The following is a 72,089-nucleotide window of genomic DNA, read 5'->3' as shown; positions in this document are numbered from 1 at the left end:
ACCACCTAAAGTGGTCTGTACGACAGGACTGTGCACCTAACTTGGATCCAAGCTGAGCGTGTGGTGCGGGAGGTGAACAACACGTGAAGGAATGTGCCCTACTCTGGGCGGGAGCACTAACACCGGGGGTGCAGGTTATGAGCTCTCTAAGCATCTCGAATCACTACTGAATGTAAAAATGAATAACACTTACCTGGCACTTACCTGTGCGTCCGTGGCACCCAAGAAGCATATGAATATATATATACAACTAATAATATAGCTAACAATGCATAAATAACGATAATCTAATGCATGGCATATGGCAAATGATAATTCAATTCAATTTCTGGGAAAATATAAGTATATAGGTATATACGAAAAACCAAAAGCCCACTCACTGGTAAGTGGAAGGGTCGTAACCCCCTGCCTCGAGTGACCACGCTCGTCCTCGGGATACGTCTCACCTATATGCGAAATAACTATAAAAACGTTAATTTTAAAGCACATAACCAAACTTTAGAAATAACTTCTCATACAATGCTCAAATGGGGTGTATGAATACACCAACGTGATCTACTCAACCTCAGGAACATCCCCATATTTTTAAAATAATTTTTCACCGCCGCACGCGCCCCCACGCGCCGGCCACGCGCAGGCACGTGCCTGGCACGCTGACGGCGTCAACTGACGCCGTAGGGAACATTCCGTCAGTTTTAACAGATTCTGTCAACAGCGTCAGGAATATTCCGTCAGACTTGACGGAATATTCCGTCGTCTTCTCCGGCGCCGTCGCCGGCGCCGGAAAATCGCGAAAACTTTAAAACGTCCTAACTCCTTCGTTTTTCATCCAAATTTCACAAAATTGGTACCAAAATGAAGCTTAGAACTAGAGGAACACAATCATTCTACTTTCAAGGGTTAAAACCACGAAATCTCACCTGAAAATTCAACCCAACTCCGGCCAACTTCAAAACTAGTGATCCCGACGTCCAAATCCTTCAAACGAACCACCCCGAGCCTCCTAGGGACCTCACCAAGCTACCTACAAGCTTGAAATTCCCTAAAACGTGAGAAATCATGTGTGCATGAACAGTACTCGAAATCGGACATCGTGGATTCGACGTGAAAACGATGGTGTTCTTACCTGAAAATGGTATAGTTGGACTCCTACAAGCCTCACGAGCTCGAATATGTGCTTGGTTTCTTCGATCTGTGGAGGTTTGATAGATTTGTGGGTGTGTCCGTACGTTTCAAGGGGAATGGGAAGGAATGGGGCTCGGGATAGGTGCAGGAAATAGGAGGAAAAAGGCTGTGGTGTGTGGGAAGGTGTGTGTGGCTCCAAACATGCCAACCAAAACTCAAAACAACCAATAAACGTAAAGAAAACGAACTATGGGCAATTTTGTCTTTTCACACGTACATTGTAATATTTCTGGGACGGGCTGTCACATATATATATATATAGTTATATAGTTATATACCACTGAACTAGATGGGATACGAATTATACGAAACTAATTTTAACGATCCAACCATCAAACTTGTTTGTATATGCTTCAAGATCGCACCAACTAAAAATTGCAAAAAACAAACATTCAGAGATCAAGTAACGGGACAAAACTTTTCGACGGTTATAAATGAAAATTACGATTTAACTGTTATTTTAACTCTGATTTTGATGATTTTTTTACAGTTACACTCCTTGACGCTATATGAATACAATGAATGAATTCAATCTTCAATTTAAAATATTTACACTAGTGAATACCACAAATCTTATGTTATACTTAATGAAAGTATAAATAAACTCTTAAGTGTTAGTGAATCTATCGTTTTGATGGGATACGCATCCTACAAAACTAATTTCAATGATCCAAACCGTCAAACTTGTTTGTATATGTTTCGAGATTGCATACGCCAAAAATTGCAAAAAACAAACATTCAGAGATCAAGTAACGGGACAAAACTTTTCGACGGTTATAAACGAAAAATCACGATTTAACGGTTATTTTAACTCCGATTTTGATGATTTTTTACAACTACACTCCTTGACCCTATATGAATACAATGAATGAACTCGATCTTCAATTTAAAATATTTACACTAATGTATACCACAAAATCTTATGTTATACTTAATAAAAGTATAAATAAACTTTAAATGTTAGTGAATCTATCGTTTTGATGGGACACACATCCTACGAAACTAATTTCAACGATCCAAACCGTCAAACTTTTTTGTATATACTTCGAGATCGTAAACGCCAAAAATTGCAAAAAACAAATATTCAGAGATCAGGTAACGGGAAAAAACTTTTTGACTGTTATAAATGAAAATCACGATTTAACGGTTATTTTAACTCCGATTTTGATGATTTTTTACAGCTACACTTCTTGACCCTATATGAATACAATGAATGAACTCGATCTTCAATTTAAAATATTTACACTAGTAGATACCACAAAATCTTATATTATATGAAAAGTGTTAGTGAATTTATATATTAAATTAAATTTAAAAAATTGGCGACCATTGGATTGGTTGAGATTTAATCTCAGTTGTCCATTGGGCATTAGGTTGGACTTTGGATCTCTCCCACTCAGCTCTGCATCTCCCTCGCCTTCGCAAGTCATAACCTTCCTCCTCATCCTCTTCCGTGTAGCGGCCCTCTCTGTGAACTTCAGCTCTGCATCTCCGTTCAAGGTTCGATCTGTATTTTGCGTTTTGTAGTGCCTGGTTGTGATTGTGTGTAGCGGCTGTAGTCTCTCGGTCTCACTCTGTGAACTTCGCAACTTCCTCCTCACCCTCTTTCAAGCATGAATGTCCTCAGATTTATTGTATGTTAGGGGATATGCTGCAGCAGCTTTCATTAATCCATTTAACTTAATTAAAATTAACAATTTAACACCAACCCATTTCTTCTTCGTATCAAAAAATGACATGGGAATCATCGTCGTACTATGAACTCACCTCCATCGCCATGGCTGACTCGCTTCCCAGCTCGGTTTTTCTGATGAGCTTCCAAAAAAAAAAAAGAAAAAAAAAAAAAAACTAACACTGTTTATTATGGGGGTGTAGGATTGTCGTTTTAATATTATACATGTGCATAACTCTTGTAGTCATTATTATAAAGATTAATACAATGACGCCTCAGATTTATTGTGGTGAATTTATATTGAATTGAACAAATATTACATGAATTTCTCTTATTGCAGCACATATGCATGAATCAAAGTAGTTAATTGATTACAATTCAGCATGGGGGAGTAGGTAGCTAGATGTAACCTGCACTAAGAGCATGTGTATTTTTTTTTTTAGGCTCTTATTTTCGAATGTAGATGTAGTACTTAAACGACAGATGTATTTTAATGTTTTGAAATAATATTTATGTGGCAACGTGTGATATTGCAAATTTAAGAAAAAAAATATATTTTTCTTAACGGGTCATAATGGGTCGAGTCACTTTACCTGTTGGGTAAAGTGACCCGACCTGTTAAGAACCCGATAAGATAATAGGTGTGACACGACACAACCCGTTAAGATAACAGGTGTTACACAAAAGCGATACGAACACGACAGACACGACCCATTTGCTAGGCCTAACTCACAGTGAGGATGCTGAGAAGACCTCTATGCTAATGGACCCCTTTCTCTCACACTTCATTCAAAATATAATTACATTCAAGTTTGGGGGAGGGATCCATGTTGCACAGAAAACACGGCTCATCAAGTCAAGATATAGATCCAGTTTTGTGCACACCATTTTGACTCATCATTCATCACGATTCTGTTGAGAGTTGTCTCACATTAGTGAGGGACAAAGTTTGTTATGTGCTTATATGATCTTGGGCTACTCCTCATATTGCCAATTGATTTTATAGTGTAATCTCAATTTCATCATGGTATCAGAGTAAGGTTGTCCACGTGTGAAGCCCAACGGCCACACGCGCTCCACGTCACCCAGTTGTTGTCCACGTGTAGGCTTGAAAATCCACCACACGTGTGGGGGCGTGTTGAGAGTTGTCCCACATTGGTGAGGGACAAGGTTTGCTATGTGCTTATATGATCTTCGGCTACTCCCCATATTGCCAATTGGTTTTATGGTGAAACCTCAATTTCATCATGATAAACCATGTCAGCCGTACAAGTCGAAAAGTATGCCAAGTCAGCAATCCGGGTCATCTATGTTTGAAATCCCAGCTCCCGCTATTCAAACAGATTGCCACAGTTCAAATATCAGTCAAAGGATATCTGAACAATCCTAGCTTATCTACATCTCTTTGTAATCTGTTTAGTTGTTTTGTAAATTTGAAATACTTGTAATCTGTAACAAACATATTCATGTAATCTCTATATGAAGTCAATGACTCACTCATAATTAACTAAGTTGAGCTTATGCAATTCAGATCCTCATACCCTACTTTAGTATCTTTCAGATTCATGCAAGCACATGGGAAAGCAATACTGCATCGCCGCATCTGGGATTTGCAGCTTTGGAGACGAAATCAAAGGAGATGCGGAAGAGAGTTACCTTTATCAGTGTCAAGAACTGAGAGGGACGTGAGATACAGCTAGGGAGGCACGGCTGGGTATTTGTTTTTGAGGTTGATCTATGGCCGAAGAATGCTGAGATCATGGTGAAGTATGTTTTGGACCATGAAATTCATTGGAGGGGATGCTGCTGCTATGGTTTTTGAGGGAAATGAGACATGAATGGAGGAGTCTGCGGCTTTGGGCTCCAAGTGAAAGAGAAGGGGAGCTTCTCAAACGGCTAGGTTTGGGGCAACGAGGATACTGGGGCTTAATTTAGCTTAAGAGGCACTTTGATTCAGGTCCAAAAAATTCAACTGTTTTTGAATTGGGTCTAATTTTATTTGATTTCTATTACACCTGTTTTGCCCTTAGAAAATTTTTTTTTTTTTAAATTCTTTAAATTTGAATCTTCAAATACCTTTATCTACCCATTTTCTAATTTAAAAGACATTATTACAAATCTTATATGTTTATCAAAAATTAAAAGAAACATTGCCAGAGGTAGATAAAAAATAAAATAAAAAATTTGTGATGTAGGTAGAATCTATGATAGAGATAGACTATGAACAAAAACCCATTGTATAGGCAGATAACATAGTTAATTTGTGATATATAGGTAGATAAACACTTTTAATCTTAGATAGATTATCAACAAAATATGTAATATATATATATAGGTAGATAAATACAATTATTCATGATGCAGGCACAGTATAATATAAAAAGATATAAAAAAAAATAAAAAAATAAAAAAAAATAAAAAAGGGACAAGTGATATAGGTAGATAAAAACCAAAAAAAATCGTGAAGAAAAATGATATTGAGGGAGGAAACACTAGAGAAAATGCTAATTCGATAGAACTTCAAAGTTCAAAAAAATATATATAAAAAAGGAGAATGAAGCCAAAAAAAAAGGAGGAAGAGAAAGATATTGTGAGGGAGAAACAAGAAAAGAGAAATGAACAATTTGGGGAAGGAGAAGAAAAAAAGGAGATTTAAATCCCTAATACTATAATTAAGTATAAGATTAACATTAATCACACACTTAAAAAAAATAGTAATTACTTAATTGGTCAATTTAAGGGTAAATTTGACAAGAGAATACAAATAAGCTTATGTGGACAATGAATCATTGGACCTAACCTAAAAATTAAACAAAATTGGACTATAACTAATAATGACTCATAAAATTGGACTCATATTAAGTTTCCCCTTGGCTTAAATAAGAGCAGCTAGAATTCCCATTAGCATGTGTGGTCCGTGTGAGAAGGCTCAGCGCCTCATGTTGTTCCAGCGAGTCATGGGTTCAAGTCCAGCACGGAGCAAAGTTTGGGTTTTTATTTTTCAGCGCTTTCTTTGATGCTCTCGTGTCCCAGGTTCGAACCCAAGAGTGTCTACTTCCATTCCCTTTATTTTATTTTTCGTTTTGTATCATTTTATAGTTTGTTCTGCTTTGTCTTTTGTTTCATTTTCTAGTTTTATTTTTCATTTTTCTATTTCTAGTCAATTAAGGTGGTTGTTTATTTGTATTTTGTTGTTTAGTTTATTTTTGATTTCATTCATTTTTCCACACCTTGAGGACAATGTGTGATTTAAGTTTTGGGGTGGGAAAGTAAACTTTAAGGTTTTTAATTTTTGAGTAAGTTAAAAAATTTTGTTTTTGAGTTAATATCCATATATTATTTTAAACGTTAGAACAAATGGACATGGTGAAGGTTAATCCCATAGTAGAGTCTTTTCTATTTATCGTTGTTTAGACACTAATCCATGAGTTATACTTTGAAAATTTGCACGTTCACACCAACATGTTTTGTGGGGAGTGAGATTGGAAAGCTTACTTTTTGTCTAAGTAATTTTTTAATTTTTGTTCTAAGTAAAGTAAAGTTTAGTATGTGTCATAAAGTAATAATTGTTCCACCCAAGACTTTGCTTAGTAACCGGGCCAGTTCTGCCTAATCAACATTGCACGACCACTACTATTACTAGAAAAAAAAAAGAAGAGAAAAGAGAAAAGAGAAAAATATATATATAGTACATGTGGAATAAAGAGGACGAAAGGTAGGGTTTTAGTCGAGTCTCTTTAACCATGTTGGTTCACTTTCCACCAAAGGAAGTTCATGAATTCTTTTCTAATTGATTCTAAATGGCTTAGACTCTGTGGTGGGATTAGTTAGAACTTTTGGAAAGAGGTTTTGATTTTTAACGTTTTCTATGGATTACAACTTGAAGAGGAAAATTTTGTCATAGTTGAGTTTTAATAAAGTTTTTAAGTTTGTTAGTTCTTATATTTGTTTTTGAGTTTTGTTTTGCTTGAGGACAAGCAAAAAGCTAAGTTTGGGGTATTTGTTGAGTCCATATTATACCATATATTTTACCCTATTCTTAGTTATAGTTTATTGGTTATTTTGGTAGAATTTTGATACTTTGTTATATATTTTCAATGTAGGACATGGGACTTCATCTGGAGCAAAAAGTGATCAAACGGATGAATTTTGGAGTAATTACAATTGGAAGATGTTCATGATTCTTTCAAGATGATTGTATCAAAGTTTTAGATTTTTCTACCAAGCTGTTTGACCATGGCGATGAAATAAAGGTCCAGCGCGTAGCTTTCCCAGATTAACGTTTTTAGACATTTTGGGTATTTTGGAGGTCAAAATGGCACATTTTGAGGAAGATTCCTTCTGAGGATTTGTAGGGGACGTCTCCAACTTTCAAAAGAGATCTTTTGGGACCAAATTGGAGTTGATTTGGTTGGTCAAAAGTTTGATTTCCTGAGAAGTCCGAATTTCAGTTTAAATAGGAAACCTTTTATTTTTTGTTTTATTATTTTATTATGTTTCCTAGTTTTATTCTAAGACTTTTTAGGTTTTATTTTGTAGTGTATAAATAAAACTTTTTAGCTGTTAGGGTTAGAAGGGAAGAGAGGAGGAAACGCACAAGCCTTTGACAATTCAAGTTTATTTTCTAGGTGTTTTCTTTCCATGTTCTTAATAATATTTTATTATGATTGTTCGTAAATAGTTCTTTTGCTAGGGCGAAGCCTTGAGCCTTAGCATGAATATGTGATTTTATTAATTTGCTAATGAATGGAAGCCTGTTTGCTTTGAATTATTAATCATCGTGATTAAACTATCTAATTGTCTTAATGATTTGCTACCATTAGGGTTTTTAGACAAGTAATTTGATGCAATTTCTGTTGGAACATCACCTTGAAATTGAAGAGGGCTTCTTGTGATTAGTAATTGTAAGTTCACTTAAGACAAACATCATGCTCTTAAGAGTTGCATGGTTTTTCAAAGTTTCACAAAGCTTAATGAGTCTTGCATGTTTATATTTGATCTAAACATCACAGACGGGTTGCATGTTAGATATACGTTTTCGCTTGAACATCACAAGGAAGATATGCATTAGGAAAACCTAACCTTTAAAGCATGTATGTGGAAATTCATAAGTAATTGGTAAAATTGCGTAGGATTGTTAAAGGGTAGGTGGAACCCTAGGCTTTTACAAATTGATTTTCTTTATACTGTTCTCTAGTTAATTTCTTTAATTGTTTTATTTTAAAATTCGTTTTTATTATATTAAATTCTAAAATCAACATTTTCCAAAACTTTGTTTTCAATAATTAATTAAGAGTTGGTTTTAAACACAAATTATTCATTCAATCTATGTTGAAAACAACCTTGCTTGAGCCGCTATACTACAACAACCTTGTACTCTTGCAAGTATTTTTAAGTGTTTTTATCCCTACTTTTGTAGGTGGTAAAAATCCTATTAGGAATTTCTGCAGAAAATATTGTCAGTTAGTTGGGGATTAGAAAGTTGAACAGGACGAAAATTTGACTTGGTATGGAGTTTCAAACTAGATCTTTGGTGCTAGATTAGTCTTTGAATAGTGATCAACTATATGCCAAAATTTGTGTACGGTTAGAAATTTCATATTGATAGAAATTTCTAACTAGATCTTTGGTGCTAGATTAGTCTTTGAACAGTATTCAACTATATGCCTAAGGATGATTTTGATTATGGAAATTGATGGTAATTTGAAAGGTGGCATATCCCTGGAACTTCTAGAGGGAATGAAATAAAAGCTTATTTTTTAAGATGCATGGAGATGAAAATAAGGGCCCAGGGCATAGTGGGGATGAAAATCATAATTACACACTCTTGGTGAAATATGTAGAGAAATGGTGGGTGGGAGTGCCATAATTTGGTGACTGGGGATGCAATTACTAGAATGAGAATTATGATTGTCATGTGGTAGAATTCAAATATAAGAAAAAGAAAATTACATATTTACTTATGTTACAAGCCGTTAGTAAAATTGTTTTTGGACGAATGTTTACTTATGTGAGCTCAGAGTACCTACAATATAGATAAAACCAAAGACAATTAAATATTTACAACTGCACAAGATCAACAATAGTACGTTAAGGCCAAGCGCAAGGTCAATTATTATTTAATTGCTATGCAAATGTTAAAGGCCGTTCTGTATTTGAAAAAATTTGTTCATTCTATGGCATGACTTAATCCATGATCATGCATTAAATCGTGTATCCATATATGAAATTATATTACTAATCCCACATTCAATTAAACACATGTATAGAAACTCATTTAAGTGTGGAAGAATTGTGTGGTAACAGAAATTCATTGCCTTCTGTTTTGACCAACTTGTACCTACAAAACTATCAACACTTTTGATCAAAAACCTAAGGCTTACGCGCCCACGAGGTGGGGATTTGGGGGGGGGGGGGTTCAGCAAATGGATCTCCGATGCTTAAGTTAGTGTCTTTGAAAAGAATGAGTTTTTAGGGCTTGTATGCATTCCAAAAGTTTACCGAAATTTAGAGGTGATGAGGGTATTTATAAGAGATGGTGGCCAGTCATGGTGTAGGGATTTGCCCTACACATGACGGCTTCCTATTGGCCAAGTTATGTCATCCGTAGGATGTGCAAGGAAATGATGCTTCCAAGATATTAATTAGGAGATAATATCTTGTTAATATCTTGGAATGATGATAGGAATATCCATAATTGATTGTGATAAGAATTCCTTACTTGATATGGTTGATCTTCAATTAGGATTGTATTAAAGATAGGATTTGATAATTAATTCTATCTTAATGCCTTTGATTTTTTTTTTCCATGCCACAAATAGGGGAGCTTTGAGTCGTAGTTCGCTGATTGAACTTCCAGGGATGTTTAGCTGCACGCCGGAATACTTGAGAGCTCTGCCCATTTAATGAGGGCAATCTTGTCTTTCTCGAGATTCAGTCCACATGTCCCGTTCTGAATTTTTGGGATTATTTTTTGTTCCACAAATTGTATCAACAAGAATTAGCTACACTATCTAGAGACATATGTAGTTGGAGGCGGTTTCCCCATGGTTGGGGGCCTCAATTCCAAGTAAAAGGTTTTTTTTTTTTTTTTTTTTTTTTTTTTTTTTCAGAAACGATATTATCTAGGGATGTGATATCCATACTTCTCACACACTTTTCTAATTTTCTACCATCGGATCGGATGAATTAAAGAAGATCAATGAACATAAATTAACAAAATGTGTATGAGAAGTAAAAAAAGGGTGAATCGAACCTAAGACATCTCACTTAAAAATAAAGAGGAATACCACTAGATCGTATTATTAAGTGGCAACTCCAAATCAAAGAATTAATTCTCTCTTCCTTGCTTTCTCTTGAGTTAATGAGATATTTCTTTTCTGATGAGAAAAGGACTTGCAGTTTGAAAAATGCAACATAGACCAAAACCAAAGAACAAGTTGAATTTTTCAAACTGCAACATCCCACCAAACTCCAGCATGAGAATAGTTACACTCTTGAGTTAATGAGAAATTTCGTTACAGCTGCACTCTTGACTTAATATATGTTAGGAGTTTGAAAGTCCTAATGTTGAAGAAATTGGGTATCGAATAAAACTTTTTTGCTTCAAATCCACCCCATTTCAAGCCAATATAGGAATTGAAACTGATGACTCTAATGCCTTAATCTGCGGTTAAGAGTCCGAAACTTTCATTCCCTTCACTATCTGGTGGTTTAAGTCTAGGCCTGTAAACGGGTTGGGTTGATTGGGTTGAGATAACGGATCACTCAAACTCAATTCATTAAGCTAATGGGGTCACCTATTTCACCCGTTAACAAATTTTTTTTTTTGTTTAATTTTGTATTCTAATACAAATTACACATATTTTAATCAATATTTCAAGCATGAAGGTCCAACACATTTAGAAGTACCCAAATACAAAGTTGATACATCTCCTTTGGGGAGAATCTAACCTAAGACCTATCACTTAAAAATAAAGAGGAATACCACTAGACTGTAGTATTAAGTGGCAACTCCAAGTCGAAGTATTAATTCTCTCTTCCTTGCTTTCTCTTGAGTTAATGAGAAATTTCGTTACACCCGCACTCTTGACTTAATAGATGTTAGGAGTTTGAAAGTTCTAAAGTTGAAGAAATTGGGTATTGAATTAAAATTTCTGGCTTCAAATCCACCCCACTTCAAGCCAATACAGGAATTGAAACTGATGACTCTAATGCCTTAATTTGCTGCTGAGAGTCCGAAACTTTCATTCCCTTCACTATCTGGTGGTCTGAGTCTAGGCTTGTAAAAGGTTCGATTTATTGGGTTTGGGTCAGGTTTCACCTGATTCGTTAAGCTAACGAGTTACTCACACCCGTCCCGTTGAGCTAACGGGTCACTCAAACTCAACCGGTTAAGCTAATGGGTCACCTATTTTACTTGTTAACAATTTTTTTTTTTTTTTTTAATTTTGTACTCTAATACAAATTACACATATTTTAATGAAGATTTCAAATACATTTAGAAGTACCCAAATACAAAGTTGATAAGTCTTGCAATTGGGCATACAAATATGATAAAACCTTACAAGAGCATAAACCCTTACAGAAGGAACTCATGAGATAAACTATATGTGTGTATGGAAAAATTAATTAATTAATTTTTTTTCTTTTATGGTGCTGCTCATTTGTCTAGCTTCTAATTTTACGCCATCTCAAAAGTTGAAGACTTGACTTTAAAAATTAACTCACGAATCAATTAGTCAAGAGCATCTTTTACGCATGTAGAAGATACGATGCACTTGTCCCCGTTACGTCCGTCTCTATGGGGTTACTTGATATCTCCATAATTCGCATGCCAGTCTATAGCAATGTCGACAGTAATTAAGGGGTGTGATATCCACACATCATTTTTTACTTTTTACACATCTTTTATTAATTTATGTTCATTGACCTTCTTCAATTCATCCGATCTGACGGCTGAAAACTAAAAATATGTGGAAGAAGTAAAAAAAAATATGTAAACATCACACCCCATAATTAAATGTTAATCGAAAAAAAGAAAAAGGAAGAATAAATCTAACAAACAACATTTTTCAACAATAAATTGTGAGTGGGTTCAAGGAAATGACACGTGCTGTCTTTTGAGTACCACTCAGTCATTCTGCATAAATATGTGTGTGTGTATATATATATATTTATTAACAACCAATATTATCTACATTAAGGGGTGGAGGTGAACTAATCCTCACAATGAGCTAGTAATAATGTGGTTCAAATTTGTCTTTGACAAGAATCAAACCTAAAATCTCTCACTTATAAGTGAAGAGGAATATCATTAGACCGTAGTACTATGTTTTGCATATATTATTTTTTTAAATACTACTGTTTCACATGATCATAAGATTAGTTCCCTAGTATTCTGTTTCATGTTTGTCAAGAATTGCATCTTTATAAATACACCATGTAACTTGGCTGGAGTTTAGTTTGGTACGATGTACTTACTCTTTTTGCCTTACGTAGTCATCTTTGTAAAGTTTGTCATTGGTTTTTTAATAATCCATACAGTTGTATTTCATATATATATATATATATATGTAGTTCAAATTTGTCTTTAGCGAGAATCGAACCTAAAATCTCTCACTTACAAATTAAGAAGAATATCATTAGATCGTAGTATTATGTGGCGCATATATTATTCTTTTAAATCCTTCTGTTTCACATGATCTTAAGATTAGTTCCCTATTATTCAGGATCGTTTGCGATTGCTTTCATATTTGTTAAGATAATGATAAAAAATTAGAAATGTGTGTGAGAAGTAAAATGGGATGTGTACCCTTTCTTTTTCTCATCAAGTCGACTTGTTTCTTGAATGGTGCTGCTGATTTTTCTAACTTTTGATTTTTCTCATCAATTAGTCAAGGCATCATATCAACTTGTCCCCGCTACACCCGTCTCTATCACTTTTCAGAAATTATATTGCGGAAGTATTTTATACTGATCGATGCCAGTCTATAAATTGTTGTATATCACTCTGCACTTCCATCATACACAGCTAAGAGTGCAAAAAAATATTCAAAAGATTGTTGTTATGGGGTTACTTGATATCTCCATCATTCGCATGGTTTCAAAACTAGTACTAGTTTTGTTGCTGTTTCATGATGTGGTTATTGCTCAGTATCCATCTTGCCCTGATGAGGAGAGGTCCGCCCTGCTGCAATTCAAAGACAGCTTTATTATTGACAAATCTGCTTCTACCGACGATGGTTATCCAAAGGTTTCATCATGGAAACCAGCTGAAGGAGAAAACAGCACGTGCTGCTCATGGGAAGGTGTCGAGTGTGATGAGAAGACGGGTCATGTGATTGGCCTAGATCTTGGTAGCAGCTGTCTCCACGGCTCTATCAACAGCAATAGCAGCCTCTTCCGCCTTGTTCATCTTCAAAGGTTAAACCTCTCTCACAATAACTTCAATTACTCTCAAATTCCTCCTCGCATTAGGAATTTTCCAAGCCTTACTCATCTTGACCTCTCTACCTCTGTCTTTTCTGGTCAAGTCCCTTCTGAACTTTCACTGTTATCCAAGTTGACATACCTTGATCTATTTGGCAATGTAGATTATTTGTCAGAAGATGAGTATCGTCCCTTGTTGAAACTTGAAGCATCAGATCTTGGAAGCCTAACTAGTCTCAAAGTACTTTCTCTCAGTTCTGTAAATGTATCTTCGGCAATTCCTAATTCCATGGCTAATTTATCATCTTTGACAACCCTCTACCTCAGGGACTGTCACCTGTTTGGTGAATTTCCAGTGAGAATTTTCCAACTGCCAAACCTAGAATCTCTTAGTGTGAGATACAACCAAGAATTGACTGGATATTTTCCTGAATTTAATCAAAGCAGTCCTCTCATCTTACTGAAAGTCAGCTTTAGTGGCTTTTTTGGAACAATACCCTCTTCAATTCAAAACCTTCATTCACTGCAAAACTTCGATGTGGCTCAATGCAATTTTTCGGAAGGGTTGGTTCCATCTTTTCTTGGGAATCTTAGGCAGCTCACTTATCTAGACATTTCAGCCAATAAATTTGGAGGTCTAATTCCTGATTCCTTGGCAAACCTTACCCAACTGGCTACTTTTAGGATTAGTACAAGTCGATTAACTGGTCCAATCCCATCTTGGCTAGGCAACTTTAGCAAACTAGAGTACCTAGATTTTGCTTTTAATAGATTAAATGGTTCAGTTCCAACGTCATTTTCAAATCTCACAAACCTTCAGATCCTGTATCTACATTCGAATACTTTGACTGGTGCAGTAGAGTTTCAAATGTTTCAAAATCTACAATTTCTTTACCAACTCCAATTAAATTGGAACAACATAGATTTTGTCACTGAATCCAGAATTGTGAATTCAACAGTTCCGCAATTCACCATTCTAGGATTGAGTTTTTGCAACATAAGAGAGTTTCCATCTTTCTTACAATATCAGAAACGTTTGGAGCGTTTGGACCTTTCCAGAAACAAAATCCGAGCCCAAGTACCAAAATGGATGTGGAACACAAGCATAGAAACTTTGCTACTGTTAGACATTTCTAGTAACTTCATTTCAGACCAACCTCCACTTCTCCTTCCTTGGGTGAAACTGTTATGTATAAGGTTTTCGTCCAACATGTTTCATGGATCACTACCGATACCTCCACCAACCATGCGAGAATATGCAGCTGCAGACAACAACTTTACTGGAGAAATCTCACCGTTGCTTTGCAATATGAAAAATCTTCAGTATCTTGACTTGTCGAAAAATAACTTGAGTGGCATGCTTCCTCAATGTCTCGGAAACTTTAGTGATCAACTGATTCTTTTACTTCTTGGAAACAACTCTTTTCACGGAATTATTCCTCAGACATACAACAAAGGAAGCAATTTGAGAATGATTGATGTGAGTCATAACAAGTTGCAGGGGCAGTTGCCGAGGTCATTGGTCAATTGTATAATGCTTGAGTATCTTGTTTTGTCAAACAATCGATTCAATGATGTTTTCCCCATTTGGTTGGGGACTCTTCTAGAGCTAAAACTTTTGGCAATGCGCCATAACGGATTCTACGGTGTGATTGGAAAGTCTAGAAAGAATGTCGATTTCCCCAAGTTACGCATTCTTGATTTGGCTTACAATGATTTTACTGGTGCGGTTCCATCTGTGTTTCCAAATATTACTGTAAACAAGTCATCATATATGTACACAGACTTAGCTTATGATGTCAATGGATTCACGATTGTTAACAGTGTTGATTACCAACTCACAATAGCAACAAAAGGTTTGGAGCAATACTACCCAAAGATTCGAGAAGAATTTGCATCCTTTGATATCTCATGCAACAAATTTGAAGGGAAAATTCCAGAATTCATTGGGAATCTTAAGGAGCTTCGTTCGCTGAATCTATCCCACAACATTCTCACTGGTTCTATCCCATCATCCTTTGGAAACTTGATGAAGCTTGAATCGTTGGACCTTTCACAAAACAAGCTCTCAGGACGTATCCCCCAACAGCTGGTGCAACTTAATTTTCTTTCCAATTTCAATGTGTCTCACAACAATCTCACAGGTTCTATACCACAAGGAACCCAGCTTACTTCCTTGACTGTCACTTCATACGAGGGAAACCCAGGGTTGTGTGGAGATCCATTGCCGAAGAAATGTGGAAATCCTAAGGCCCCTGAACTTCCACCTTCAACCGTCGACGAAGGTGATTCTAGCTCAGCAGGCATATTTAAATTTGATTGGACAATTGTTTCGGCCGGATGTGGAAGTGGGTTGGTCGTGGGAGTAGTTCTTGCAGATGTTGTGATCACAAGGAGGCCCGACTTTTTTCTTAAGATTGTTGGAATGATCAGGCAAATGATAAGGAAAATTTAGAGTACTGGGGGAAGTAGAAATTCAGTTTGTTACCGTTACGCATTTCGTTTGTTTTCTCTGTTGTGGTTTCTTTCCTTCACTTTCTATATGTTTAGTTATAAGTTTGTATCAGGTTATGTAAGTGTATGTCCCTCCCATTTTCTTGTACTTTCGGTTTCTTTTCTTTCTTCTTTCTTTATTTTGAGGGTAAGGTTTATGTCTCTCATGACTAGGTGTAACTTTTTTTTTTTATTCAATAAAATTTTCCTCGTACCGTAGATGTTTCTTTTTAAGTTATATCAGTTTTCTTGTACTGTCGAGTTTTTTTAACAATTAAATGGAGATAGAAAGTAACGTAAATAAAGATAGTAGAGTGCTGCATGTTTTCATGGATTTGGATTTTCTGAAATTAGAATGAAAGCAGCTATGTTCATTTGAAAGGATTCTTATCCATTCGATTAATTGGAGACAATCTTTTTTAATAAAATGAAATCGAAACTTTCCTATGCCTTAGTAACTAAGAATACTCGTACAACAGTTACATATTTAAGAGTAATGTGTATAGCAAGAATTGTATTAAAAAAATTCTAAAACCAGAGCTACGAAATTTGTACAACATTTTGTTCCAATCATCGGAGGGAATGAATGAGAATCGTGGATTACAAGGGAACTGGTTTTGTAGGAACAACTTGTAAACTGAATACATCAGTTGTGCAATAGGCAACATATGCAAAAGGGCTGGTGGACTTGAAGCGCAGAAACAGAAAACACCAATGTCGTTAGCCCTAAAACTTGTGTTATATCATTAATGGAATAATAATGTTATCGTTAATATGAATATCTATCTTATAAATTCTCCTCAACAGTTTTCATGCTCATTGTGACTTAATTTTTCTTTTACCGTGCAAGGACAATACACATTTTATTCTTACAGAAAACATTTTCACGTGAAGGATATTATAACTTTGTAAGAGTACTTTTATGTATCATTTTTCAAAATTATTGACATATTTAACAAGACAATTAATGGGAAAAAGCCAAGTCATTGATACATGTGAAGAGGTGAAGGCGAAAGTCCCACAGGAGAATAACAAAACCTTTCATATTATTGACATATTTTAACAAGAAAATAAATGGGAAATAACAAAACCTTTTTGTGTTTTTGTGTGATGAATTCATATTTACAAATAGAGAAACAAGACCGTAAAAGCAGAAATGACAGATAAGCTATTGGGCTTCTATTAGGCCCATTACATATGTTATTTTGTGCATCAAAATTATACCGCTTATTAGTTGCCCTACCCTTGGAATTTTGCATGTTGTTATATGCAATAGTGCTCGCATTATCTAAATTAAGAATAAACTTACCGAGTAGTTCGTACCTTAACTGTTAGTTCTGAAATTTCAGGAGATGGAGTTCTGTGAAAACCCTTAACTTGTCCGATTTCAAAGCAATATAAAAAATATGTAGATGGAGCGACCATGACTTTCTGTAAACAAAAGTTGTTACAACTAAAAAGAAACCTAACAGCTCTAAGTGCCAAGACTCCAGGAGAAAATGCATCAGATTCTGACAATATCCCAATCGATGCCTGAGAAAGAAAACATGCCCAGTCATTTCCAAATCCACCCCTGCTGCCACCAAAATAAAGTTTGTATTCTTTGACTTAGAATTCATTCATTTCAATACAGTTCACTATACGTGCATAATTACTCCTCTTTCTACACTCCTTAAGATTGTATAAATCTTTTCCTACATCTATGCATTTGTTTCTCTGAGTTTACAGTTCCGCACAGTCATACCATTGAGAACCACAAATTTTGATATATCACATAATTGTTGAGAATTACATTTTTAATAGTTTTATCTAGAAGTTCACAAATGTGGATGAGTGTGTGGATTATTACATAAGTCCAGCAAGAGAAAAGTAGAAGTTCTCTAGCGCAATTAGTTTCGTTGCATATAAACAAGAAACTTAAGGCTATTACCGCTACGTTAGGTTGAGAAAATGAATCTATTGATTATCTCGCAACTGGTTGGACCGTGAGTTTGGAGTTTTTCTTCTCTTTTTGACTTTTGGTGTTGATGGGTTTATGACCATGTCATTTTAGTATTCGATTCATGGGGACTACGGCCTTGGATTCGCTAACTAATACAAAATCATTCTTTGATTACAATTCAGGAAGATGACCCAAGTTCAAAACCCCTCTCCTTCAATTGCATAATACTTAAGTTCCCCTTTTTTATGAACAATAATGAATTGATTGTTATGTATGAACCAACCTTTTTTTTCTTTCTTTTAATACAAATGATATTGGAAAGGGGAATCGGATTTGGGACTATAAAGGAATCAAATTTGGGACTACAGCTTTTGGAGCTTTTTACTAACTGAGTTACAAACCCTGTATGTGTATGAACTAACTTTATGTGGTAGAATTTGGCACTTTGTTTTGTGCAAGATAACTTTTGATCAGCTATTGTTGTTATTAGCTATTGTTGTTATTAGCTATTAGGCTCATTACATATGTTATTATTAGACTCATTTATATCCCAAATCCTAGCTATCTCTAGGTGTATTGAAGTCCATTTTATAAATGAAAATATGAATTTCCTCTGATTTCCTTTTCCATTTCCTGCACTTACTTTCTTGCAATTTCCCTTTTACCATGTTTGATCCTATCAATTGGTACCAGAGCCAGAGATCCACCGTGGATCTGTGGTTTGCCTTCGTTGATCCCACACTTCTGGCACCGTGAAGAAGTGTGATGGATGAGTCCAGTGGTCTGGTCTTCTAATGGAATCCAGAAACCAATGTTTCTCACTATGAACATCCAAATCCGCCTCCACCACCTCATCCTGCTCCCCATCTCTACCAGATTCCATACGAGTATAAGCCCACATTTCCCTACTCCAGTTGTTACTATCGACCGCCAGATTACCCAGCCTCGTATGTGCCTGAGCTTCCCGTAGCTCCTTCATATACCAGTCCCATTTCCCTTCCGCACCTCGCACCACCTTCCATTGTGTATTCGGACTCCATAGACGTCCCTCAAATCCCTCATTCCTATGCCTCAAACCCTAATTTTCACGATCCCCAAATTTACTCTCCATCGTCGTCCGAACAGAATTTGTGGGTTTTCGATTTCGAGAACCGTCTACGATTTAATGACCCCCATCAGGTCTCTCATTATGAACTTGACCTGGGTCTCGATTCGACAGTTCACACAGCTCCTGCAACAGGAAATGTCTTCAGCATGGTCAGAGGAATTCGCCACACTTCTAAGCAGCCGTCACTTAAATCGGGCTAAATCCTGCTGTGGTTTCCCTCGTGCGGACGAAGAGGAAGCCTCCGTCTGGGAGCCTTTGCCGACGACGATACCGGAATCGCTTGATTTCGTTGTTAGCTCCTACTCCACCAAGGGCATCGGCAAATTCCACTACCATGGTGGAGGAATTCCAGTTCCACATGTCTGAATTCCGGAAGACAATTACAACACTCAATAACCAACAAGCTACCTTACGGGAAACTCTTATGGAGGAGCTTCGGCTGCTTCGATTGGCGAGGGTCCCTCCAAATTCGACCATGAACATTCTAGATCCGGACTTATTGGGGACGACGAAGTCCACACCCACCGTTCTAGAGTTCACAATGGTAGTGCTCGCACCCGTTCTTCACCGTGACGGACTGGGCAAGCAAGTTACGAGTGTTACGGAATCCGCGTCTTCTCTGGGTGTTTGCCAAGACATGATTCAAACCACCATGACCACGGTACCACCGCCGTTCTCATTCCTGGCGCCACTGACCACCACTTCGCATTTTGAGTCAGTAGAGATTGCTCCTCGCTCAGAGCGCTCTCCTGACCCTTCGCCAGAATTTGGTTATTCACCCGCAAGTCCTCTGTCCATGAGCTCTCTTCAACCCCCGCCACATCTTCCGTTGCAAATTCGATCATCTCCACCATCGAAGCTCCAAGACCATCACGTTCCACCGTTACACTCGTCTTCACCCTTGTTGACAGCAATGGCAACTCTGCTTGTCAATCCACACTCAACCGTTTCAGCTGTAGCCATAATTTCATCTCCAAATTTCGAACCAGCTGGTGTGGATATTCTTCCCGAAAACTCTGAAGCCAAAGTTGCAGGCCACTTGCAACCTGAAGATCTGGATGATATCGTCAACAGTGAGTGGTATGGAGATCACCAAAGCTTCAAATGGAAGAATATACACCTACATAAGCAACCGCTAACTCATATAAAAAACAGTGGACCTGAGGTATTCCCTTATCTGAGTCATAGTTCAGCAAATTCAAGGGCCTCAATATAGTGCATTCTTGAATGATAAATATGGGTGGGTTATTTTGTATCTTGTTGGCAAATTCGTGAAGATGGAATTGACTGCAGCAGAACTGTTTGATGAAATGTCAAAGAGACAAAGTGATGGCAATATAGAAACCATCTTCGATTTCATGTCTCAAATTTATCGCCTGCAATGGCTTATTCCTTGCTGTGCTAGCAGTGCTTGTGCCAAGTACTTGACTATATTTGAGCCACTACTTTGTTGCAATTTTGCATCTCAACCAAAGCTGCGCAATTTGGATACCTTGACTATTGGTCTACATCTAGCTTTCTCTCCCCCTTTAACTATTTTACTTGAATTCAGCTTGTATGGGATCTGGGGCATGCATTTTGCAAATTAAGCTGTGCAGCTTTTGCATTAGTTTTCTCATTCCGTTCCAAGTGGATGAGGTTAGACCATGATGAGTTCGAGGAATTTGTACTGTCCGGCAAACAAGGGTTTACCTTCAGTTCTGAAATATCCCTTGTTGAGTTCTTAGATGATGCTAATGCATATGTGCTGCCAGTGTCATTGACAAGTTTTGCGTTACCTATTTTTGTAGCTTCAAAACTTGTCAAGGAAAAATATTCTTGTTATTTTCAGAAGTTTCTTTCCATGCCTTTTTCTCTAGCAGTGGGTACAGAGCCATTGGATGGTCTTTTCACTATAAATTCGAACCCATTCCAACTGGAGACATTTGAGAACATGTTGCTAACTTGGGTAACACAACCTACTGCTCGATTTTTACTAGATGGCATGCATTACCATGGTGTGCTGAACAAGGCATTTCTATCAGCTTCACAGAGGCTTTTGCAAGTTATAGAGGTTATTTCTAAGTACATGAGTCCATTGGTAGCTTCCTATCTTGCTTATGCAAATCAAATCCATGTGGTTCTTGCCTTCTATATTGACAGCATTGGTATAATAACTGATTTTGGCAAGCATTTTGGTGGTGATGAGTATGTATCATGGTGCCACTTCAATGCTAAATACAATGTCGACCTCATGGCAGCCTTGTTTACGGCTCATACGACTCATATTCGTTTAATGGAGAGGCACCTTCCAGATCCTACTACCTGATTGCCTCCTGCTCAGGTTCTACCTCCAGTATTTATACTTGTTCTTTGTTTGGTTTCCCACTTTCATATGCTTGAATCAGAACATATCTATTTGGGGAAGAGCAATCAGTTTCCTGCTACCGATATTAATTGCATGCATAATTGGTTGAATGGGAATGTTTTGCATGTTGCCACATGGGTTGGGGAAGCTATAGTGTTCTTATCACTACACATATGGAATGAAGTTTTGCGAAGTAATTTTGTTCTAGTTGATCATTGTCATCACCATGGTATATGGAGAGTAGCACTAGATTCTGCAATTTGGTTTTCTGTGTACAAGGGATTTACTATAATTGGTTGGAATCATTTCACTGCTCTATTTCGTGTGAACATGATCCATATTCTTTATGGGGAAGGAATACAACCCTCACTTTCACGAAGTGTTCGGGGTTCAAACAAGACAGAGTGGAAGAGAAATGATTACCTGATTCGCTTTTTCACCTACATATTCCAGAGTAATGAGTCCCCTGTAATATGGTTCTTCAAGAGTGAGATGTCACTTACAGCTGGGATTAGACCCGTTTGTTCCGTAGTGTACCAGATGACAAACATATTTGGTGGTGTGCCAAATAGAAGTGTGCCAGCTGAGATCTCTTCGAATTCTTTTAGTGTATTGCTGAACAACAATTGGCCTTCACTCACTAATCTTGAGGTATTCAATGGCTTCGCGACGAGTTATTTTCCATACTATTTTTGGGCCTCCAACCTATTTCCAGAGCATGATGCAGAGGCTTTCGAATATGATGAAGAAACCTGTATTTTGCTTGACCATTCATCGGAGATGCTGCTTGCTATGAAATGGGTGCTATTGGTACAACATACCCTATTTCTTGCCATCTTTAATTCAATCTATCTACCACACGAGTTGGTGGTTGGTGATGCAACAAGGCTGATTGTTCTAGTGTTCAGTGTTGTCAAGATCAGTGTGCTTCAACTATTTTATTCCATCTCAAAGTATTTGGCAAGACTGCCTGATTTCATTTTGGCAGGATCTGAGTTACTGATATTTGTTTTTTGGGTGAACACACCGAAGATGTTTTGGAAGAACATGGTTCGTGATTTAAAGTCCATACAGAAGCTAATACTGAATATGAGTATGGTACACCGTTTGGCAAATTGGCTGGCCTCTTTCCAGACTGCTGCAAGCTTCTTTCTCGGCTTGAGAGGCTTGAGGACAAGCCTCATCTTAAGGGGGTGGGATTGTTGCGACTCTAAGTTACTGGGCTTCTATTAGATCAATTAGACCAGCTATTGTTGTTATTAGCTATTAGGCCCATTACATATGTGATATCATTAGGCCTATTTATATTTCAAACCCTAGCTATCTTTGGGTGTATTTAAACCCCTTTTATGATGAAAAGAGACTATGAATTTCCTTTGATTTCCTTTTCCATTTCTTGCATTTACTTTCTTGCAATTTCCCTTTTACTATGTCTGATCCTATCAAAGGCTTCCAATCCAAATTCCTAAGTGTAGAAAGACCCACTCTATCATGTATACATTTATTTATTTATTTTTTAACACATAACAACGTATGTACTTTTTTTTTTTTTTTTGGATAGAGAATATATATATTTTTTTTCTAATACATAGTAACATGTGTATTTTTTTTTTCTTTTGTAATAAAATTGACTTTCTTTAATGAAACATTTATTTATTTATTTTGATGTGACTGTACTTGAAGTTTTGAAGTTTCAAGTTGCCTACGTACTCTTCCAAAGAAGAGATCAAGTCATAACGTAGTTCAAATGAGTGATGGTGTTTGATGATGATTTTGCCGTACACAGTTTATGCTCTTGCGGGCCAGGAGCTTTTGGTGCCGTTTGCAGTTTCAGCTCATGCAGACAAGGAGCTTTTGGTGCCGTTTGCAGTTTCAGCTCATGCAGGCAAGGAGCTTTTGGTGTTGCCTTTTATGCTCGTGCAGACCAGGAGCGTGGTGCGTTTGCTTTAGGGGTAGTAGCGCTTCAAAAATCTGCCGTTGATGGGGCCGATCTTCAACCCGTCTTCTGCCATGATTAAGTAGGCGCCATTGGTGTAAATCTCTTGTATTACGTAGGGTCCATCCCACTTTGATGTGAACTTGCTTTTTGTCTTATGAGTTGTAATGATAGGCCTACGCAATGCCAGCACGAGATCTCCGGCTTGGAAAGACCTTGGGCGGACTTTCTTGTTGAATGCCTTGGATAACCGTGCTTGGTAGCATTCCAAGCGTTGTTGAGCTTCGAGCCTTCTCTCATCCAGCGCTTCCAACTCCTGAAGGCGCAACTTTGCATTTTCTTCATCAGTCAAGCCTTCTTGTATGGCCATCCTTAGTGAGGGAATTTGACTTTCGAGCGGTAGAACAGCTTCTACGCCATATACGAGAGAATAAGGTGTAGCTTGGGTAGGAGTCCTATGTGTAGTCCTATATGCCCAAAGTGCTTCACTTATTCTTTCATGCCAGTCTCTCTTTGTTCGGCCGATTACCTTTTTCAGGAGGTTGCACAGCGTCTTGTTGAATGCTTCCGCGAGGCCGTTGGCCGGAGCATGATACATGGAAGACTTGTGCTACTTGAACTTGTATTTGTCGCAAAGCTCGTCCACGAGTCGGTTGGAGAACTGCTTTCCATTGTCAGTGATAATGTAGCGAGGCACCCCATATCGGTGGATGATATGCTCCTTGATGAAACGAACAACAGTTTCCTTTTTTACTTCCCTTAAAGCTATGGCTTCAGCCCACTTGGAGAAGTAATATGTTGCAGCTAGGATGTAAGCTTCCCCCGCAGATGACTTTGCCGTAATTGGTCCTACAACGTCCAATCCCCATGCGTCGAATGGCCATGAAGCAACTGTAGGGTGTAATGGTTCAGGCGGTTGATGTATGAAGTTGGCGAGGAATTGGCAGGCTTGGCACCTTTTGGCGTGTTCCAGGCAGTCCTTCACCATGTTCGGCCAGTAGTAACCCATTCTTTTAAGCTGGAAATGTAGCTTTGGTCCAGACTGATGTGCCTCACACACACCTGAATGTGCTTCTTCCATGGCTTGATTAACTTCTTCCTCACCTAGGCATCTCAGGAGCACTCCTTCAAAAGAGCGTCGGTAGAGTGTTCTTTTGTAGTAAAGGAAGCGAGGTGCTCGTCGACGTATTTCGGAACGGTGTCTAAGATCATCTGGAAGCTTTCCATGCTCTAAGTAGTCGATCAGCGGCTGTCTCCACTCTTCAGCATCGACTGGAAGTACTGAGATGACATTTGTATCATCTAGTGACATTTCATTAACGAGCGGAATCACCCATCTTTGGCAAACTGGCACGTCTGCAACTTCATCTTTTCCTAGTGTCATACTCGAGGCTAGATTGGCGAGAGCGTCTGCCATTTGATTTTCCTTTCTTGGCACATGTTCTAGTGTCACAGCTTCGAACTTTTGTAGCAGTTGCGTCGCTAGCCGGAAGTATGGGACGAGATCATCTTTCCTCACTGATAGGAGCATATTTAGGCGACTTACTTAGCTTGTTTTCGTGCATCTATGTTGTTAATTCATAGTTGTTTTAGTAGTTTAAGCCATTTTCGTGTGTTTTTAGGTTCATATGGCTAAGGAAGCAAAAAGATGCATTTTGGAGCATTTTGGAGCAAAATTGGGCTTGGAATGGATAGCATATGCTTGGAGCCAAAGTGTTGGACGAATTTGAAAGCCTTGTATGCACTTGGGACATAAAACAAAGGGCCTAGCCCAATCAAACAATCCTTTGAGCCATGCAAAACCTCTAGCCCAATCAACAAACCTTAGCCACATGCATTCACATACATCACAACCCCAAAACCATCCATAAACCCCCAAGGCCGTGACTTCCCCCTTTACATTTCAGCCATTCCACATGCACTCATTGTCATTCCCCCTTTAATCAACACATGCATCCCCTCACCAAGAAATCATTCATTCCACATGCAATCAGAAAATCCACTTCATTGCACATGCATTCCTTTAATCCACATGCATCTCCATAATCAATCAAAAACACCCATGCCGTGGCTCCTCTCCCATTTCCAGATTTCCCCTTTGCATTTCCCCTTCATAAATCAGCCATATGCACTTTAATCATTCAATCACACCAACACACATTCAATCTCCAACCTTTGCCGTGCATTACTCATCAGATTTCCAACATATTCACATGCATTCATCATCATTCTCCCTTGCATTTCAGCCACATTCACTCCCCCTTACCTTGTGCCGTGACTTCCCCTTCTTTCCAACATAATACACCTTGCATTTCACATGCATTCCATCTTTTAATTTAATCACATGCACATTCAAACAAACACAATCATTCCAGCCATGCACATTCACCTTGCATTTGCAGAAAATCCACTTCATAACACATGCATCTTGGCAGATTTCACATGCACTCATGCACATTCACCTTAATCATTCACATAGCTTTAATTCACATGCAAACTGCATTACCATTCACCACCAGAAAATCACCATCATTGCCGTGAGTTTCATACACTTTCCAGCCATTCCACATGCCATTGTCATTCCACTTCATTTCACCTTGCATTTTCAGATTATTCCTTCATCATTGCACCACACATTCAGCCACATATTCATTGCACATGCTTTCACATTCAACATTCCAGAAATCCTCTCAAAACCGTGCATTCCCTTTCATTTCTGTCAACACACATGCAATTCCAGCTTTCACATGCATTTCCAACCCACATGCATCCTTTAATCATTCAAACATGCAGCCACATTCCCTCCTAGCTGTCATGTTCCCCCCATTTCACCTATAAATAAGCATCCACACACCTCAATTCATTCATTCATTCATACAGATTTCTGTCATTCATTCTTCCATATTCAGAATGTAGACCATCAAACTACCCTTGCCATGCTCTCCCTTATAATCCAAACACCATCCTTCCATTTTCACCACTCCCCAAACCATTCACACCATCAAACTATCCTTAGACCTTGTGCTACAACGAAGAGGAAGAGAAGAGTGCCTAAACGTTCATACAATTCAAGTTTGAGTTGTTGGAATGTTTAGGTGTTTCTTTGATTTCTATGTTTAATTTCAATACTCTTTGTTTTGTACGAATGAGGCATGGAAGAGAAGAGGGCCTAAACGTTCATACAATTCAAGTTTGAGTTGTTGGAATGTTTAGGTGTTTCTTTGATTCTCTTTGTTTTGTACCATGAGGAACTAAAACCCCCTTGGCTAGGGGGTAATTCGAAATATATGTTTATGCTTGCATTTTGATTTGATTACTTCTAATTACGTTTCATAAGTTGTGAATTCAATTTGTTTAACTGTTTTATTGATAACCTATTTATGTATGTTTATTGAGAGTGCACGCTTAATTTTCATGCATGAATATGACGCTAGAATATAAGTGAGTTTCACCTAATAGTTATGAACTTATATTCACAAGTAGTGGAGGTTGCTTATAAACAATCGCGTTAAACGAATTCTTGGCATAAGTTTCATGCAATCATAGTAACGAATGCCCCGTCAACACTTATAATTTTCATAGAGCGTAATGATTCTTGCTTGTATCTCTATTATGCAATCATGTAGGGGACTTGTGGGGAATGTTTTGGGTTGTCGTATGCAATCATCCAATTCAATAACGTTAGGAAGATTTGAAGGTTAATTAGTGCATCATGGTTAACTTGGGGTGTTGAGAATTAATGATTTGTTGAAATGCAATTGGAAATCGTTTATTATGCAAGTATAAAATGTATGGAGATGAACCCCTTAGCCATTCTATCATCCATTCATTCCATTCCATCAAATTCGTTTTACAATCTGTTTAGTTTATTAACTTGTTTTGTTATTTCAATTTTCGTATAAATCTAAATCCCCCTTTACTTTATTGTCCAATTTAGTTAGAAAGTGTCTTAGTTTATGTTTCTAAGTGTTTTGATTCAATTTATTACACAATTTCGTCCAAATTCACCAAAGTGCTCAAATCTGCCCAGAAAGTGTTTTTAAGGCAGTTTTGAGTGTTTTGGGTGATGTTTGAGTCTTTTGGTTTGTTTTAGTGTTTTAAAGTTTAGTTTTGCATTCTTTGAGTCTAGTATAGTGTTTCATATTGTGTTTTTACGTTTTTGAGTCAAATCCAAGTGGTTAACAATCCCTCCTAATCCCCGGTCTAGAACGATCCCTACTTATACTTATACTACAATTTGACGAAAAGAGGGTTTAATTTGTGTGCGTATAAATCATCGCACCACTCACCTCATATTCAGTTAAGAGTTGATTGATTATGAGCTTGGAATCGCCATATACCTCAAGAGCTGTGATTTCCATGTTGATCGCCATTTGGAGCCCGATGATCAATGCTTGGTACTCAGCAACATTGTTGGAGCATAGCTCATTCAGTTGGAAGGAGTAAGGTAGTATTTTCCTTTGTGGCGACATGAATACTACTCCTGCCCCCGCTCCGTCTGCTCGTGCGGATCCGTCGAAGAACATCGTCCATGTCGGGAAGATGTTGATGTAGAACACCTCCTCGTCAGGCAAGTCGTCTGAGATTTTCCAATCACCCGGGATTGGATGATCGGCAAGGAAGTCTGCTAGCGCTTGTCCCTTGACGGCTTTAGCTGGGACGTAGATGATCTCATATTGATTAGGAAGCAAAGCCCATTTAGCGAGTTGCCCTGTCAAGACTGGCTTAGTCATAACGTATTTGACAGGGTCGGCTTTAGCAACCAAGTGGATGGTGTAAGCATGCATGTAATGTCTGAGTTTCTGAATGGCAAACACCAAAGCGAGGCACATATTTTCTATTGGGGAATAGTTCAACTCAGCGCCGGTGAGAGTTCGACTGAGGTAGTAAAGTGCTCCTTCTTTTTGGGATTCATTCTCTTGCGCCAAGAGTGCTCCGATTGAACTTTCCTGAGCAGCAATATACAATATGAGTGGTTTCCCAGGCACAGGTGCCCCAGGACAGGTGGACTTGACAAATATTTCTTTATGCTTTCAAAAGCATTATGGCATGCTTTGTCCCATACGAATGGAACATCTTTCTTCATAAGGCGACTAAACGGTTGACAACGCCCTGCGAGGTTGGAGATGAAGCGTCTGATGAAGGCTAGCCGTCCTTGTAGACTTTTCAGCTCGTGCAGGTTTCTTGGCTCGGGCATGCTTTGAATGGCCTTGATCTTTGATTGGTCTACTTCAATACCACGGTGCTTGACGATGAAGCCGAGGAATTTTCCAGAGGTGACGCCAAACGCACACTTTAACGGGTTCATCTTGAGGTTGTAATTTCGCAGCCTTTCGAACACTATTCGCAGATCCTTCAAGTGGTCTGATCTTTTCTTTGTCTTAACCACCACATCATCTACGTAACATTCTACGTTTTTGTGTAGCATGTCATTGAAGATTTTCTACATTGCGCGTTGATACGTAGCTCCAGCGTTCTTTAGACCAAAGGGCATCACCTTGTAGCAGTAGATACCTTTTGGAGTACGAAAGGCTGTTAGTTCCTCGTCTTCGAGGGCCATGCAAATTTGATTGTACCCAGAAGAGCCATCCATGAATGATAATGCCTCATGGCCAGTGGTTGCATCCACCATGATTTCAATGATTGGCAAGGGGGAGTCATCCTTTGGGCAAACATCGTTGAGGTCTCGGAAGTCTACGCAAACACGTATTTGTCCTGATTTCTTAAGGACAATGACGATGTTGGAGATCCACTTGGGGTATTGCACTTCTCGAATAAAGCCTGCTTCGATTAGCTTGTCGATCTCGACCTCGATTTGTGGGATAAGCTCAGATCGATAACGTCTTTGAATTTGCTTTATCGGTCGTGTTCCAGGCCTGACCGCAAGATGATGAACAGCGATGACCAGGCCGGGCATTTCTTTGTAGGTCCAGGCAAAGACGTCTTTGTACTCTAACAACAGCTGATAATATTCCTCTATCTCATCTGTACTTAATAATGCACTTACGAAGATAGGCTTTGGTTCCTTGCTTGTACCTAAGTTGAGTTCCTTGAGATCATCGACCGTGGCTTGCCCCCCATCTTCGAGCTGTGGTGGTGCAGCAGTGACATCTTCCTCGGGGATTTCGTCTTCTTTACCTTCTTGAACCGTGATGTGGAAAACATCTTGGATCTCCTCTTCAGTGCTGTCTTCTCGAGCTTGTCGGCATAAGGACTGTCTGGTGTTCTGGGAGAGGCGTTCCTCGCAATCTTCATAGGAAGGAGCCTTGACCGAGTAATTGAAGAAGTCTTCTGGGAAGAGATCGCACATTGTGATGGGGATGGACGATCTTTGTGTCGAAATTTCATTATCTCCAACACTTTCACATTGTTCTGGAGGTTGGCGAAAGCTGCTTTCCCTCCTTTCTGATTGGTGCACTTGTGGAGAAGACATATGTTTCTCGTGCAGTTTCTTCGGAGTGACATGAGTCCATCCTTCAATTTCACTTGACTTGGGGCATGCCCCCAACAGTCGAGGTGAAGATTTTGAGTCGAAAGAGCCAGAAGTGACATCTTTCTTAGGGATTTCATCTTCAGTGCCGTTCTCTTGGGTTTGTTGGCATGAAGATTTGCCAGTGTGGATGATGATGCGCCTCCTTACCTTCAGTGGTCCTTTTGTATCGACCTCTAGGATTACTTGGCGCTTCATCCTTGAAGGAATTAAGCTTCGAACGTCGTCTTTTTCTCCTAACCCATCGAGCTTTTCTTCCTTTGGTGTTGTCTTCCTCTTTCCAAAAGGCTTCTCATTATCTTCAAATCTTTCTGAAGCTGATCGTTGCAGAGGAGAGATAACTGTGTTGCTTTGTTTCTTAAGCTTTAACAACCTTTCAAAAACAGAGCTTTGGGATGTCGGCGCGTTAAGCCTCTTGAAGACAGAGGTTCGGTCGTGAACACCAATGCGATTAAGCACTGAAGTTCTGGAGCTTGAATGGCTCATCCTATCGAAGACCGACGTCCGAGGGGAGGGTTTAGGCTCTTCTTGGTCTTGTTCAATGCTCATGTTGACGTATTGAGTGCTAGTGTTTTTCGCTTTGTTTGAAATCATCACAGGTGCATTTGGTGTGAAACCAAGTCCGGCTTTGTTGTTGTCAACTCCGTAACCATGCTCCTTCAACTTCTTTTGAGTTTTGGTGAGGTTACGTTCTTCGTCATTGACAGTGTTTGAAACCTTCTTTCCAGCCACCGCAGAAGAAGCGAAGTCGTACCCGGCCTTTGACATGAGTTTGTAGGCGTTAGGGTCGAAACCTTCCTCGGTCCTCTTGGTTGGAAGAAAGCTTGATTCCACCTTCTTTGGTAGAGCTTTTATGAAGCCTTGTGGTAGTCTTGCGACCTTAGCACCCCTTAGCTGTGTCAAAGGCAAAACTGCATTTGCCTTGAGCAACTTCACATTATCCGTGTGCCACTGTGTGTCGGCTTTTCTTATTCCAGTTTCGAATAGAGATTGACCATTCTTTCTTCTTGACATCGGGATATACCGAAATATGGGTGCGTTCGGTCCTTCTGACGGCATCCTACTCCCTTTGGTTGTTGCAGGTTTAGCAAACTCGTCATTGTCTTTGCTTGAAGATGGCATAGTCTGCTCTTTTTGCTTTTTAGGCATGACTTGCCACTCCTGCTTTTTAGGTGCTGCTTTGCCCGTGGATCTGATATCTTCCGGAAGGGCTTCGGGTACCATGTCTTCATCCATGTAGAACTTGGCGTCTGCAAAGTGTGATTCGGCTTCGGTGAATGGCTTGGTATCACCTTGGATCACCTTCACTCCTTCTCGGTAAAATTTTAGGCATTGGTGAAGGGTGGACGACACTACCCCATTTGCGTGGATCCAAGGTCTTCCTAAGAGCAAGCTGTAGGAAGTTCTTGCATCAATCACGTGGAATATCGTGCTTGATTTGAGCTCACCCATGGTCATCTCTACTCGGATCATGCCCATCGCCCTTTGTCCTCCTTGGTTAAAACCCTGGATCAGCAGACGGCTCAGGGATAGTTCATTCACCTTGATGCCGATTATGGTCATTGTTGATTTTGGCATGATGTTTATGGCCGACCCACCATCCACAAGCATGCGGTTGACTTTGTATTCCCTTATGTACCCGGAGACAAAGAGAAGACGGTTGTGAGGCTTTAATCCCAACAGTAGGTCTTCGTCAGTGAAGTTAATTACGTCATGGGTGGCACAACATGTGGCACATTCATGTGGCTGAAGCTTTGAGTCTTCGTCGTTACTTTCTTGCACTTCGTGGTCGCCGGGACCTGCCAAGACTGCTGCTAGTGCTCTTCGCATCTTTTTTGGCAATGGTAGCGCTTCCTCGATACTAAAGTGTGTTGGCAGACCTTCTCCAGGTGTGAGGGTCTTTTCTACCTCAGTGGCGATAACTTTGCCTTTTGAGGGCTTTTCTATTTCTACTTCAACCATGTGACAGGCCATAGTAGTGCACTGTTGGAAAAAGTCATTCGGGAAGTATTCATGCAAGGAAACGGGAATGCGTGGCTCCTGCTCCGTAGGTTCCCCAGCATATGTTGTCTTATCATGCTTTATGTTTCTTTTAGGCTTCGCATTGTTGCGGCCGTGGTGATTTCTTCTTTGTTCCACCTTTGGCTGTATAACTCGTGGTCTTGGTTTCCTTGTCTTTTTGTAGGTTACCAATATCCATCCTTCTTCATCATCAGCATGTGCATCTTGGTTGCTTCTCTCCAGTGATGGTTGTGTAGGAGGTGCCGTGCAACTTAAGCATTCGCGGGAATGGTCAGGTGTCGTTTGGAGAGGCACAGGATTAAATGATCCAAACGCAATTGTAGTGGTATGTGTTGCGGTCGTGTCCTCAAGGTCGAGCTCAATTTGCCCTTGTTGTGCTAGCTTCATGATGAGTTCTTTAAGAACGAAGCACTTGCCAACAGGATGGCTCACAATACGATGGTACTTGCAGTACCTAGGATCGTTTGTGCGATTCATTTCTTCAGGACGCTTGCATTCGGGTAGCTCAATCACCTTTTTTTCCAGCAAGTCATCTAACATGGCAGCCATGTCAGAGTCAGGAAAAGGGTACGTTTTCTGTTCCAACTCTCTCAAGGTGCTCTTGTATCTGTCTTGGGTGCGAGAAGGCTCACTTGTCTTTATCTCCTTCGCTTTCTTCTTGAAGGAGATCTTGATGGGCGCTGAGGAGGTCTTGATGGGCGCTGAGAAGGTCTTGATGGGGGTAGTGTTGACGGTGAAAGCTTCCTTAGCGGGCTTCTTCCCGGTCTTGTCTACATTTGGGGCGAATACTTTATCCTTATTGAAGTTAGTAATCGGCTCCTTTTTCCCGTGATTAGCGATACTCAGCTCCATGTCGTGGGAACGAGTGGCTAGCTCTTCGAATGTTCTTGGTTTTATGCCTTGGAGGATGTAATGTAACCCCCAGTGCATGCCTTGAACGCACATCTCAATGGCAGAGGTTTCAGAAAGTCGATCTTTGCAATCCAGACTTAAGGAGCGCCATCTATTTATGTAGTCGACGACAGGTTTATCTCTCCACTGTTTTGTACTGGTCAGCTCTAGCATGCTTACAGTACGACGAGTGCTGTAGAAACGGTTGAGGAATTCCCTTTCTAGCTGGTCCCAACTGTTGATAGACTCAGGTTCGAGGTCAGTGTACCAGTCAAAAGCGTTACTTTTCAGCGAATGCACGAACTGTTTGACGAGGTAGTCTCCCTCTGTCCCAGCATTGTTGCAAGTTTCAATGAAATGGGCGACATGTTGCTTCGGGTTGCCTTTTCCATCGAACTGCATGAATTTTGGGGGCTGATAACCCCTTGGCATCTTCAAAGCATCAATCTTCTTGGAGTAAGGCTTTGAGTACAGTACGGAGTTATGCGAGCTTCCTCCGTACTGTGTCTTGATAGTGCTTGCGATCATCTCCTGTAGCTGTTGGATAGAGAGAGATCCCATGAATGCCGTTGCTTGGTCTAGCTTCGGCTTCTCTTCAACTTTCTCCGCTGGTGGCTCCTCTTCTTCGTCGACTTCTTTCTTTAATAGGCCAACATTTGGGTCGACTTTCACGTCGGGCAGCGCATCTAGTTGGTTGACAAGTGCGGCAATCTGCAAGTCCTTCTCTTCCACAGTCCGTGTGAGCTTTGCGATTGCTTCATTCATCTGAGCTAGCTGCTCCTCGATTGAAGTTGCTCCAGTGGTCATGACTTGCATGGTTGTACTGCCGCTCGAATCAGCGTCGGAGAGTAGGAACTCTGAGTATTTCCTCGGGCTTTCCCCCCTTGATGCCCTTAGCGAGGCTAGGGTGATCACAGGCTCGTACCTCAGGTGCTCTTGTTCCTTTGACAGAGTTAATGCAGGGGCAGAAGCCGCGGCAAAAAGATCTCTTGCCTTACTTCGGGTTATGATGCCCGAAATATCACCACTTGCGGTGATGATGTTCTTGTTCTTTGCTTTGATCGCAGAAACAGCTTGATCCTTTCTTGATGTCATTTGCGTTTTTCGATGATTTGAGGATAGAGATGAGAGGTAGAGATGTCCCACTGGGCGTGCCAAGTTTGTAAACACGAAAAATTCCTGAAACAAGAAACAAGAATACGTGTACAAAATATATTTTTATATTAATGATTTTTGGGGTTACGATCTCTCTCAAATTTGGTCCTCTGATTCTATCTTCGTAGGGTGTAGGATTGTGGATGAGTTGTTGATCCAAAGGGCCGTCGGGGCTTGATCTAAGGATGAACAGTTGATGAACGGATCTTCAAGGGCTTTTGGGCTTGATCTTGAAGAATGGGTGTATGGATTTCTTCAAGGGCTTTTGGGCTTGATCTTGAAGGTTGATGGATGAGCGGATCTTCAAGGGCTTTTGGGCTTAATCTTGAAGAACGATTGGATGTGTGGATTTGTTGAGGTTGTTGATCCAAAGGGTCGTTGGGGCTTGATCTTAGGATGAACGGATGATGAATGATGAACACTTCTCTTCAAGGGCCGTCGGGGCTTGATCTTGAAGAATGAACAGATGATGAACGATGAACACTTCTCTTCAAGGGCCGTCGGGGCTTGATCTTGAAGGAAGATTTGACGAAGAACGAAGATAGCTTTCTTGGTCCTTCGAGATTTGCTTGAGAGCTTTAGAGTTTCAAAGCTTCAAAGTTTTGGTGTAATGTAAATTCCTTCTTCTTCTCCTTCCTTCCTCCTCAAAAAATGAATGCCTTGGCTTCCTATTTATAGAATTCCAAAACTTGATTTTTGGATTTAAATAATCAGATGAAATAAATCATTTCTACCAGGTATTGACACGTGTCCTATTTGATGACTTTTCCAATTTATTTCGATTTTTCGTTGAGTCACATGTTACATGTAAAATTTATGTGACACGTGAGCGTTGAAATTTTAATTATTGGTCAACATTCATTTCACCGAAATTTTAATGCCTACAATTAGTATTTGAATAGTGATCAAGTATATGCCAAAATTTGTGTACGGTTAGAAATTTCATATTGATAGAATATAGAAAACTATGATTTTGATTATGGAAATTGATGGTATTTTGAAAGGTGGCATATCCCTGGAACTTCCTGAGGGAATGAAATAAAAGCTTCTTTTTGAAGATGCATGGAGATGAAAATAAGAGCGCAGGGGTTAGTGGGACTGAAAATTACAATTATACACTCTTGGTGAAATATGTAGAGAAAGGGTGGGTGGGAGTGCCATAATTTGGTGACTGGGGATGCAATTATTAGAATGAGAATTGTGGTTGTCTTGTGGAATTCAAATATAAGAAAAAGAAAATTACACATTTACTTATGTGAAACTGTGGATGCTTTAATTACTTAAGTTACAAGCTGCTAGTGAAATTGTCTTTGGACGAATGTTTACTAGACTTATGTGAGCTCGGAGTATCTACAATATAGATAAAAACCAAAGACAATTAAATATTTGCAACTGCACAAGATCAACAATAGTATTTTAAGGGCAAGCACGAGGTCGATTATTATTCAATTGCTATGCAAATGTTAAAGGTCGTTCGTTATTTAAAAAAATTTGTTCATTCTATGGCATGACTTAATCTATGGTCATGCATTAAATCGTGTATCCAACACACAATTAAACACATGTATAGAAACTCATTTTAAGTGTGGAAGAATTGTGTGGTAGCAGAAATTCGCTGCCTTCTGTTTTGACGAACTTGTACCTACAAAACAATCAACACCTTTGATCAAAGACCTAAGGCTTATGCTCCCACAAGGTGGGGAAGGGGGAGGGGGGGTTCAACAAATGGATATCCAATGCCTAAGTTAGGTTCTCTAAAAAGAATGAGTTTTTAGGGCTTGTATGCGTACCAAAAGCTTACCGAAATCTGAAGGTGATGAGGGTGTTTATAGGAAGGTAGTGGCCAGTCATGGTGTAAGGATTTGCCCTACACATGGCGGCTTCCTATTGGCCAAGTTATGTCATCTTTAGCCGTAGGATGTGCAAGTAAATGATGTTTCCAAGATATTAATTAGGAGACTATATTTTGGAATGATGATGGGAATATCCATAATTGATGTGATAGGAATTCCTTACTTGATATGGTTGATCTTCAATTAGGATTGTATTAAAGATAGGATTTGGTAATTAGTTCTATCTTTAATGCCTTTGATTTTTTCCATGCCACGAGTAGGGGAGCTTTGAGTAGTCGTGTCCGCTGCTGGAACTTTCAGGGATGCTCAGCTGCACATGGGAATACTTGAGAGCTCTGCTTATTTAATGAGGGCAATCTTGTCTTTCTAAAGTAAAAGTCCACGTGTCCCCTTAAGAATTTTTGGGATTATTTTTTATTCCACAAATTGTATCAACAAGAATCAGCTACACTACCTAGCGACATGTAGTTGGAGGCAGTTTCCCCATGGTTGGGGCCTCCACTCCAAGTCAAAGTTTTTTTTTTTTTTTTTTTTTTTGAAGAAACAATATTATATACACTAAGAGGGTGGGGAAGTAGGTTAAGTCTCATAATGGGCTAGCAATAATGTGGTTCAAATTTGTCTTTGGAGAGAATCAAACCCAAGACATCTCACTTAAAAGTAAAAAGGAATACCACTAGACTTATTAACTGGCAACTCCAAGTCGAAATATTAATTCTCTCTTCCTTTCTTTCCCTTGAGTTAATGAGATATTTCTTTTCCGAAGAAAAGGACTTGCAGTTTGAAAAATGCAACATAGACCAAAACCAAGGCACAAGTTGAATTTTTCAAACTGCAACACCGGTTAAAATCTAACATGAGAATAGTTGCACTCTTGAGTTAATGAGAAATTTCGTTACACACGCACTCTTGACTTAATATATGTTAGGAGTTTGAAAGTCCTAATGTTGAAGAAATTGGGTATCGAATAAAAATTTCTAGCTTCAAATCCACCCCACTTCAAGCCAATACAGGGATTGAAATTGATGACTCTAATGCCTTAATTTGCTGATGAGAGTCTGAAACTTTCATTACCTTCACTATCTAGTATTTTGAGTTAAACGGGTTGGGTTTATTGGGTTTGGGTAGGGTTTTATCTAATTCGTTAAGCTAACGGGTCACACACCCATCCCGTTGAGCTAACGGGTTACTCAAACTTAACCCGTTAAGCTAATGGGTCACCAATTTCACCTATTAACATTTTGTTTTGTTTTTGTTTTTTTGTTTAATTTTGTATTCTAATACAAATTACACATATTTTAATGAAGATTTCAAGCATGAAGATCCAACACATTTAGAAGTACCCAAATACAAAGTTGATAAGTCTTGCAATTGGGCATACAAATATGATAAAACCTTATAAGAGTGTCAATACAAATATCATAAACCCTTATAGAAGGAACTCATGAGATAAACTATACGTGTGTATGCAAAAATTATTTAGTTTTTCTTTTATGGTGCTGCTCATTTGTCTAACTTCTAATTTCACGCCATCTCAAAAGTTGAAGATTTGACTTCAAAAATTGACTCACGAATCAATTAGTCAAGAGCATCTTTTACGCATTTAGAAGTTACGATGCACTTGTCCCCGTTACACCCATCTCTAGTCAAGAGCATCTTCAAAAATAATCTTTCTTACAATTTTTAATCCCGCAGTAACGTGCGGGCATAACTTTCTAGTCATATCTGAATTACAATCCCACAAAAATTAGGATAGTTTTAAGTTTTCTAGCAAGACATTTCTATTTCAATTGAAACACTATAACTAGCTATAATATTTAGTTTCATACTCATATTCTAACATTATTATTACACTTGATGTACCGTATCATGTTTTTGACATATTAAAAAATCTCTCAATATGTTGCTGCATGTCTTTATCAAGACTTCTTGACTTGACTTTTTAAGACAGGACAGTCAACCTGGAGATTTTAGCACTAGGTCACAAGCCTTGGAGCTCTCCAAACAATTGATTTTTTAATTTTTATGGACGGTCTACATGTTTCAGAACATGATGCGAGAACAGATAGAACTGGTCAATTTTTTCATTTAAGAAATCAAATCTGAATCAAGACTGGCTCAACATAAGTTTTATGATGTCTTCGAAGACGAAGTAAACTGTCTCGAAATTATATAAAGTAATACAAATTGTTTATGTGTAGTCCAACTTGGATAACTATTCTGTGAACTAGAAAACAAAAGACCATGACGAAATATGTAAACACATATTGCCAGGGTCGGCCCTCAAAATTTGAGTCCTAAGAAGTGGAGCCTGAAAGTTCTCTAACCCCGACCTTTTGTACATTGATATGTATAAAAATGAAATTACTGAATAAATAAAAGAGTGTATTTCTACATCAAATATCATTAAAAATTAATATCAAAATAGAAAGATATAAAGGCATTATTTAAATATTACATGTCTTGAATTTTTAGACGCAAATGTACTAATTGAATTTATATAATTTAATTTTTCAACCAATTCTTTTACAATTGATAAAATAGTTAACTCATTCCATCTTTCTTGCGACATAGTTGATCTAAGATAAGATCTGATCACCTTTAACTTTGAAAAACTTATTTCTACAAAGGCAACTAGTCTATAACTGGTAAGGTTAATAAAATTCCATAAGAAATCCATGCATTCGGGAAACAAACATCCATTTGTCTCAGATATTTCAACACTTCTATTGCCCATTTATTTTCTTCGATAAAGTTTCCTTCAAGATTCTGAAGTCTTTCCCAAAAATATCAAAATGCTGACCATGTGAAGACCGAGAGAGAAGAGCGATAACTTTTGTGAAAATAAAAAGAGAAAGTGAGTGATTACCATTAAAAAAAATTTAAAAAAATAATAAAAAAAAAACAGAGAAAGCGAGTGGGGATTTATGGAGAAAAAGGAAAGAAAAGGAAAAACATTTGTTGAAAATTATATTAGGGGTTTTTTGAAATGGGTCCAAAGTAATTAAGAATTGGACCTATTTCAAAAGTCAAAAGTCACTAAAAATTGGACCTATTTTAAAAAATAGTTTATAAAATTGGATCTATTTCAAATTTTCCCATTATATATTATTACCTATATTATTGCCTATACATATTTTAAAAAAAAAAAAAAATTGGGACCTCTCCAAAGTGAAGGTCCTAAGCGGATGCCTACTTCGATTACCTTGAAGGCCGGCCGTGCATATAGGTTGATGTAAAACTAATCAAAGCGACACCCAGCTGATCGAAGATGAAGGATTTTAACATTTTCTAGTATTTAAATAGTCTCAAAATTATATAAAAAAAAAACAATACAAATTATTTATGTGTAGTCCAACCTGGATGACTATTCTATGAACTAGAAAACAAAAGATCATGACGAAATATGTAAACACATGTAGATTGATGTAAACACATGTAGTAAAGTGACACCCAGCTACTAAGTAAAGTGACACCTACCTGATTGGACTAGAATAAGCATCGGCGTAAAATGATGCCATTTGTTTAAACAGAAAAAAGATCATCGCCGGATTTTTTTTAAAGGAATGTTAGGGATTTCATGATCGTAACCGTTTATTGTATATTGTGTGATCAATTTTCGTTAGGTATTATTTATATTTAATTTTAAATTTTAAATTTTGAAATGATTTATAACCATACGATATAAGATGAATAGTCACGATCACAGGATCCTTAAGATCCAAAAGGATCCGGCGAGGATCCTTTTCCGGTTTATATACATTGTTGCTCCTGTTCCCACACCAAACTAAAGCTCTAAACTGGCATGCATGGGACACATGGATTGTCCCTTCATCTGAGGTAAAAAATACACAATTTTGAGAAAACATGTCAAGCAAATAATCATAGTTTTGGTTTGAGAACCACAAAATTAATGATTTTATAAACAACTTAGTTACCTTCAGACATTATATTTGTGAAAATAACCATCGCCACGAGCCTCTCGAAATTCCACTAATAATCTAATTTCAAAAGTGATAGATTCTCTTAGTCTAGTGATTTGAAAAGAAAAAAAAATTGGAATAGGTATTAAATTCAAAACCTCACACTTCATTGATGGGTTATTTACACTATTCACTTAGAACTACTGTTTAGTGATATTCTTCTTTATTTGTAAGTGAAATGTCTTAGATTCGGTTCTCGCCAAATGCGAATTTGAACCATATGATTGCAAACTCATTATGAGGTTTAGTCCACTTCCCCATCTCTTTGATTTAGATAATATCATTTGGTCAAAGAAAATTACACTAACTCCCTTGAGGTTTGCCGAGTTTTCACAAAGACCCCTAATATTTGTGACATTGCACTAACACTAGTTACTTAAACAATAATTTTTTTTAAATATATAGAAAAAGAAACAAAACCACAACATGAAATCCCCCCTTCGACTCCACTCCGGCCCCAACCCACCTTTGCTTTCCCAAAACCACTACTCCAACTTCAACCACAAATTCAAAATCTGAAAAAAATTGAAGAACAACCACCCCTTGCGGGTAAATCATATACAACGGGACAAGAAGGCATCGGTGATCCGGCGAACAAAGCCGGCCTCGCATCAAAGATGAAATTTATTGCGAATTAATATGTTATGCGTGTCCTTATTGATCAAGACTTCTTGACTTGACTTTAGAAGACAGGATAGTCAATCTGGAGTTTTTAAGTAAAGGCCTGAATTATTAGTTTTTATGGTGACAGGGTAGTTGAAAAATAGCCCTTCTAAAAAAAAATAGAATTTAAACATCTATGATGAAGTCTATTATGATTTATGCCAAAAACTGAAAAATTTCGTCAACCCTCTATTAATTATTAGCACATGAGCCACACATATTAGGATAAAACGGAACTCTCCATTAATCGTTAGTGCTTGAGGTTTACATGTGAGGCTAACTTTATCATTTTAGTCTCACATGTGAGACTCATGTGCTAACAATTAACGAAATTTTGACGAAATTTTTAATTTCAGGATAAAATCCTAACAGACTTCTAATCCTAATTATTTTAGCACATGTGTTATCTTTCAATTGCCTATCATCACGGGGACTATTAATCCAATTTAGCTTTAAATAAATGTTTCAGAACATGATGCATAATATTAAAGATCAGATGGAACTGGTCAATTGTTTTATTTATTTAGGACTAGTTTGGATGTGCTTTTAAAATGACTGAAAGCGCTTTTAGAGAGACTGAAAGCGCTTTTAGAGAAAATATTTTTTTGGTCCCAAAAGCGCTTAAAGTGCTTCCTGTATGTGCTTCTTCCAGGAAGCACTTTAAGTGTTTTTCCAGAATTTACTTGCATTTTTTCTAAGGATTGGTTCCAAAAATATTTTCACCTAAAGCGCTTTCAGTTATTTTAAAAGCACATCCAAACAAGCACTTATATATTTAGTCAAATGATTGACATTGGGACGGGTGGAATGAATCCTATATCTCAAGTGCATAACTGAATGCTCTTAACTACTTGAGTAACAATCTTTGGACTAATGGTTACTTATATGAGCTCAAGGAGCCTACAAAAGAGATAAAACAAAACACAATTAAGTATTTGCAACTGCACTAGATCAACACCAGTATATTAAGGGCAAGCGTGAGGTTGATTATCATTCAATTGCTACGCCAATGTTAAAGGTCATTCTTTATTTAAAAAGAAAATTGTTCTTTCTATGGTATGACTTAATTCATGGTCAGATGTTAAGCCGTGTATTCTTATATGAAATTAAATTCTAAATCCGACATACAATTACACACATGTATAGAAATTCATTAAGTGTAGAAGAATTGTATCAACAAGAATCAGCTACACTTCCTAGAGACATGTAGTTGGAGGACGTTTCCCCATGGTTAGGGCCTCAACTCCAAGTCGAAGTATTCTCTCTTCCTTGCTTGCTCTTGAGTTAATGAGATATTTCCTTTCTGATGAGAAAAGGACTTTCAGTTTAAAAAATGCAACATAGACCAAAACCAAAACACAAGTTGAATTTTTCAAACTGCAACACCCGTCAAAGTAGTTGCACTCTTGAGTTAATGAGAAATTTCGTTACAATGTCTCTATCATGTTTTAGAAATTATATTGCGGAAGAATTTTATACTGATGTCAGTCTATAAATAGTTGTGTCACTTTGCACTCCATACATAGCTAAGAGTGCAAAAAAAAAAAAAAAAAAAAAAAAATCAAACGATTGTTGTTATGGTGTTACTTGATATCTCCATCATTCGCATGGTTTCAAAACTAGTACTAGTTTTGTTGTTGTTTCATCATGTGGTTATTGCTACCTCTTCCTACTCTTCGCAGAAGCAGTATCCATCTTGCCCTGATGGGGAGAAGTCCGCCCTGCTGCAATTCAAAGACAGCTTTACTATTGACAAATCTGCTTCTAGATCTACCGATGCTTATCCAAAGGTTTCATCATGGAAACCAGCTGAAGGAGGAAATAGCACCTGCTGCTCATGGGAAGGTGTCGAGTGTGATGAGAAGACGGGTCATGTGATTGGCCTAGATCTTGGTAGCAGCTGTCTCCACGGCTCTATCAACAGCAAAAGCAGCCTCTTCCGCCTTGTTCATCTTCAAAGGTTAAACCTCTCTGACAATAACTTCAATTACTCTCAAATTCCTACTAGCATTAGGAATTTTCCAAGCCTTACTCATCTTGACCTCTCTACCTCTGTCTTTTCTGGTCAAGTCCCTTCTGAACTTTCACTGTTATCCAAGTTGACATACCTTAATCTAGCTCTCAATCTCGATAGATTGTCAGAAGATAAGGATCATCAGTCGTCAGAAGAGGAGAATTATCCCTTGTTGAAACTTGAAGCATCAGATCTTGGAAGCCTAGTGCAAAACTTAACTAGTCTCGAAGTGCTTTCTCTCAGTTTCGTAAATGTATCTTCGGCAATTCCTCATTCCATGGCTAATTTATCATCTTTGACAACCCTCTATCTCAGGGACTGTCACCTGTTTGGTGAATTTCCAGTGAGAATTTTCCAACTGCCAAACCTAGAATCTCTTAGTGTGAGATACAACCAAGAATTGACTGGATATTTTCCTGAATTTAATCAAAGCAGTCCTCTCATCTTACTGAAAGTCGGCTTTACTGGCTTTTTTGGAACAATACCCTCTTCAATTCAAAACCTTCATTCACTGCAAAACTTCGATGTGGCTCAACGCAATTTTTCGGAAGCGTTGGTTCCATCTTTTCTTGGGAATCTTAGGCAGCTCACTTATCTAGACATTTCAAACAACAAATTTGAAGGTCCTATTCCTGATTCCTTGGCAAACCTTACCCAACTGGTTACTTTTAGGATTAATAGTGCTACGAATCGATTAACTGGTCCAATCCCATCTTGGTTAGGCAACTTTAGCAAACTAGAGTACCTAGATTTTAATTATAATAGATTAAATGGTTCAATTCCAGCGTCATTTTCAAATCTCACAAACCTTGAGATCCTTTATCTACATTCCAATAGTCTGAGTGGTGTGGTAGAGTTTCAAATGTTTCAAAATCTAAAATTTCTTTACCAACTCCAATTAAATTGGAACAATATAGATTTTGTCACCGAATCCAGAATTGTGAATTCAACAGTTCAACAGTTCACCATTCTAGGATTGAGTTCTTGCAACATAAGAGAGTTTCCATCTTTCTTACAATATCAGAAACGTTTGGAGCGTTTGGACCTTTCTAGAAACAAAATCCGAGGCCAAGTACCAAAATGGATGTGGAACACAAGCATAGAAACTTTGGTATTGTTAGACATTTCTCAAAACCTCATTTCAGACCAACCTCCACTTTTCCTTCCTTGGGTGAATCTGATAAGCTTGGGGTTAACGTCCAACATGTTTCATGGACCATTACCGATACCTCCACCCACCATGAAACTATATTCAGCTGGAGACAACAACTTTACTGGAGAAATCTCACCGTTGCTTTGCAATATGAAAAATCTTCAGTATCTTGACTTGTCAAAAAATAACTTGAGTGGCATGCTTCCTCAATGTCTCGGAAACTTTAGTGATCATCTGATTCTTTTACTTCTTGGAAACAACTCTTTTCACGGAATTATTCCTCAGACATACAACAAAGGAAGCAATTTGAGAATGATTGATGTGAGTTATAACAAGTTGCAGGGGCAGTTGCCGAGGTCATTGGTCAATTGTATGATGCTTGAGTATCTTGTTTTGTCAAACAATCGATTCAATGATGTTTTCCCCATTTGGTTGGGGACTCTTCTTGAGCTAAAACTTTTGGCAATGCGCCATAATGAATTCTACGGTGTGATTGGAAAGTCTAGAAAGAATGTCGATTTCCCCAAGTTACGCATTCTTGATTTGGCTTACAATGATTTTACTGGTGCGGTTCCATCTGTGTTTCCAAATATTACTGTAAACAAGTCAGCATATATGGTCACACACGTAGTTTATGATGTCAATGGATTCACGATTGTTACCGATGTTGATTACCAACTCAAGATAGCAACAAAAGGTTTGGAGCAATACTACCCAAAGATTCGAGAAGAATTTGCATCCTTTGATATCTCAAGCAACAAATTTGAAGGGAAAATTCCAGAATTCATTGGGAATCTTAAGGAGCTTCGTTCGTTGAATCTATCCCACAACATTCTCACTGGTTCTATCCCATCATCCTTTGGAAACTTGATGAAGCTTGAATCATTGGACCTTTCACAAAACAAGCTCTCAGGACGTATCCCCCAACAGCTGGTGCAACTTAATTTTCTTTCCAGTTTCAATGTGTCTCACAACAATCTCACAGGTCCTATACCACAAGGAACCCAGCTTACTTCCTTGAATGTCACTTCATACGAGGGAAACCCAGGGTTGTGTGGAGATCCATTGCCAAAGAAATGTGGAAATCCTAAGGCCCCTGAACTTCCACCTTCAACCGTCGACGAAGGTGATTCTAGCTCAGAAGGCATATTTGAATTTGATTGGAAAATTGTTTCGGCCGGATGTGGAAGTGGGTTGGTAGTGGGAGTAGTTCTTGCAGATGTTGTGATCACAAGGAGGCCCGACTTGTTTCTTAAGATTGTTGGAATGATCAGGCAAATGATAAGGAAAATTTAGAGTACTAGTGGGGGAAGTAGAAATTCAGTTTGTTACCGTTACGCATTTCGTTTGTTTTCTCTGTTCTAGTTTCTTTCCTTCTCTTTCTATATGTTTAGTTATAAGTTTGTATCAGGTTATGTAAGTGTATGTCCCTCCTATTTTCTTGTAATTTCGGTTTCTTTTCTTTCTTCTTTCTTTATTTTGAGGGGTAAGGTTTATGTCCCCCCCTGACTAAGTGTAACTTCTTTTGTTTATTTAATAAATTTTCCCTCGTACTGTTGATGTTTCTTTTATAAAAAGACGATAGAATGTATTGGTGCTTTTTAGCTTTTAGTTGATTGTGTTCATGTTCAAGACTCAGCCCTATATATCATATTGTTTTTAAGTTATATCAGTTTACTTGTACCCTCGAGTTTCTTTAACAATTAAATGGAGATAGAAAGTAAAGTAAATAAAGATAGTAGAGTGCTGCACGTTTTCATGGATTTGGATTTTTTGAAATTAGAATGAAAGCAACTATGTTCATTTGGAAGGATTCTTATTCATTCGATTAATTGGAGACAATCTTTTCAATCAAATGAAATCGAAACTTTCCTAGCTATGCCTTAGTAACTAAGAATACTTGTACAACAGTTACATATTTAAGAGTAATGTGTATAGCAAGAATTGTCTAAAATTCTAAAACCAGAGCTACGAAATTTGTACAACATTTTGTTCCAATCATCGGAGGGAATGAATGAGAATCGTGGATTACAAGGGAATTGGTTTTGTAGGAACAACTTGTAAACTGAATACATCAGTTGTGCAATAGGCAACAAATGCAAAAGGGTTGGTGGACTTGAAGCGCAGAAACAGAAAACATCAATGTCGTTAGCCCTAAAACTTGTGTTATATCATTAATGAAATAATAATGTTATCGTTAATATAAATATCTATCTTATAAATTCTCCTCGATAGTTTCCATGCTCATTGTGACTTAATTTTTCTCTTGTCGTGCAAGGATAATACACTTTTTATTCTTGCAGAAAACATTTTCACATGAAGAATATTATAACCTTGTAAGTACTTTTATGTACCATTTTTCAAAATTATTGACATATTTTAACAAGACAATTAATGGGAAAAAAAAGAAGTCATTAGTACATGTGAAGAGGTGAAAGCGAAAGTCCCACATTGGAGAATAACAAAACCTTTCATTTTATTGACATATTTTAACAAGAAAATTAATGGGAAATAACAAAACCTTTTTGTGTTTTTGTGTGATGAATTCATATTTACAATAGAGAAACAAGACTGTCAAAGTAGAAATGACAGATAAAGTTGATGCGACTCTAAACTATTGGGTTTCTATTAGATCAATTAGCCCAGTTATTATTGTTATTAGCTATTAGGCTCATTACATATGTGATATCATTAGGCTCATTTATATCTCAAACTCTAGCTATCTTTGGTGTACTTAAACCCTTTTTATGAATGAAAATATGAATTTCCTTTTATTTCCTTTTCTACTTCCGGCATTTACTTTCTTGCAATTTCCCTTTTACCATGTTTGATCCTATCAATTGATTTCCTTTTCCACCGTGGATCTGTGGTTTGCCTTCGTTGATCCCACACTTCCGGCACCGTGAAGAAGTGTGATGGATGTGTGGTCTGGTCTTCTATTGGAATCCAGAAACCAATGTTTCTTATGGAGGAGCTTCGGCTGCTTCGATTGGCGAGGGTCTTCTATTGGATACCTTGACTATTGGTCTACATCTAGCTTTCTCTCCCTTTTAACTATTCTACTTGAATTTCAGCTTGTATGGGATCTGGGGCATGCATTTTGCAAATTAAGCTGTGCAGCTTTTGCATTAGTTTTCTCATTCCGTTCCAAGTGGATGAGGTTAGACCATGATGAGTTCGAGGAATTTGTACTGTCCGGCAAACAAGGGTTTACCTTCAGTTCTGAAATATCCCTTGTTGAGTTCTTAGATGATGCTAATGCATATGTGCTGCCAGTGTCATTGACAAGTTTTGCGTTACCTATTTTCGTAGCTTCAAAACTTGTCAAGGAAAAATATTCTCTAGCAGTGGGTACAGAGCCATTGGATGGTCTTTTCACTATAAATTCGAACCCATTCCAACTGGAGACATTTGAGAACATGTTGCTAACTTGGGTAACACAACCTACTGCTCGATTTTTACTAGATGGCATGCATTACCATGGTGTGCTGAACAAGGCATTTCTATCAGCTTCACAGAGGCTTTTGCAAGTTATAGAGGTTATTTCTAAGTACATGAGTCCATTGGTAGCTTCCTATATTGCTTATGCAAATCAAATCCATGTGGTTCTTGCCTTCTATATTGACAGCATTGGTATAATAACTGATTTTGGCAAGCATTTTGATGGTGATGAGTATGTATCATGGTGCCACTTCAATGCTAAATACAATGTCGACCTCATGGCAGCCTTGTTTATGGCTCATACGACTCATATTCGTTTAATGGAGAGGTACTTTCCAGATCCTACTACCTCATTGCCTCCTGCTCAGGTTCTACCTCCAGTATTTACACTTGTTCTTTGTTTGGTTTCACACTTTCATATGCTTGAATCAGATCATATTTATACTTGTTCTTTGTTGGGTTGGGGAAGCTGTAGTGTTCTTATCACTACACCTATGGAATGAAGTTTTGCGCTGTAATTTTGTTCTAGTTGATCGTTTTCATCACCATGGTATATGGAGAGTTACCTTGGGAAATATGAGAGCAGCACTAGATTCTGCAATTTGGTTTTCTGTGTACAAGGGATTTACTATAATTGGTTGGAATCATTTCACTGCTTTAGTTCGTGTGAACATGATCCATATTCTTTATGGGGAAGGAATACAACCATCACTTTCACGAAGTGTTCGGGGTTCAAACAAGACAGAGTGGTAGAGAAATGATTACCTAATTCGCTTTTTCACCTACATATTCCAGAGTAATGAGTCCCCTGTAATATGGTTTTTCAAGAGTGAGATGTCACATACAGCTAGGATTAGACCCATTCGCTCTGTAGTGTACCAGATGACAAACACATTTGGTGGTGTGCCAAACTGTTTCGATTATTGGAAGGGTCTAGCACTCTTTTTGCAGCATGAGATGATAAATTATGGAATGTTCTGTGCCGATTCACTGCTCTACTTAAGCGATTATCAAGCCATCCAATCATCCATGGAATTTCGCAACGGGGGTGAGATCTCTTTGAATTCTTTTGGTGTATTGCTGAACAACAATTGGCCTTCACTCACTAATCTTGAGGTATTCAATGGCTTTGTGACAAGTTATTTGCCATACTATTTTTGGGCCTCCAACCTATTTCCAGAGCATGATGCAGAGGCTTTCGAATATGATGAAGAAACCTGTATTTTGCTTGACCATTCATCGGAGATGCTGCTTGCTATGAAATGGGTGCTATTGGTACAACATACCCTATTTCTTGCCATCTTTAATTCAATCTATCTACCACACGAGTTTGTGGTTGGTGATGCAACAAGGCTGATTGTTCTCGTGTTCAGTGTTGTCAAAATCAGTGTGCTTCAACTATTTTATTCCATCTCAAAGTATTTGGCAAGACTGCCTGATTTCATTTTGGCAGGATCTGAGTTACTGATATTTGTTTTTTGGGTGAACACACCGAAGATGTTTTGGAAGAACATGGTTCGTGATTTAAAGTCCGTACAGAAGCTAATACTGAATATGAGTATGGTACACCGTTTGGCAAATTGGCTGGCCTCTTTCCAGACTGCTGCAAGCTTCTTTCTCGGCTTGAGAGGCTTGAGGACAAGCCTCATCTTAAGGGGGTGGGATTGATGCGACTCTAAGTTATTGGGCTTCTATTAGATCAATTAGACCAGCTATTGTTGTTATTAGCTATTAGGCCCATTACATATGTGATATAATTAGGCCCATTTATATTTCAAATCCTAGCTATCTTTGGGTGTATTTAAACCCCTTTTATGATGAAAAGAGACTGAATTTCCTTTGATTTCCTTTTCCATTTCTTGCATTTACTTTCTTGCAATTTCCTTTTTACCATGTCTGATCCTATCAAAGGCTTCCAATCCAAATTCCTAATCGGAAAAATACATCATACCAAGAATTGACTGGATATTTTCCTGAATTTAATCAAAGCAGTCCTCTCATCTTACTGAAAGTCGGCTTTACTGGCTTTTTTGGAACAATACCCTCTTCAATTCAAAACCTTCATTCACTACAAAACTTCGATGTGGCTCAATGCAATTTTTCGGAAGGGTTGGTTCCATCTTTTCTTGGGAATCTTAGGCAGCTCACTTATCTAGACATTTCAGCCAATAAATTTGGAGGTCCAATTCCTGATTCCTTGGCAACCTTACCCAACTGGCAACTTTTAGGATTAGTACGAGTCGATTAACTGGTCCAATCCTATCTTGGTTAGGCAACTTTAGCAAACTAGAGTACCTAGATTTTGCTTTTAATAGATTAAATGGTTCAGTTCCTGCGTCATTTTCAAATCTCACAAATCTTCAAATCCTTTATCTACAATTGAATAGTCTGAGTGGTGTAGTAGAGTTTCAAATGTTTCAAAATCTACAATTTCTTTTCCAACTTCAATTAAGTTGGAACAGTTTAGAATTTGTCACTATGAATTCAACAGTTCAACAGTTCACCGTTCTTGGATTGAGTAATTGCAACCTAACAGAGTTTCCATCCTTCTTACAATATCAGAAGGGGTTGGAGCGTTTGGAAATTGCTGGAAACAAAATCCGAGGCCAAGTACCAAACTGGATGTGGAACACAAGCATAGAAACTTTGGTCTATTTAGACATAAGTGGAAACTTCTTTTCAGGCCAATTTCCGCTTGTCCTTCCTTGGGTGAACCTGGTAGGCATAACGTTTTCGTCCAACATGTTTCATGGATCACTACCGGTACCTCCTCCAACTATGCTAGAATATACAGCTACAGACAACAACTTTACTGGAGAAATCTCATCATTGCTTTGCAATATGAAAAATCTTCAGTTGCTTGACTTGTCGAAAAATAAGTTGAGTGGCATGCTTCCTCAATGTCTCGGAAACTTTAGTGATGATGTGACTCTTTTACTTCTTGGAAACAACTCCTTTCACGGAGTTATTCCTCAGACATACAACAGCGGAAGCAGTTTGAGGATGATTGACGTGAGTCACAACAAATTGCACGGGCAGATACCAAGGTCATTGGTCAATTGTGCGAGGCTTGAGTATCTTGTTTTGTCAAACAATCAATTCAATGATGTTTTTCCCATTTGGTTGGGGACTCTTCAAGAGTTAAAACTTTTGGCAATGCGCCATAATAGATTCTACGGTGTGATTGGAAAATCTAGAAAGAATGTCGATTTCCCCAAGTTACACATTCTTGATTTGTCTTACAATAATTTTACTGGCGCCGTTCCATTTATGTTTCCAAGTATTATTGTTAACAAGTCAGCATATATGTTCACAGACGTAGCTTATGATGCCAGTGGAGCCAGGATTATTAGATATGCTGGTTACGCACTCACACTAGCAACAAAAGGTTTGGAGCAATACTATCCAATGATTCGAGAAGAATTTGCATCCTTTGATATCTCCAGCAACAAATTTGAAGGGGAAATTCCAGACTTCATTGGGAAGCTTAAGGAGCTTCGTTCGCTGAATCTTTCCCACAACATTCTCACTGGTTCTATACCATCATCCTTCAGAAACTTGACGAAGCTTGAATCGTTGGACCTTTCACAAAACAAGCTCTCAGGACAGATCCCCCAACAACTGAGGCAACTTAATTTTCTTGGCAGTTTCAATGTGTCTCACAACAATCTCACAGGTCCTATACCACAAGGAACGCAGCTTAATTCATTGAATATCACTTCATACGAGGGAAACCCAGGGTTGTGTGGAGATCCATTGCCAAAGAAATGTGGAAAGTCTAAGGCCCCTCAACGTCCACCATCAACCGTAGACGATGGTGATTCTAGCTCAGCGGGAATATTTGAATTTGATTGGAAAATTGTTTCGGCCGGATGTGGAAGTGGGTTGATTGTGGGAGTAGTTCTTGCAGATGTTGGGATCACAAGGAGGCCCGATATGTTTCTTAAGATTGTTGGAATGATCAGACAAATGATCTGGAAAATTTAGAGTACAAGTGGTGGGCGTAGAAATTGAGTTTGTCACAATGTTATGCATTTGTTGTTGTCGTTTGTTTTCTCTGTTGTGGTTTCTTTCCTTCTGTTTCTATATGTATAGTTGTAAGTTTGTTTCACGTTATGTATGTTCCCCTATTTTCTTGTATTTTAGCTTTCTTTTCTTTATTCTCTCTTTATTTTGAGGGGTAAGGTTTATGTCCTCCCTGACTAGGTGTAACCTTTTTATTTTATTCAATAAAAATTTTCCTCATACCGTTAAGGTTTCTTTAAAAAGAAGGAAAGAATGTACTTGTGCTTTTTAGCTTTTAGCTGATTGTGCTGTTCAAATTCAAGACTTTGCCCTATATATCATAGTGTTTTAAGTTATATCAACGTTTGTTTGTACCGTCGAGTTCCTTTAACAAAAAAAAAAAATGGAGATGAAAGTAATGTAAATAAAGATAGTAGAGTGCTGCATGTTGTCATGGATTCGGATTTTCTGAAATTAGAATGAAAGCAGCTATGTTTATTTAAAAGGATTCAATATTGATTCGATTAATTGGAGACATTTTTTTCAATCAAATGAAATCGAAACTGTCCTATGCCTCAGTATCTAAGAATACTTGTACAACAGTTAGAAATTTAAGAGTAATGTTGTCTAAAATTCTAAAACTAGAGCTATGAAATTTGTACAACATTTCGTTCCAATCATCGAAGCGAATGAATTAGAATCGTGAAGTACAAGGGAACTGGTTTTGAAGAAACTGCTTGTAAACTGAATATTAACATCCAAGAGTTGTGCAATAGGCAACAAATGCAAAAGGGCTGGCGGACTTGAAGTGCAGAAACATGAAACATCAATGTCGTCTATTAAATATCTATCTTATAAATTCTCCTCAATAGTTTCTGTTGAAATATTCCATATCGACCGTATTTATGAGAACATAAGAGTTTAAATATATTAACCTCACTCCAACTAATACCGAGGCCTTTTGTGATAAAACTCCACACTTACCGTACTTTGCAGGAGGTAATTAACAAGTTGGAGACAATATCGGTGTTGTTGGTCTCTCTGATAATTCTACAGTTCCCATGCTCATTGTAACTTAATTTTTCTTTTATTGTATGAGGACAATACATCTTTTATTCTTGCAGAAAGCCCATGCTCATTGTAACTTAACTTCTCTTTTATTGTACGAGGACAATACACCTTTTATTCTTGCAGAAAACATTTTCATGTGAAGGATATCGTAAGAGTACTTTTATGTCCCATTTTTCAAAATTTATTGGCATATTTTAGCAAGAAAACTAATGGGAAAAACAAGTTATTTGTACAACATGTGAAGATGTGGAGGCCAAAGTCCCATGTCGGAACATAACAAAACCTTGCAAGAGTTTATAAAAAGTTAAACTACTATTTATATTGCCCCGTTTGATAGTACATACCTTTTAATTGTATCAGAACAGATTGGTTCATATGTAAAACTCAACTTCCAGATTGGCCCACATATAAAACTTAACAGTCACGTATACTACACTTAACTTGATTTGTGCTGTGTTGTCCATCTGATAGCTCCCGGTCCCTGTTTATTGCCTGTTGGTGGCTTCCATCTGATCGTTTTGTTCCGCATGCTAGTTGTAGGTTTTTAAGACAAAATAATCTAATCTAAGGTTAAAACAATTGTTTGTACGTATCACTTACTGAATAAAATTTGAGAAAGCTTTCCCGATTGAAGGAGCAATTACATATGTGATGTCAACAACCAAATTAACCAATCTCTCTCAAGAGAGACGCACCTAGATAATGGCCGAAGAGAAATTTCACCCGTTGAGTAAGGACAAGGGCAAGCCACGCCTAAAGACAGTTACTATTCACTATGAAAAGTAATTATATTTGTGCAATTTCACCCATATATATTTACACATATTTTAATGCTTTGTTGACCTTATCCTCTCCGTATCATTATCACCTTATATTTTTTATGAGATTTTCAATTATTCTCTTTGTATCATATGTCATTATTATTTATTATTAATATCAACTCATATTTATTATACAATTGTAGACCATTCACGTCTTGCCACGTGAAATGCTAAGAGTATTCCAAATAAGATGTTAAATTTAAAACATCAAATTGATATTTGATGGCTTGTGTGGCAATTTGACATTTTATAAAAAAAATTTGATCCACCTAATATGTTAAATAATAATGTCAATCTAAATTTTTTTTTTTATCACTTTGTGGGATCCATTTATTGAGGCAACTAACCAAATTCTTAGAATACACGATAGTTTTTACATATTGCATTTTCTTTTTTTGAATAAATTATTACATATTGCATTAAATCTATTAAAACAATACTTAATGAAATTGAAAACTGTGACATCCCGTTCCTAGTTTAATATTATTTTATTCCCTAATCATGTGAAATTACAAAAATGCCCATGACAGTTGGAAATCCTTTGTGGACATTTGAGTCCTTATCACTTCTTGTTCCTTTGCACATATTTCTCGGTGATTTCTTACGAACACGTGAGCATGAACGGGTATAAATTGAACGAATTATGCACATTTCCCAATGAAAGGAAAAATGGTAATTTTGCACTCTTGGGAATTATTACTTGTTTATCGAGACAATAGTGAGTTAGCGGTATTGCAAGCTGCACACTGTAATATCAATGACTTATTCGTTGGGTTCGTTAAGCAAGTGGGCAAGTAGGCCCGTTTGCGTTCGTATTTTATTAATTAGGCCTCGTGCCTAATTAATTATTGTTTGGGCTTGACCCAAAGACACACACACATTATCAGAGTACTCGACCATACAAATGCATGGGCTTAAGCGGAATTGAATTCAGAGTTAGAACAAAGACTTTTCGGAACTACGAAGTAGAAGGGCATTTTGGTAAATTCACTATTCTAGATAATTTGCGCCTTTATATTTTAATATTTTATGTCTAGAGGGACCCACCCACATGGGTCTCCTCTTCCCTTTGTCCTCATGTCACCTCTTTTCCCACTCTCTCAGATTCCCTTATCTCTCTATTGCCATTACATCTCTCATCTTTCATCTCAAACTCTCTCTACGATCTTTGTGCAACATAGAGTAGCCAAGCACCATCATGTTCACCACCTTATTCGGCAAGCTCCACTAGAACTACCAGAGGCCAAACAGTCTAATAGAGGCGGCATACCTTTCGGGGATGTTGACTCAACATCCATTAAGTACGTTTATCCTTGTAGGCATGTTTATAGTTGGTATATGATCTTGTCACTTTAACTAGATCAGAAGAATGTGTTTGGAGCAACATTTTGAAAGCTAGAATTCATCGCACTTGCTTACCACACTTGTGCAGTATGGGGATCGAGATGAGACACAGTGGGCAACGTCCATGCAAATTCGAACCGTTCTACAAGAACGTTGACGTTCTTATCTCCTTCTAACAGCGGGAAGACTGTCTTATTGAATTGACAATCCGCAAATGAGCAGTGAAGAGATCGCATGAAATGGCTCTAATAAAGCTAGTGTGAAGGAGAATCATAATCGACAAAGATTCACATCCTTCTTTGAGGACACATATTGGTACATTGTGGCGGCAAAACTTGGCACATGGAATGCACACCCAAAACGTGTAAATACGAAACGTCAAGTTCGTACCAACTGTAACATCGAATAGGTTCGGTGGCAACAAACCTTAAGGTGGACCAAATAGCTGCGTACAAGATTGCATAGCCCTAGGCAAAAACCAAAAACTTGTTACGGTCACAAGGTCCGGGCAATCATTTAAATTGCGCTTTTATGATCACTATGCGGGGCTATTTGGGGTGAACATGGGAATTAGATGTTCAATTATAAACCCAAATGACATGCAATACTTTATCGAAAACCGTTGATATAAATTCTCTAGCATTATCGAGTCTCCCGGACTTTAAGGGATAAGTAGGGTGGTGAACCCTTAAAATCGGCCAAGAGATTTAGCAGTAATGTGAGTAGACAAACATGTGACCAGTTTGTCGATTCATCAACCAAAGCCATAAGTATTTATATGGTTCGCATTTTGGTTGTATTAGTTCACATATATTCCTTTTCCACTATGAAAAGAGGGTGATTTCGTATCTTTGCAAGGAATGATTTAGAAAATCAATTTCCCCAATGAGTAAGCTTGACAAAGTGTACTTGTAGACACAAGATCCTTACTTCGGGTAAGGAGATGCATCGTAACATCATTGTTCAACCTATGTGTCCCAAATGGTCATGCCAAATCAAATAAACTACTTAATCACTAGCCTCCAGGCCGGCCACATGTGGCATGTTCCCAGTTGGAAGACAGCCCATTGGCCCCAAAGCAAAGTTGTAGGCTCATTTTTGGAGTTGGTGCAAAGATATTTCACTTTATATTCTTCAATGGTTTCATTCACGATCATTGTCATCTTAAATATCGTTAAGACTCAACGACGTTCTTTCGGAACGAGGAGAATATAAGGTCTTTGAAATGGTAATGTAGTACCATTCATACAATGAGGAGCATGCCAATGCTCTTAATCAGGTTGGATATACCTGAAGTCGTTGCTAAATATGTGATTTTAGGTATAAAGTTAGTGTCACATTCATCCAGACTACTAACTTTCCTACATTCGTACCTAATGACATATTTAATTGAATTCGGTCACATGCATACAAGAACACATGATTCAATTAACTCATATTCGAGGGCAATATCAATAAGATTATCCATAACTAAAACAAACACCAAACGTGAATCCAAGAACATGGAAAAATGTTCACAAAGTAAATGTTTTACTGAGAGGATTTGGCCTACAAGGCATTCATATCAAAATTCTGCTCTTCCAATGGTGTTCGGTGAAGCAAAAATAGTTTCACATATTAACTATGAGATTGGTACTCCTTAACGACATTGGTAGAGGCACGAACAGGTGCATAACCAATGATTTATTCCATCAAGACGGAAGTAGATTCTGTAGGGTTAAGGTTTAGGAATACTATCTCTTATTCTTGAAGTTTTAGGTCTTAGGTGCCAAGGATCATGCTTTAAGCATGATGCCACACCTTGGCAGGCCCTGATTCTACCATATGTTGTAAAAACAAACTCGAAATTGGATTATGAGAGAGATAAACCCATAATTGGGTTCGGTAGATTCCAGCTAAAGCTAGAAGGTCTGTTTGGTAGGCCTCTACCGAAGTAGAGGAATACCTTTCGATGCACCTCTTCCGAAGCAGAGCATGCCCTTTGGTGCATCCCTGCCAAAACAGGGCACCACCATTCGATAGGCTTTGACCAACTGGGTTGAGCCATTCGGTAAACTCCAACCGAACTGGATATATACTGTTCGGTAAACTTCAGCCAAAGTTGGGTCTATACCTTTCTTTCATGTTTGTGGTAGTAATTAGATCTGAGAATTTGGTAAACTTCTGTTCTTTACATGACTACCTCATGAGCGAGTTAGAAACATGGCAGTACGAGAAAAAGTATTCTCAAGACGAAATTCTATCAGATTTATAAACTTCAAAATCGTACTCATTCATAGACGTAATCATGGTGTGCTTCAGGCAATATATTTCATGATTAGACGGTTCGTAGGAATGAGCCAAAGAGCCATGGAATCCTCATTCGGGAGGTATTTCCTTTTGTAATGCTTCGGGCATAAGTCTTCGAATAAAGATCATGGCAAAGGCTTATTTAGCTCTTCCATACCATTGTTAGCTTCAATTATTTCTCAACTTCTTGATAGTCAAGTGGAGATTCACATCTTGTATCCATATGAAGTGGTTTCTGTCAAGAAACGTCCAAATTAATGAAATCAAACTTGTTACAATTCGACAATCTACTTAATAGAGGGAACAAGATTGTGATTGGTGCTATGGAAATAAGATATCCATAAGCATCAAAGTTAGAACATTCAGGTTCTAAGACATGGTTTACATGAAAAACATCGGGTTTTCATGGGTGTATTGTTTTACGAAAACTTAGGGTTTCAAAGGCACTAACTTCGAAACTACAAATTCAAGTTTAGTTATGAACTTCTGGTTCATAAAAAGAGGTACGTGTAAGAACACAAAATACAATATTCAATTAAGTGTAGTGGATTTGGGTTGCTTCAAGAACTCAAGTGTGAGTGCTTCAGGACTACGAAAGGTAGTCAACAATTCAAAGAAAAGAAATAAAATATTGAGTCGTTAATGTCCAAAAATGGGCTACAGGCCAATAATTTTGTATATCTTGTCAGATTAGTGGATTGTTGGTCACTTTAATTAATTCAATAGATCGAGGCCATTCAGGGTCAATCCTAGAAGAAAAATAAAACAAAGTTTCAGGCCATAATTTGGGCTAGACGGCTACGGGCCATTTGAAAGAAAAACCCAAAAAATTGGCTAAGACCATGAAATTGGGCACCAAAAATATGGATGCGGGTTGAAAGAAAAAAAAGCCAAAAATGGCTTTAGGCCGAGAAAAAAGAGGTAGCCCAGCATTGGATTGCTGGTTGCTGTCCAATCTGAATAGCCTAGCAACTGCAGGCTGTGGTTCGGATGTGTGGGGCTATGCAGGCTTGCTGCACTCATTGGCCGAGAGAGAAAAAAATTCACAAGTAGCAGGCTTGCTACTACAATGCAAGCCAGGGTGGGAAAACAAAACAAAAGCCCAGCAACATGGGTTGCTACAGGCGGACCATTGCGTGGAGGAAACCAAGTAGCAGTCGAGTTTTTGGGCCAAGGAGCAGAAGCCCAGCAAGGCTGGCTTCTAATGAGGTGGCACGGATTAGGGTTGCAGGCCCAATCGTGAAGAACCCAAGCATGCAGGCTTGGTGATACACACACAGCAAGCCCAAATGGCTGCTACACTTTTGGTCCATGTTTAGCTGAAGCCGCGATTTTCCCATATTTTCTTTATATATATATATATATATATATATTTTTTTGAAATCTAGGGTTTGAAAAAAAAAACCCTAAATTGCTTCTAATTTCTTTCGATTCTTTGACTCACAAATTCCACATAGCGATTTATAATTGCGTAGTGCATGAATGTGTGTGTGTGTGTGTGTGTCAGAAGGAAAATATAAATATAAGGGTTCATGCATTACGAGGAATGTTTTCATGCTTCATGGTCGTTTCAAATATCTTCCTTTATTTTAAACGTACTAAATTGGCAGAAAACAACAAAAGCCTTTGAATTTGTAGAAGATCCTTCTTGGAATGCCGGGATTGCATCTCCAATGCGTTGTATCATGTTCAACACATAAAAATTAAATTGAATCAATAACATGTAGATCAATTCAATAAAATAATAAATAAATCATAAAAAGAAAGGAAAACTAATGATAAGGGTTTGAAAATTTTGAATGTTAACCAAAAATCATGTACTAACTTTATTTAATGGTTAGGACAAAACCCAATATTAAACTAGCCCAGTTAAAATGGTCCAAACTATAAATTTCCGATTTTGCCCCTACGGCAAGTCTTTGTTCGTTTATCCTCTCTTCCTTTCTTATCTCTGTTATTCCCTGCCTCCATAACCTCAAATTCCTCATCTCCTTTCGTCACCAACCGGAGTTGCAAAGCGAGAGAGTGAGAGAAACAACCAGAGCAGCGAATATGATGACCATCCTCTCCTCTGAGACCATGGACATCCATGACGGTGTCAAGATCAAGGTCCACGCCAAGATCATTAAGGACCTCACGGGAATACGACCAGAAAGCGGAAGCTGAAGGTCAAGGCCTGGATCAAATCCCTCAAAATCAGCCCCGCCATCCGCACCGCTCTCTCCCACATCGGAAATCTCATCACCAAGGGGTATCGCTACAAGATGCGTTTGTGTATGCTAATTTTTCCATCAATGCCTCCATCACTAATAAGACCAAGTTGATCGACACACATAACTTTTTGAAAGAAGGTGAGTAAGGTGGATATGATGATGTTTCTATCACCCAATGTGAAAAGGTCAAGGATAACCCCATCTTGGATGGACATGAATTTTTCTCGATCTTATGCCCTGATCAACCAGAAATGCCATCTTATATATCAGGAAGTTTCTTGATGGTATCTATGTAAGTGAGAGGGGAACCATTGTTGCAGAGGAATGAAGGGTGCTTGTTTTTGTGTTCTTTCTGAATGTAGTTTAATTTCTTCATGGGATTGGCTAGTTATTCCTTTTGTTGGAGAGTTCCTGTGGAAGAAAATATATCAAGGGGCAGATGCGGGCTGCGGGTTCTGTTGAATGTTTGATTGTGTTGCTGTTTTTGGTAAGAAATTAGTGAGAAATATATTAAATATCTGTCCTGGTTGATATATTTGATTCATTTCATAGAGGAATAATGGAGAAACTGATGGATTTAAGTACTTGAGGGAAAGCTGCCCTTTTGTAATCACTAAGCTACTACGTTACGTTGGAAGTATGAGTGAGCATTCTTTTGTTACTTTTGGGTACGAGGAAGCATTGATTGGAATGGAAGGCATATTTAAGGCAAAGTTGTATTGATTTGGAAAATAAGCCATTAGAATGCTAAAATAAAAATGAGAGTTTGGTTCGTTTATTTTTTTTGTTTGCTTGGAATATCTCATGTTCTCAAGGATTTGTTTTGTGATGTAGTTTATAAACCTTTGATGATGGATGGCTATTATATGTGTGCATTTGGGGTGCTGTGTCGTGTGTTTGTGAATGAAAATAATAAATTTGTAAATGAAAATTTATGTGGTGTATTTGGAGGTGTTTTAAAATTGTGTTTTTATTTCATGCATAACAAAAAAATCGTTGTTTAGTTTAAGAAATAGTGATATTACTCGTGTTCAATTCTATAAATAGTTAATGTTCAATTTTAGAAATAGTTAGTGTTCAATTTTAGAAATAGGTAGTGTTCAATTTCAGCAATAGTACTCGTGTTCAGTTTCATAAATAGTACTCGTGTTCAGTTTCAAAAATAGTACTCGTGTTCAATTTCATAAATAGTTCTCGTGTTCACTTTCATAAATAGTAATTGTGTTCAGTTTCATAAATAGTGATAATACCCATTTTCAATTTAAGAAATAGTTAGTGTTAAGTTTAAGAAATAGTGATAATCGCAGTGTTCAGTTTAAGAAATAGTGACAACACACATATTCAATTCTAGAAATAGTGTTTAGTTTAAAAATTAGTGATGACATCAGTACTCAGTTTAAGAAATAATGATAGTATCTTTGTTCAATTCGAAAAATAGTTAGTATTTAGTTTAAGAAATAATGATGGTACAAGTTTTCAATTTAATAAATAGTCAGTTTTCAATTAATAAATAGTCAGTTTTCAGTTCTAGAGATAGTCAGTGTTTAGTTTAAGAAATAGTAACAGTACCTATGTTCAATTCTAAAAATAGTCAGTGTTCAACTTAAGAAATAATCAGTATTCAGTTTAAGAAATAGTGATAATATTAGTCTTAAGTTTAAGAAATAGTGATAATACCCATGTTTAATATAAAAAATAGTGAGTATTCAGTTTAAGAAATAGTGATAATATTTGTGTTCAGTTTACGAAATAGTGAATGTTCAGTTTAAGAAATAGTGATAGTACCACTACTCAGTTTAAGAAATAGTGAGTGTTCAGTTTAAGAAATAATGATAGTGCCAGTGTTTAATTTAAGAAATAATAATAGTACTAGTGTTCTATTTAATAAATAGTATCGATACCCCTATCCAATTCGAGAAATAGTTAGTGTTCAATGTTTATAATTGATAATTTTGTTTAATTGGGGAAATAATGTAGCTATTTGATTTTCCTTTTTTTACTTGAAGACGTAAAGTATCAAATTGTTAGTATGATATCAATGCATTTTTTGTTGATTTGTTTTTCAGGTTGTTGCTGGGACAGAACAAAGCCACGAACACCACTGTCGATAAAGGCTGATAATAAGAAGAAGGTGGTGATGTTGAAAACACCTGAGCCGGTGAAAATACCAAAGCTTTACGAGCAAATCTACAAGACCATTGTTTTATCCGTCAAGAGTTGAGACCCCACTAGCAAATCTACAAAGACTCAAAAACTGAAAATGAAATTGGGATAATTACCAATGGAGTGGCCCTTGCATTCCAGGAGAATGGATTCTAAGTGGTAAGCAAAATTAAGGGTGGAAATTGATCAACAAAAGAATCTAAACCACCTAATTACAAAAAAGTGATAAACTAATAAAATAATAACAATAAAAAAACATAATATATATATATATATAAAATAAAAGAAATTGGGGAAGCAATTGCACCCATTTTCTTTAAACGTGCAAAATGGGTTGAGGAGGTGGCCACTATCCTTCACCCACATTGAGTTTTACTTCCTTTCAGGAGGAAGGGGGACGACAAGAAGAAAACAAGAAAAAAAAAAAAAGAAGCAAAACTTGAAGACAGAACGAACGGCCGAAAGAAAAAAGAAAGAGAGAAAGAACTGGCTGGCATAATGGCATACTTGTAAATAAAGGAAAGTTTATCTCTAACAGAATTGGTTGACAAAATAGCAATGCTGTTAAGGGCAAATGTGGAAAAAAAAAAATCATTTCGTTTTGGGCTTTTAGTTCAGCCCATGTGTGTTAAATGTTTGTGGGTTTGATATAGATTAGTTTTCTCCTTATGATTAAATATAAAGCCTTTTTGGTTAAATAATAGTATAGGGTGGTTTTTGATTAAATTAAACTTTGCTCAAACCTTTTTCATTAAAACTCCCTAAAAAGAATGATTCGAACATAATACTTCCCTAATTGAAGATAAAACTCTTGTTAACACAACGTCAAGAGCATGCTAATAACGTGTTGTAGGCATAATTTACTGAACACTTATGGAGGCCAGAGAGAGAAGGTACGACACATAGAGAAAGAATAGAGAGATGTGTAATTGTGAGGTGTGTTCTATTTCATCCCATTGTGCCTTTATTTGTATTAGTAGGGAATGTTAAATCCTTACCCTAATAGGATTACAAACAACTCTAATAGAATAATATCTAGTCTAAGAGATATAGTAGAATCCCAAAAGAATACCTACATATATTAGAATTTACACAATCGCATTTCTAATTTAATAGGACTACAACATAAAGCTTATTTTTACAAGCGTTTGTATATATATATAAATTTTTTTGTTGAGCGTTTGTATATAAGGAGTTTTAACGAAAAACCACATCTTTACACTAAAAAGTCAAACCTGGTACTATTCACTTTACCCAATATTTTGCCTTTATCGTTAAAACTCAAAGTCTTCAAGCCATTTTCATTAGTCTTCAAGCACGATAATAGAGTGTTACACATGCTTGCAAATAATTACTCGACATGCATGAAAATAAAGCTCGACCAGCTACTGGAATCCGAAGGTCAGACTCAAAATGACAATCAGGAGTTCGAGTCCTTATTCCAAAGACACCCATTGTCTCAGCCGTCTGGAGTTTCCCCAAGTACTGAGCCTCTAAATAATCAACCTTTGGTGCCTCCCCCTTCTGGGGTACTTCCAAGTACTAAGGCTTCACATGAGCAACCTTTGTGAAGGTTTCTTCCTGTTTGGTTGTTTTAACTCATGTGTATGTAATTTCTCGGAGATATTAATAGATAAGCTTTATTTCATTCAATGTATTGTGCCAAATACAATAAAGCATATAATTCACTAAGATGTGGTATTTCTGGACCAAATATCAATTTATCTTTACCTTCACTAAGATAAATGATCATTCTTAATGTCTAAATAATTTGAGTATTCAACTCATAATCTTCAATTCATATGATTCTTTATAAACATCATGGATAAGATTCGTGTTGGCATATTGTTCGATTCTGCAGTTCGAGACAATATCTCTCTCAACACTTTATAAACTTTCTAGACTCTTTAGGAGTCTAAATCTAATATTATCGACTCTTGCAAGAGATTTTAGTATGTTACAACAATATCATAATGATAGTACTCACCAAGGCAATTTATATCATCCATTGGTATTTAAGTACATATTTTATGTTTTACCCTTCCAGGGTTTTCTTTAAGCAATCTGAATCCTTTAGGGATTTTCTACACTTCATGACACATTTTCCTTTGGAATTTATACAGAGCAACTTGCTTCCATGTATATTTGAGGGATTTACTTATGGAGATATGATGTGGGCGACTCATAACCCTTCGTATATAATTCTCCATTCATATGAACTTGTTTACAAAAGCATAATTTCAGGTTTCAATTAGTAACCTTGTGTCATATCATGTGAGTGTAATTCACTGTATTACAAATGGCCATATGTAACCTCATTTGGTTCAATATCTTTTGGCTATTTGTATTATATACACATATATAGGTCCATTTTTTCCACGTTCTTACAAGATTGTAATGGAATTGCCTTTCTCCATTTTTGGCAAATAATATTTCCTTTCGTCAAAGAACAAAAGAACGTGACTCAATATCAATACAGCTTATTGATGAATTTAGTAGCTACTTGTAAAAACCAAAATTACCATCGATTGTCATCAATCATTTATCCCATATTCTCATGTGCATGCACATGCATAAAAGCTTTTCATTTCTTTGGATATCCATTGCCTCTTCAAGGGCATTACACTATTTCTTCCAAGATAGTCATAATTTAGAGAATGCGGATCATAACCTCCTCTTGAGTGTTATAAAGCTGGTATTTTAATCTCCACTTCCGGGAGTTGAGTCATTAGAAACTATATGTCTATCATGCTTCATGCATGAGACATCAACATTCCCATGTCCGCGGATTGTCCTTTTTGGGACAGGTATCCATACGGCGACTGTCATGCTTTCGACATGCAACAGTTATGCTTTAGGAATGCAATAGTTTAGTAGTGTCATATTCTTCTTCTTTCGAAGTACTGAACCTTTTGAATCTAAGGGTCTGCCACGCTTCAGGCGTGTAACAGATTTGCTACCACATTATTTTGTCCAACAGGAACATCAATTCATGTAGGCACATTTGCAGCCAGTATATGTGATTTTATTACTTTCGTTGCATCATTAAATGCATCTGGCATTTGATTTGCATATTGTTGCATCATTCAGTTATTCTCACTTAGTTTTTATATTGATTGCTTCATGAATCAAAATAAGACAAATTTTCTTCGTTCTTCTAGAACGGTCTTTTCTCATCATTTTTCTAGAATAATATTTTCTCATCATTCTTTTAGAACGAAGTTATTTTCTCCCCCTAACGGTGGGAAAACTATCTTATCAAAATCATATTCTGCAAGCCACGCGGTAAACATATCCCAGTTGAGGGTTCCAAATGTTGAATGATAGATGGTGAATCAAATTCAAAATAAATTCCCAGTTTGTCTTCAGGCCTCATTTTTAGTACATTGTGGCAGTGCAATAAGCACATAGATAACATGATCAAAAACTCGTACATGTGTAATGTTTGGCTAGTGCCCAAACACGAGTGAGAAATATTGATGGTTGGTAACTGGTCTCAACCAAACTTAATAGTGAATCAATCTTATAATGGTATGTGGTCTCAACCAAACTTATAATGGTATGTCCACATGTAGAAAACTTGCAATCTCATTTTCATGAGCAGAGCACGAGTAATCAATTTCATTCGCTTAATAAATACTTCTGCTAAATGATTTTGAGTATGAACATGAGGAACATGGTGTTCAACATCGATGCCCAATGACATGCAATAATCATCAAAACTTTGAGATGTAAACTCTCCAAGAAAATGTATCATACATCAAGGAACTTCTGGTCCTTATTTAATAGCCTATGAATTGGGATTCTCATGGTCTTTAATACAATTAAGTTATGGCACTTCAGCTCTTCAAACTTAAGGTATAAAGTTCATGTCTGATCTTGAGGATCTAGGGACTTCATTCCTGATGTTTTTTGCATGATGGAACTTCGGGTCTAATCATTTTATGTGATGAGGATCAAGAAACTTCAGGTTCTTATATGGTCAAGGAACTTCGGGTCCAGTATGTACTCATCGTAACAAAAAGAAGTACAATAAATAAATTAAAGCAATAGGCAGTAATTCCAACCATGGTAAATAAATTGTTTTTAAGTAAATAAAGCTTGTGACAAGGGCTTTGATTCAGCACCATTCATATAAATATCAAAGCTTTAAAGCAAAGGGTAATAATTCTACCCACTGTAAATAAATTGCTTTAAATAAATAGAACTAGTGATAGGGTTTTAAACCAACACCATGCACATAAATATGCCAAAACAGAAAATGCAATGATTAAGTCCTTATCTTTTGCTTTTTTCTTGGTCTGCCACTTTCTTTTATTTCATCCCTTTTATTTTTATTATTATTTCACAGTTCGAAGTCATTTTAGTTATCCAGGAAATAATAGTAACACTAAGTTCCAATTGATATTCCTCCTCCAGTGAGTTTCGGGAAAATCAAAACGGTTCCCATAAGTTTTGGAGCCAGGAGTGTCTGCAACTTATGAGAAGATCAAACAATTATATTTAGGTCAAAATTTAGCATGATATGGATAAGAGGATACCGAACAACTTTCATGAAGAAATAATTTCGATCTAAGCTACCGAAATGGAGTTTCGATACTCATAAGGTGCCTGTCCAATTTTCTGCGGAAATTGGAAACTGGTTTGGTATTTTAGGCATTTATGATGATCACATTGTTGGAATTTTCTGAAAATTTGATATGTTGTAGGTACTAGGCGGACGAGCAACTTTGAAGAAGAAAGTGTTTCAATCCGAGGCCTGCAAGTTGGAGTTCCGAGACTGTTTACATGGCTGTCAGATTCTTTAAGAATTTTGAGTTTGTACTCTTTTGCTTCTGCAAAGGATGATATACAGTCATACAACAACATATATATATTTGCTTCAAGAAAATCAGTAGTACAAATATTTTATGATGAAATGAAAAGATTTTCTTATTTGTGAGACTCCAGGCAACATAGGTGGACAAGATTTGTGGCATTGTGCTTTCCACTGACACGAGAGCTTCTCGTGCTGATAACGTGTTGTAAAATTGACGGTATGTGTAGTGGAATAAATAAACAAGGCACAAAATTTACGAGGTTCCTCTACAAAATTTACATGTTTTTTCTTCTTTGATTTATAGGCAAAGCAAGAGCACCAAAAGCAAGCAGTAGCAGCTCCTAGTGGAAGGACATGTAGAGTGGGATGAGTGGATGTAGTGGGTTGACCATCCACACATTGAATGACTCATAATATTATAACATTTTTATATTTTTAAGACTTTTACATTAATAAAAAAACTATTATTAAGGGTTGCTACAACAATCATACTTATGATTAATCTTTACCAGTGTTCTAAAATCAGCCTAGGCACGCGCTCAACGGCTGACTGCCGATCCGATTAAGGCCTAATCGTTAGAAAAATCGGATAAATCATTCGGCGGCGTTCAGCCAAGACCTATGCGGGCTAGGTGGGCAAGGCGGTGTTGGATGGGCAGAAGCCGAGCTGAGTCTTAATAGAAATATTGAAACTGCAACCGTATAATCTTCTAAGCCATCTAGGTAGAAAAGCATCTTTGCATTGAACTTTAAGAATGAGCTTCCAAATAATTTGGGATTGTCACCACCAAACTAGTAAGGTCCAAAGTGAACCCAAAAAATATCTATAAATAAAAGTTGTCACTTAATGAATTTTTTATACTGTTTATTAACGGAACAAATCTTTATCAATAAAAAAATTAAGGAAAATGCAAGTTTTAGTGTAAATAGACACTTATTTATATGATATGTAACAAATTTATTTAAATCCGTTTAATTCGCCTGGACTCCTGCCGAAGCCCTAACCAGCCGTCCGACTGGCACCTAACGTCTTTTAGAATCATAATATTTATTATTGGATTCTTTGATCTCATTTACGTTTTTCATTTGAATTTTTTTATTAATTTAACCTTATTTTTTAATATTACGTGTTAATATTACCGGACCAAATTCGGTCAGATTATGTTATTCATTTATTTTAATAAATATTATACGGCATGACGGTTAAGCTATGGAGATGTCTCGATGCGAATGCCAGGTGCCCACAATAGAATCTGAAAATGCATCATTCTACCCTTAAGATCCTTTCTCCGAAGCCCCTATTTTCTCCTCAATCTCTGCCCCGAAATTAAAACGCACCAAATCCCTAGCTTTCCACTGCTGAACTTTTCACCGTCTCGTCTCGATTTTTCCGTCGTTGCAATTAGTAATTTCTGTTGTTTTTTGAGATGGAGATTGAGCAAAAGCAAGAGGAGGTCATTGATCACTACGTGAAGCAAGCCTCATCACTCGAACCCTGTGCAACATGGAAACAAAACTCAAAAGGCGAAAAACCCAAAATTTGAGCCACCATTGGAACGTCTGTTGGCTCATTGTATGAAACATTGTGCGCAGCCTCATTCTCAAGAACATGTGGCAGGGTTTTGGGTGCCAATGCAGTTGGTGCTTTTGTCATATTAATGTCGCTTCAGGATATAACTGACCCATGTATACTTCTATCAAGCTCTGCTGCAGAGTCATCACTTCATCACCAGTTTTTGTTTCTTACTGTTGCTTTGGAGATGTCAAACAAGATACTTTCTTGTACTTGTTCAATGATAAGATGAATAAAGGGAGGCAGCAACATATTTTCGTTAAAAGAAGTATAAACTGGCACATTTGTTTTTAAAGCAACTACTGTATCTTTTATTAAAATCTACTACTGTGTCTTTTATTATTCCCTCCATAACATTTAAGCTTTTCCTTGCTTCAATAATTTTTGAAATTCGGGAGATATTGTCAATTCCCAGGGGAACTACTTCCTATTCGGGCAGGAATTCCGCTGGGGAGGATCCTTGGCTCAAGCACATAGCTCCCCGAGGAGTTGGCACTTTGGTTGATTGTTGGGCTCCTGCATGTTGAGAGGCTGAGGACAGAGTTAGTTCTGAAAGGTGCTTTTGTGGGGCCTTAAGTGTAGGCCTTGAGGCTCACAATCAAAACTAACTACATGTTTAGGCGTGCCACTACCATCTCAGTATGGTAGATGTAAAACAAGTGTGTTTAAGTCAATTATTTGAGCCTCAAGTTATTCTGACTTATTGTTATCAAAGGATTGTCGTAGATGGGTTAAGTCTACATTAAGTTCTTTTCTGTGCCTTGAGATCAAGGACTTTTAGTTCATTATCTTGTATGCTTTAAAGGGAGGAAATCCAGATCTGACTAAGTCATTAGTTTTATCCCCATTTTGGCTTTTATGATAGTAAAACTACTAAGTAAACAAGATCTGAGTATCAATGGAACTTTTAATTACCAAATGATTGGAAATAACTTGAATATATACTGGGTAGTACATCATAATGCCAAATCTACTAATTGAAAGACGAAACAAAGACAGTTGGGTAAGATTTCACCTTGTCGGGCAAGGTCGAACGTCTTGCAGTCTCTTCTCTTTGTGATTACAGAGGTTTATGTTTAAAAGAGACGGATGGTAAACAAGTTTGCATGAGAGAATCGATACTATGCCACTAAGGGTGATAGCAGAGCTTTAAATTAGACAAAAGATGGCTTCGTAGGGAATGATCCTGGAAATGATTGAGATCTGGGCTGATTACAGCTTTTAGATGCAAATCTGGCTTGAGAGCAGAGTTTGTATGTTTATTTGTTTGATTGGTTGAGTTTCCTTGTCTCTGGGGCCTCTCCTTCCTTTTACATACATTTTATCTTGACTGTTGTAAGCTTTGCCCGAAAGCACTTTAGTGAGTCATCATCTTTTTTACATGTTCTGCCATTAGAAAGTGCTTTTGGGCTGAGAGTAGGTTGATTTCCATCAATTGTTATTTCTCTTGTAAGCACGTAACCTTTTCATTAATGAGGAGTCGCCATATTGTCTTGAGATGGATGGCTGGGCTTGGTGCTGGGCATCGGGCGAGTTCCTTCACTTTAGCTCTTTTGGGCTTCCATTCCTTTAAGTCCACAGTTCAAATATTAACCCAAACACTTCCCATAAAGTTTCTGAGTATATTTTTCTTTGAAAAAAGAAATTAAACATCTCTTTGGCATTGCTATGGAATTTAAGAAACTGAAATGAATTGTAGGTGATGCCAGTCGTCTTCCACAATTGGTCCCTGATCAAGTCTTAAAGCTGAAACAGCTTACTGTTCTTACACTGGCTGAGACAAACAAGGTACGTTTCCTTAAATGCGTAATCCTCTTATTTTGAAAAGTTGTTGGTGATATTCATCTCTGACTGCGTAGTAATGGTTATGGTTGTATGGTTTTCCATTATGAATATATGGAGCTTATCACCTTTGGTACTTGATGTCCTCCATGCTTCAGAAAATATGTCATCAAAAGTGAAAGGAGAGTAAAAATTATTATCACTTTTAGACAAGTCTTAAGGACATATATTTGTTTTCGTTGCACTGGGAGGAAAGACTGCAGTTACCAATTGAATTCTGAATGTAATAGATGTGGTGCCTTTTACTGCAAACGATGATATGAAAAGTTATATGGAATGCCAGAAGCTTATTAGTTCCAATCAAAATTAAACTTAAAACAAATCAGTTTAGAGCTTAACCTTCTTTAGGAAAGTATTAGTATTTAGGTTTATTATAATATTTGGATCTTGCTTGTTAGTTTAGTATTTGAGCCTGAGTTAGGGTTTCTTAGGTTTAGTTATCTATAAATATAACTTGTAATGTAGCTAGAAAAACAAGTTAGACACAATGTAGTCTCTTAGTTTTCGTAGTCATTTTGGTATTCAGTTTGTTTAATAATATTCTTATTATTTTCTAGTCTTGTTCGTCGCGCACTCTAATATTCAACTTGGTATCAGAGCAAGTTTGATCCTTCGAAATTTTATCTGCTCGTCTCGTATTAGTTTGTTGTCATCTTCTACTGTTTGATTGTTCCAGTTTAAATTCATCATTAAAATTGTAGTTGTTTGTTCTTCGTTGTAGTCCAAAAAAAAAAAAAAACATGTTGTTCGTTCGTTTTTGTCCGTACTCCGCTATCTGATTTGCACCCACACAACCTGTCTGATTAACCTGCACCTGGTCTGCATCCCGCACCGTTTTTCCCTATCTGGATCCATCTCCACCGTCGTGACCACATACCTGCACCGACCGCATCGCCGCCGCTCTGGTCTGCATCTCACCAGCCACATCACCACACAGTTTCTTGCACTGCCTCTGATCTGACCTGCACCCCGTGCTTTTTGCACTAGAGTTCCTGCACTTGTTCGCATAGAAACGAAAAAGAGGACGAAGGAAAAAAAAAAAAAAACAAAAAAACAAAAAAAGGAGGAAGTGGAAAACAGAAGAAAGAAAGAAAAAAAGGTCCACACGGGCAAGGGAAAAATTTTGGTTAGAAGTCTTTGGGGCCCACTTGTTGTTTGAAGTTGCTGTTAGGGCTGGTTTGTGTGGAGGTCCATAATGAGTTTGCTGATGTTGCTTGGTTTGTCAATTGTTGCTCACCGTAATGATCGCTCGAGTGCTTGGACTGGTGACCTTGAGTGACGTTGCGAAAGTTGGGTTTTTTGCTTGTTTGTTCAGGTTTGTTTGGAAGCTCGCAATTGGCATTGGGGAAGTTTGTACTAGCATTGCAATTGGTCTTGCACTGGGATTGGAATCTTACACTTGCACTGGTATTGGCACTGGCATGGTAATCTTGTGCTTGCACTGATTGAATTTCGTATTAAAGTTGGCATCCAAAATTAGCATAACGAAGCTTGCATCCACTTCAACTTTGGCAAACTCATATTGTGTACCGTCATGAGTTTGACGGGGGTGTTGGAAAGTGTTAGTATTTAGATTTATTATAATATTTGGGTTTTGCTTGTTAGTAAAGCATATGAGTCAGTTAGGATTTCTTACGTTTAGTTCTATATAAATATAACTTGTAATGTAGCTAGAAAAACAAGTCAGCATAATGTAGTCTTTTAGTTTTTGTAACCATTTTGGCACTCTGTTTGTTTAATAGTTTTGTTCATTGCGCTCTCTGATATTCAACTCATTCAACACGCTAAGACGATGTTAAAGTACTGATACTTTCAATGTTCAGACTAATGTGGACAAGATAGCCCATGTTGCTGAATATGTTAACGTTTTGTTCAAAAATGGTGAGCTCTCTTCCGCGCACACAGATGCTTTGATTTCAACTCTAAAGAATATTGAGGATCATCAAAAGTCATGTGAAAGGACAAAGCAGAAGCAGCTCAAAATTCAAGGAGCAACCTACGTCCTTATCCGAGACTCTAAAGCTGAAAACTTCATCTATTTCCATTGGTGGTGAGAGATTCAGTGCCCTTCAAGCTAAAATCGAGGACCTGGTGCGGCAATTCTTGGAAGCTAAAAAAGAGGAAGCTGCTGTTGCCAGGAAAAGTAAGACCACAAGCAGACGTTGTCAAACCACAAGTATAAGAGTGGGACGGAAATACTGTTCGAATGACATAACTTTTGCGTTAGCCTCTACTTTTGATTCATTCAAGTTAGTACCATTTTAATTTCTGTATTTATTGTGTAATTTTATTCTATATTGCAAGTATTTTTGAATAATAAAGTATAAGTATCTCAATTCAGTATTTTTGTTATTTTGTTGTTTCTAAATTGTTCTCCAACAAAAATAAGATCGCAGGGCATAGTGGGAATGAAAATCACAATTATACACTCTTGGTGAAAATGTAGAGAAAGGGTGGGTGGGAGTGCCATAATTTGGTGACTAGCGACGCAATTACTAGAATGAGAATTGTGGTTTTCTTGTGGTAGAATTCAAATATAAGAAAAAGAAAATTACATATTTACTTATGCGAAACTGGGGATGCTCTTAACTACTTGAGTTACAAGCTGCTAGTAAAACTATCTTTGGATGAATGTTTACTTATGTGAGCTCGGAGTACCTCCAATATAGATAAAACCAAAGACAATTAAATATTTGCAACTGCACAAGATCAACAATAGTATGTTAAGGGCAAGCGCAAGGTCGATTATTATTCAATTTCTATGCAAATGTTAAAGGTCGTTCGTAATTTAAAAAAAAAAAAGTGTTCATTCTATGGCATGACTTAATCCATGCTCATACATTAAATCGTGTATCCATTTATGAAATTATATTACTAATCCGACATACAATTAAACACATGTATAGAAACTCATTTAAGTGGGGAAGAATTGTGTGGTAGCAGGAATTCGCTACCTTCTATTTTAATGAACTTGTACCTACAATACAATCAATATTTTTTTTATCAAAGATCTAAGGCTTACATGCCCACGAGGTGGGGAGAAGGGTTCAGCAAATGGATCTTCGATGCCTAAGTTAATTTCTTTGAAAAGAATGAGTTTTTAGGGCTTGTATGCATACCAAAAGCTTACCGAAATTTGGAGGTGATGAGGGTATTTATAGGAGGTAGTG

General features: G+C 37.5%; 2 protein-coding genes and 3 pseudogenes across 2 annotated transcripts; all 5 read left to right on the top strand.

The window, feature by feature from the left end:
• The first annotated feature begins 12,926 nt into the window (after nt 1-12,926).
• Nucleotides 12,927-13,471, top strand: LOC137734244 (receptor-like protein 9DC1). Its single transcript, XM_068473541.1, has 2 exons — nt 12,927-13,411; nt 13,453-13,471. The coding sequence occupies exons 1-2, from the start codon at nt 12,927-12,929 to the stop codon at nt 13,469-13,471; spliced, it is 504 nt and encodes a 167-aa protein (XP_068329642.1).
• A 106-nt stretch (nt 13,472-13,577) lies between these two features.
• LOC137734243 (receptor-like protein 6) lies at nt 13,578-15,760 on the top strand (annotated as a pseudogene).
• A 25,971-nt stretch (nt 15,761-41,731) lies between these two features.
• On the top strand, nt 41,732-44,879 carry LOC137735728 (receptor-like protein 7). The gene has a single exon (XM_068475171.1). It carries the CDS (start codon nt 41,749-41,751, stop codon nt 44,632-44,634), a length of 2,886 nt encoding a protein of 961 aa, XP_068331272.1. The 5' UTR covers nt 41,732-41,748; the 3' UTR covers nt 44,635-44,879.
• Nucleotides 44,880-46,253: 1,374 nt separating this feature from the next.
• LOC137734242 (receptor like protein 22-like) lies at nt 46,254-50,775 on the top strand (annotated as a pseudogene).
• A 7,586-nt stretch (nt 50,776-58,361) lies between these two features.
• LOC137733194 (large ribosomal subunit protein uL6-like) lies at nt 58,362-58,949 on the top strand (annotated as a pseudogene).
• The last annotated feature ends 13,140 nt before the right edge of the window (nt 58,950-72,089 follow it).

Source organism: Pyrus communis, chromosome 5 (assembly GCF_963583255.1).
Source record: "Pyrus communis chromosome 5, drPyrComm1.1, whole genome shotgun sequence".
Classification (NCBI taxonomy): domain Eukaryota; kingdom Viridiplantae; phylum Streptophyta; class Magnoliopsida; order Rosales; family Rosaceae; genus Pyrus; species Pyrus communis.
This window is presented reverse-complemented; position numbering and strand designations above follow the sequence as displayed.

Excerpts from the sequence above, each read along its gene's own strand:
- LOC137734244 (XM_068473541.1), top strand. The coding sequence starts at position 12,927 with ATGGGGTTACTTGATATCTCCATCATTCGCATGGTTTCAAAACTAGTA.
- LOC137735728 (XM_068475171.1), top strand. The coding sequence starts at position 41,749 with ATGGTGTTACTTGATATCTCCATCATTCGCATGGTTTCAAAACTAGTA.